The sequence below is a fragment of the Dryas octopetala genome, chromosome 2 (assembly GCF_963921425.1).
Source record: "Dryas octopetala chromosome 2, drDryOcto1.1, whole genome shotgun sequence".
Classification (NCBI taxonomy): domain Eukaryota; kingdom Viridiplantae; phylum Streptophyta; class Magnoliopsida; order Rosales; family Rosaceae; genus Dryas; species Dryas octopetala.
Genome location: NC_141367.1, coordinates 1027100 through 1098603, shown reverse-complemented (window position 1 = coordinate 1098603; position 71504 = coordinate 1027100). Strand labels below are relative to the sequence as shown.

Sequence of the window (71504 nt, the reverse complement as noted above, 5' to 3'; positions counted from 1 at the left end):
ATTCAGAAACAGATTATGTAAGAGATAAGAAAGCACAACAGTTTCTCAGCAGCAGCTCTCTCTTCTCCAAATTCCAATGGCTTTGACTTTCTCACACACGCCTTCACCATCTTCATCTCTCTCACACCTCCAATCTTCTTCACTTCTTCCCTCTTTCAGATTACACCACCCTCTTCTCCTCTCTCCCTCTTGGTCTTCTTCTCCTTCTTTCAATGCAAGACGCACTCGCATTCGTGTTACTGCTTCTGCAACTGCCGCTACTGAGTCTGCAAATGGCGCTGTAGTGACCCCAGAAAAGAACTTGGACTCCACTTCTTATGGAAGACAGTTCTTTCCCTTAGCTGCTGTTGTTGGCCAAGTAAAATCCCGTCTTTTTTTTTTCTCGCTTAAAAAATGGTGCTTTGGCTCGTTGGTTTTTGTATTTTCTTGGTGAAATATGGCATGGATTTTTATTTTTATTTTTTTGGTTTTTCTCAAGTTTGTTTTGCCTTTTAAATTTCTTGAAGGAATTCTCTCTTCCTAGTTTCGGTAATAGAAGAATTGGTAGGCTAATTTTTCATTTATTTGTGCATGCTGTTTGGATTGGTGTGTCATTTGGATATATGATGTTGGGATGGTTTTTTTCTTTTATTTATAAATGTGGTGTTCTGGGGGTACTGGAGTTTACCCACATTGTTGGTTGGATGTTGGTTGGATGCTATACTTGATATATATTTATGAGGAATACTTTTGGAGCTCAATTGCTATTTTGACTTGAGAAGTTGCTTGTGAAAGGAAATGCTAACTATTGAAATTTCTAGTTAATTTGTGACTTGTAAGGATAGCAATCATCATGTACTTTTGGTTAATTAGTGAGATTCCATCCATGCACATTTTGTGAATACTTATTGTTTTATAGGATGCTATAAAAACTGCTCTGTTGCTTGGAGCTATAGACCGTGAAATTGGAGGAATTGCTATCTCCGGAAGGCGAGGAACAGCCAAGACAGTAATGGCACGTGGGTTGCATGCAATTTTGCCCCCCATTGAAGCAGTCATTGGTTCAATGGCAAATGCTGATCCAGCCTGTCCCGAAGAGTAAGGATTCTGAATGCTTACAGGTTATTTTGCGACCAGCGTAGATACAGTGGGGTAGTTATGGATGTAAACTCTTTGTTGGTCAAATAATGGTCCACTCATTTTCTTCTTTTTACTAAAGCAAAATGAATTTTGCCTTCTGCAATTTGTAACCTATTAATCACATGACAAGCCATGGAACTCTTTTTTGGAGTGTTTTACTCAATTGATGTGATTTGAGCCAGAGACACATCAATGGAACACACTTCGTCTTGCATCTAAATTTTGTCACAAAAGGTCAATTTGCTTTACATCTTTTTTCCCCGCTTGCATGTTTATAAGGCCATAATCAATTTGTGGCATCATCAGAGTGTTCACTTTAGGATTAGGTGCTTCTACCCTTAAATTGGTTTTGCTTAAAAAAAAAAATCAGACAAAATTGACAAATGGAAGGTCGCTTCATGACCGAGTGGGAAACTATCAGCACATGTATTAGTTTCTATATGTCAACCTTAGGTTTTTCCATCCATTTTTACTTTTCCATTCTCTGTGGAAACTGCATTATCAGGGCCTGCCATATGAGGTTTAAATATCATATTACTTAGTTACTGATGATAAGATCATCAGGGTTCAATATACACGTGTTTCTAAGATAGAGTTATTTCCTTTCCAATCTTATTTTGGGTGACTTTAATGGAAAAGAAAATTCTCTATCTTGGGCATTAATCTCTTTCAAAGATAATAGATTGGTTGTCATTTGTGAAGGTGGGAAAATGCTTTAACTGATCGTGTGGAGTATGATTCTGCTGGTAATATCAAGACACAGATTGTCAGGTCTCCTTTTGTTCAGGTACGTGTCATGGAAAGATCTTTTCATTTTCATTTTATTTTCACTTATGTAAACAACCTACTTTCATGTTGTAGATCCCACTTGGAGTCACAGAGGACAGACTCATTGGCTCTGTTGATGTTGAGGAGTCCGTTAAAACAGGAACCACTGTTTTCCAGCCAGGCCTTCTTGCTGAAGCTCATAGAGGCGTATTATATGTTGACGAAATTAATCTTTTGGATGAGGGTATTAGTAATTTGCTTCTTAATGTATTAACTGAAGGAGTTAATATCGTGGAGAGAGAAGGAATCAGCTTTAGACACCCATGCAAGCCTCTCTTGATTGCTACTTATAATCCAGAAGAGGGTGCTGTACGTGAACACTTACTAGATCGTATTGCAATTAATTTGAGGTACAGATCTTGTATTTAGCTAATGGAGCAAACTGCCTATTTTTTATTAGCCTTCTCACGCTACTAATGGCGGAATTCTTTTGCAGTGCAGATGTTGCAATGAGTTTTGATGATCGTGTTGCAGCTGTGGGGATTGCAACAAAATTTCAGGAACATAGTACTGAAGTCTTTAAAACGGTTCAAGAAGAAACAGAATACGTAAAAACTCAGGTAGGCTTGAAACAAAATTAGTGGTTTGTTTGCATGCTAGACTTTTATTATCATGATGGAAGGGATAGACTGTTAGATTGCAGGAACATGATGGAAGGGATAGAATGCTAGTCTTCAAAATGATTCAAGAAGAAACAGGAAATGCAAAAATTCATGTAGGCATGACATAAAATTAGTGGTTGGATGAAGAGAAGTGCAGCTGGAGTTTTGTCTGATAGATGCATACATTTGAAGCTTAATGTTGGATTTTATAGGACTTCTATTCAGCCCACTGTGCTTTTGGGTTGGTGATTGGCACCGGTAGGAAAGACAATAGTTAGATTATGAGTTGGTTGAGTTATGAAGGAGGGGCATTTGCTTTTTTCAGAAAAGAAAAAAGAGAAAATAAAAAAGGAAGAGAATCATGAGGAGCTCCATAAGTTATAATTATATGACTCTATCATAGACTTCATAGTGTTAAGAATGTTACCGAGATTTATAAATTAACCATCAACTGGTCCATGAATTTTTATTTAATAGAAAAAATAATGATCTATGCATTTTTATTTATAAAGAAAAGAATGGGCCATTTATTTTTCTTTTAATACATATGATTCCATGAATGAGGATAAAAACTGATTGATTTCTCCATCTAGTAATGGCCCTTGGATCATTATCAATCTTCATATTATATCTTTTAAGAGTGTAAGGAATATACTATCGTATTGTGGAATTCACTATCCTGTACTTAAGATGGTTGTAAGTGACATAAAAAATTAATGTATATTATTATGACAACCATCCCGTACTTTACCATCTTTATGTACTATGGTTGGAATTCACTATCCTGTACATTCATAAAATAGCATATATACGAAAAAAAGAAAGATAGCAGTTTTGATTACCATCTTTTTTCATGACAGGTTTATCTTCCAAGATTTTTCTAGCAGTCAGTACAATAAGTTTTCCTAAAGATAGTAAATGTTTGAGGAAACTAGAGTACCAACTTTACTCTTGAAATATTTTGATAATATTATTGATATAGTGTACCCATTAATGCATGTGTACCCATAAATTGTAGGCAATATATTTTGTTTCATTGAATATCATGGTATACTTGATACTTAGGTCCCATGGACTTTGTGATGTTGCAAGATAAATTTGTTTGATTTGTTTCCCTTTGTTTACATGTTACAGATCATTTTGGCAAGAGAGTATCTAAAGGATGTCATTATAAGCAGAGAACAATTAAAGTACCTGGTTTTGGAAGCCCTTCGAGGTGGTTGTCAGGTTTATACTGTGAAACTCGTTATTAAGATTGGAGAGATTTTGCATGAGTTTCATCATTTTTCTTCTTTTGGTTAAACAATATCAGGGGAAGCCATGAATCATGCTCCCAATGCATGGGGCGATAGACCCATTCTTTTACTTGTTTTGTTACAAACTTAAACTTTAGGGTTGGCCATGCAGATGTAGTGTGGTGGACTCACACCACAACAGCATTCCTAAATCTTAGTCCTGATGCATTGCCTACCATCCTGAAATATAATCTCTTGTCAAGAATGCCTTCCTTTGTCCACAAGCCTATGGTTGAAACCGATCACCAGCTGTCTGCTGATTTCTATTTTACCCATAATGAGAAAAGTACATTTATCTATAAACCCTCTTCTTTTTTTTTCTTTTTTCTTTTACTCCCTTTTTTGATATATAAATCAAGGTCATCAGATTTTGATGTGATAAATATTTCATAAAAAAGCTAAGCCCTGCATCACCTATTGTTTCATAATCTCCCAACTTTTATTTTGGCATGCCGTCTTCTGGAGTAGAATGCAACCCAAAAGCTCATATGGTTTTCTTTCATGTAGACCCTGTTCAACGTTAAATGTCAGTTTGGAAGGAGTAATATGGGAGTTTGCATGAAGTTAAAGTGTGTTTCCCTCAAATGCTTTTTTGAATTTGGCATCAATCATCATGTCCTTACAATGTCCTACCTGTGCCATTATTTGGCATGCCCTGTCCAGGGATGGATGGGGCGAACTTAAATTTTGGTTAATCATTGTTGCAGTGTTAAAATTAGGACAATACTAGGGCAACATGTGAGAGATCTGTAATGATCAAGAGTAAAAGGAAAAAAGTGGTGATTCTTATAGCTTAGAAATAATATAATGAAACTCTGCTTACATGATTTATGTTGTCCCAAACATAATCTAAATAAAACATGTGAGATCTTAACAATCCAGAGTAAAATGTAAAACAATGCTGATTCTTATTACTTAGAAAATATAATCTAGATGAAACTTTGTTTCCATGATTTATGTTGCTCCAAGCGGCCTGGTGGTTGTGGATTTCAGTCACATAAACCTCTCTGAAAACAGGGATATGGCTGTGTACGTTGTGCTATCCCCAGACTCCTTATTGGCGAGAGCCATGTGGACCACCCTTTTATTTTACCTTTTCTAATTCAGTATGCCATCTTATTGATGTTGAGTAAAGGAAATCTCTATTTTTATATCCCAACTTGTCTAACTTTTATCACTTTCTTATTCAGATTACATGTTACATGTTTAGTGTAACTGCACCAGAAATTAACCATAAAATTTTCATTGTGAATATCAGGGACATAGAGCGGAGCTATATGCTGCCCGTGTTGCAAAATGTTTAGCTGCTTTTGAGGGACGAGAAAAAGTTACTGTTGATGACCTGAAAAAAGCTGTTAAGTATACTTCTGAAATATTATGCACATCTTCTTTCCATAGATATGCACATGCACTACTGTTTGTGCATATTACAAAATATTATTATTCAAAGCATACGTGCTACATCATTATTCCAACCAGGGGTAGTACCGTAGTACTATCATTTTCCTTTTAGGAACATGCTAACCATATATACTAGTGTTATAATGTTATTGAGTAGAGAAGCATATAAAAATAATAATAAAGAGCAAACAATCCACAATCTTCTTTGAACCTTTTGTTTTTCCCACGAAAATGCAGGTGCTAAAGTCTCTATGACCTTGTTGAGAACAATAAGAATAGAGAAGAGCTAAATTTGCCTTCAAATGCTACAGAAGCATCTGTACAAATAAGGTTAAAATCCTTGTGTTATGGTATCCTTATATAGTTATATTACAAGGAAACAGAAAATTACTGAAAAAATAGCAAAATCCTAAATTGAACACAAAACAACTTAGAAAATTCCTTGTTTTGTTGTCATTAACAAACTGTGGTTCTGGCTTTCCTTTTGTTAAGCCTTTTTCCCCTCTGGTCAAGCTCTGAGATGCATGGATTATTATCACGATTGAACCGTGCAGGTGTTCTTGAAAACTCTATTAATCCTATGTCGGGTGTCTGAGGAAATCTAGCTTAACGATTCAACTTGAATTTTAAGGGGAACATGGAAATTTGACCTAGAAAACCAGATTATGTAAAGCTGAGGTTTGGTGGAAAACAGAGAGATATAAATGATGTTATTGGATATTTGAATGTCAGGAAAACCCAAATAAATAAAAGGCTTGTTTAAGAAAGGTTGAAATATTAAACTTGGGATTACAATAGCTTCATGGTGGGGGAGTTGACTGAAGGAAAGGCTTTTGGCTTTGTAGTTTTGCCTGTTTGTATGAGAAGATAGGACATTATAAAGAGTATTTATATAATCCTTTTCAACCTGCTCTAAATAAGGTAAAAAACTTCAGTTGAATCCTGATGAAAGATTGGAGTCTTCCATTTTTCTCAAGAACTGTTCAATCAGTTGTAAATAAGTTCATACAATAGTTTTAAGAAATGTAGTAAAAGAAAATCCTAATAAACTCCAAACTTAGTGATTCTCAGTGACTAAATTATCAGAAGAAATTCCTAACCTTCAGTGGCAGCTCAATGAGTAAAAGAGCAATATTACGAAGTTCTGTACAGTATATGAGAGATACTGACCAAACTATGCAATGAGAATTCCTGACAGCAACCAGAAAAAATATGAAACAAAGATAACAGCTCTGTTGTTGGTCCAACTCCAATGCGGCTGCTAAAGTGGTCCTATATCAGTTCTTCAACTGGCTTAATGTTGATCAACTGTATGGCCTAATTGGGGTTATCATTGGTGTTAAGTTATATGATGAAAGAAATAAACAACCAAAAGAGAGAGTAGAATGAGAAAGGTCTGGTTCTCTTGATATATTAAAAACATCTTTTAGTTATCACCTTTAGAACCCCATTTTATATAATACTTATGTATGACCTATAACTCATAACACTTCCATTCAGGCTGGAGCATAAATATCTGTCATGCGCAGCCTTTTACAGAGATCACAAAATGGCAATCCGGTTCAATGTTCTTTGGCCTTTCGTGAAATACCAGATTGCTCGCAACATAATAATAAGCTTGACTATCACAATACATTCTCATAGGAATACTGTTGCACACATCCATTTCTTGTAAAATAGATTTTACCCACAACATCTCAGATGATGTGTGCACCATAGCCCTGTACTCAGCCTTTGCCCTTGATCTCTCAACACACTTTGCTTCTTACTCTTCCAAGTCACCGGATTACCCCACAAAAAAAGTATAATAACTGGAGATTGATCTCCTATCCATGCAACCACCTGCCAAGTCAACATTTGAAAAGCCAGTAACATCTATATTAAGAGAAGGCCTGAACTCCTTCCAAGAGCACTTTACAGATATCTTTGAATATGATACACTACCTCCTGATGGGGTTGACGTGCTGCTCTACGTATATAGACTGACAACTCCTACAACAAATAATATATCAGGTCGAGTGATTGACATATATCAACTTTCCTGCATGTCTTCCGTATCTTCTCGGGTTCTCTAAATATTGAGATATATCAACTTTTGTACACTATCTTCTCTGGCTCTCTTAAGAGTTCCCCTGTTTCATTATCATATTTGACATCAGGATCCATAGGAGTATAAGTATCAACTGGCTTACCTCTCAACATTCCTGTCTCATTTAATAGATTAGTGACATATTCCCTTTATAAATAGACACTATGATACCCCCAAATCCCACATCAACTATGTGTTAGGAATATCTAGGGTACTTAAGCAAGTCCCAGGAAACTAAATGTTAAATTGATCTAGTTTTGGAGGAGGCCTTGGGTTGTATCAAATGGATAACAGGAACCCAACCCATTTCCTATGTGAGGCTTAGGAGCCATAAATATGATGATGGCTTCCTACCGATGAGCAGGGCCTACAAATATAAACTCCAACAGCTGAATAAACTATTGCAAGCCAAGCATATTAATTACCATCTTGTTTGTGCAACTTATCTGTTCATCATATTTCATGAACTAGTGACTGGTTTGCATAATGAAATAACTTCTGAACTTTGCATTTTTGTAGTTCTGTCATTTATCAGTATCTGCCACATTACTTTTTCAATTGGGCACGTATACACAGAATTTTCATTCTGAGATATTACTACTTCAGGTAGAACTGGTCATTCTTCCTCGTTCAAGCATCACTGAGAACCCACCAGAACAGCAAAATCAACAGCCTCCACCTCCACCACCCCCTCCACAAAATCAAGAATCTGGGGAAGAGGAAGAGCAGAATGAGGAGGAAGAACGAGAGGTTTGTTAAATATTGAAAAAAATTTAAACTTCAACCACAAATCATTGCAGTGGGCTTCCTTTCCTTTTAGGTGACCTTTGCTATAAATCAAGTAATAATTGCGGTGTTCCTCAATTGGTATTATTGACTTTCATTTTAAGAGGGAAACACAGGTTTAACTATTATGAACAACTTCCCCATGCAACCAGGATGAAAATGACCAAGACAATGAACAACAGCAGGAACAAGTTCCTGAAGAGTTTATCTTTGATGCAGAAGGGGGTTTGGTGGATGAGAAGCTTCTCTTTTTTGCACAACAAGCACAGAGACGCAAAGGGAAGGCTGGGAGAGCGAAGAATATTATATTTTCAGAAGATAGAGGTCGTTACATTAAGCCAATGCTTCCAAAGGTTAGTCTGCACCCGTCCCCCCTCATCCCCCGACCTTCCACCTTCCCCACTTCCCTTCCCCTTCTGTTTTCATCATGAACAAAAATACGTGCTCTTTGATTTTCATGCCCTGTCATAACCTGATGACATTGCTTTTCTCCCTTTTTCCTTTTCTCCTGATGACTTGATGGGACTCATATGACTAACATTATCTTGCAGTGAAATTTGGTTTTCTTGATTGGAAATTATATATTGATTTTAGTTTTTACTTATCATCTAAACTTACTTTAAATGTGAAAAACAGTGGGCCACTTTTCAGTCCCCTTCTGTGATGAATATGCAGGCCTCTTCTAGAACCTCAGAAATCTTACAATTCATGTTTTCTTTGAATAATTTGCTTTACTGTATTTTATTTTATTTCTGAGAAAGCTTTTTCTTTAACAGGGCCCTGTAAAGAGATTAGCAGTTGATGCAACCCTTAGAGCTGCTGCACCATATCAAAAGTTGCGTAGGGAGAAGAACACTCAAAGCGGTAGAAAAGTTTTTGTGGAAAAAACTGATATGAGAGCAAAGAGAATGGCACGAAAAGCAGGAGCACTGGTATTGACACCATTACTTGCACTCATCATTGCCGTTTATATATATATATATATATATATATGTTGAAAATTTCTCTAGATCGGATTTCCGTACTTTTTTTTGTTTGAATATCAGGTGTCGAGCGATCAGGAGTGGCGCTGAGCGCTCGGCGTTGCTTTTAAAAACTGCCAATCGCTTCTTGTAGTGATTGGTGCCACTTCCTCTGCTATTGTTCATATAAGAGTTATCGCTGGTCAAAACTTTCCTCATGCAATACTTAGAATAGTGGAAAGTTTCTCAGTTTACTGTGTCACTGTGTGGCAAAAATGCTCTCGCTATTTTTCATATAAGAGTTATCACTGGTCAAAACTTTCCTCGTGCAACATGTAGAGTAGTGGGAAGTTTCTCAGTTTACTTCATGGCAGGTTATATTTGTCGTTGATGCAAGTGGAAGCATGGCATTGAATCGAATGCAGAATGCAAAAGGTGCAGCACTCAAGTTACTAGCAGAAAGTTATACAAGCAGGGATCAGGTGATAAAAAATTACATTTAACTTTAAAGGGATGAGACTACTATGAGTTGAGTCCAAAGGAGATTTCTTCTGATTATTTTTCTTGGTGAAAAAGAAAAAAAATGTAGAGGAAAGGTAGAGTTTGTATCAAGTAAAATTTGACATGTGATTATCTTGAATTAAAGGCTTTATTATCTACTTGTTGACCTGGAAAAAAAAAATTCAACCTAAAAGCTGCAACTGCCATGCTCTATAAATTAGATGATATGCTTTAGGAAAATTTGCACATGCACATCAGTAATCAAATATTGCCAAATTAGAAGTCATGTTTTAGAAAATTCCTACTTTTTAAGTCTTTGAATATGTTAAAAGTCTGTAAGGTGAATTTTTTTTTTCAGTATGAAATTATTAAAGTCCCCAAGTGCAGAACATCTATGGGGCTGGCTATCAACTAGGTATCAGTTTGAGTATTATGGGAGGTTTTGTAACAGCAATACTACAATAACATAACACTGAAAAATAGAACTGAGAAGGGAATAATTATGGTAGTATAAAGAGTCCTGTTCAAAAGGTAAGCACTCATATATATTTAGTATTGTATATGCATGTCACAGAAAGTCGTACATTGAATTGTAGAAGTTATTTTACGCAAAAGGAGATGTAATCTTTAATACCTTCAATGTTCAAAATAGGTTTACATGATAATGATTTTCTTTTGCTTCATTCATGTAGTAAATCTGATTTTTCCGCAAATTGCTACAAGATTTTAATATTTGGTAATCTATGTGTGCTTTGAATTAGCAAACCGTGAAAACAAACATAATAAGAAATTTATTGCTATGTGATATATTGGCCGTCTTGGAAATTCTCATTGTAATAATGTTACTGTTAATATCAAATAGGTTTCTATCATTCCTTTCCGTGGAGATGCTGCAGAAGTTCTTCTGCCTCCTTCTAGATCTATTTCAATGGCAAGAAGACGTCTTGAGAGACTTCCATGTGGTGGAGGTTCTCCCCTTGCTCATGGGCTGACCACGGTATGTAGGCTCCCTTTTGAGTACTGTAATCTTCACCCCCCACGCAGAAAAAAAAAGTCTCATGAATGTTGAAACTTCTATAGTTGTAAAAGCCTATGAAGCATCCCTAGAGCTGATAATGTGTCAATAATTCTGCAAAACATGTGTGTTATAAATACTTTAAATGATATTCCACTTATTTGATGGAAACCATGTATGTTCAAACTATAGTTATGACCCTTTGATGTTTATATTTTCTAGCATCCAGTTTCTCCATGTCTAATTTATCCAAGAAATTTTTATGTATGTATTCCTGGTACTGGCTTAATTTTGTGAATAATATAAACATCTTAACTTGTGGTACCAAGAAACTTCGTGTGTACAACAGCTATCCTTTCTAGAAACTGACTATATTCTAAATTCTAAACTTGTTAGGCTGTTAGGGTTGGGTTAAATGCAGAGAAGAGTGGTGATGTTGGACGTGTAATGATTGTTGCAATAACTGACGGTAGAGCCAACATATCACTAAAAAGATCCAATGACCCTGAAGCTGCTGCTACTACTGATGCCCCAAGACCTTCGTCGAAGGAGTTGAAGGTAAATCTTGAGCACTTTTGTGGCACATGGCGTATTAATAATAGCAACTCTGGGCCTCCCAACACATGGCCTAACTGACATGATGGTCTATGTGAAACCTCACTGTTAGATTATAGCGGGCCACCTGATTTAAGATTGCATAAGACTTTGTCCAAACAATATGTTCATAGCTAAAGAAAAAAAGGGTTATATATCAATGCTTATGAATGACCATATCTCATCATTCTATATATTTATCAACTGAGCTTCACATATATTTTCCAGACACTCAAGAAATAAGATGTTAATGTAGTTTTTATGGTAATTCTTACTGGTGCTTCTTAATGAAGGATGAGATTCTTGAGGTTGCTGGTAAAATATACAAAGCAGGGATGTCTCTCCTTGTCATCGACACTGAAAATAAGTTTGTTTCAACTGGTTTTGCTAAGGAGATTGCTAGAGTCGCTCAAGGTTCTTTTACAAAACTTCTGTCGCTCATTCTTCTTCATCTGTAAAGACTGTAACATAATCTCATCATAAGATTCTCTGCAGGAAAATATTATTACTTGCCAAATGCCTCAGATGCTGTTATCTCAGCTGCAACAAAGGACGCTTTATCGGCTCTGAAAAACACATGAAGCATCAGAAATTGTGGTTTCCTGTTGTTTTTTTTTTTTGCTAGTATGACCACAGGAGCAGCTTAGTTTCCTATCAAAATATATTTCTTCATTGTAGTGTTACATATTTACACATGTATTTAATTCGTTCTTTGTTGTAAAATTCATACTGTTCGTGAATCTTGGTGAATATATTGAAGGACTCCTACCTTAGATGATAGTGGCGCCTCTATCATCCGTTGTCAAGACTGCGTCTATTCTTGTGTGAATGTGTTGAAGAATCCAACTACATTGGATAAATAAATGATTTACACATTCTGCATCCCTTTTGCACATTACATCCATTTAGGCCTTTAGGGGATACACACCAATGAGGTGTCCTCCTTTGCACCATGTCCCATGTATTCACTTTCCCATGAGCAATAATCCAAAAGCCAGAACCCGTAACCTTAGGTAGTAGTAAGGGTGGGATCGGTTCAGTAACCGAACCGATTGGCCAAGATCGACAGTCGAACTGCCATCGGTGGAATGGCCAGATTCACCATCGTCACCGACAAGAACAGTTACCGCCTGTTTCGGTGTCGGTTGGTTTCAGTCGGTGACTTTGGCAGAGGCACGGGAGAGGAAGGCTCGACGGTGGCAGCGGAGTTGGTGGCAGGGAAGAACCGACACGAGTAGGGATGGTGATGTTGCAGGTCGGGTAGAGGCTGGAGCTCGTGAGTAGGGACGGCGACCAAAAACTCTGCAACCTGCGAAGAGTAAACAATGTTAAATTATTTTACCTAAAACCTGAATTTTAACACTAACACAACCATGCCTAATTACATTCTTTAATTAGTAACTTTCCTTTTATCATATTTTCATTCACTCTTCAGGAATATTGATGCTTTGATTCTCTGGCCATCCAGGAAATATACTTGCCAATATAATAGCTTAATAAGGTCAATCTAGCACTATCAAACTCACCATTACCATTACCACTACCATCCATGGCAAAACATGTTGATCAATACTATGATAACATTTTAATCATTTTATTACCCATTCTAGTACTCCTCACAATTGTCCACATCCTTGGTCGTAGTTGGTTTCTTGATAATATTCTTCATCGTCTTCCCTGAAGCCACATTTTTTGTTTTCATCATAATGCCTACCGCCATCGGAGCTTGTAACCGTATAATTTTTGGGCTCCCGGAAGAACGATTAATGGCCGAGTTAAGGAGGCCGAATAATCTTCGCCGAACAACAACTCCTCCAATGCCACGGGAACCACAGCAGCAGTAGGAGCAGAAATCTTGCTATGTAACTTTCAGTTATCGAATGGATGAGAAGATATATTGAGTTTTGCATGCAGTGATCAATGTGTTATTTTCTTGGAAGATTTTGAGGAAGAAAACAATTACGCTATGCTTGTTGAGTGTAAACACACGTTTCACCGTGTGTCTCTAGCTACAAACATATGGGATTGTCCAGCTAAGTCCAGTTATTGTCCACTTTGTCGTCCAAGATGTGTACCTTGAAACATATGGGATTGTTTACTTTGATATTTGGGTAAATTACAATTTAATACCTCAATTTTATTTCGGATTTTAAGTTAGTACCTCAAGTTCAAAAAGTTGCAATTTCATGCCTCAAGTTTCATTTTGTTTCAAGTTAATACCTCCATTAGTCTTGCCGTCAAAAAAGACCGTTATCTGATGACGTGTCACACGACTAAAAGGCTTTATTTCAATTTAGTACCTCAGCTTTATCATATTTTTCAAGTTCATACCTCAAGTTCAAAAACTTGCAAATAAATAAATGTTTTCCAGTTTTTATCTCAACTTCACCCCAGTTTTTTACCCATCAAATCTCTATCAAAATTATCAATTTTATACTCATTTTGAAGCTATGAATCTTCTCTTTACAACCATATAAAAATCATGCAAAAAGGAGTTATGAAACCGAAGATAATTGATTACAAATTAGGCTACCCGAAAGTGCCAAAATTTTCAAACAAATTGACAATTTCGAGTAGCCTAATTTGTGACTACTTCTTTCACATTTCATAGCTCCTTTTTGAATTATTTCTATATGGTTATAAAGAGGAGATTCATAGCTTCAAAATGACTATAAAATTGTTGATTTTGGTGAAGATTTGATGGGTCAAAAGTTGAAGTGAAGTTGAAATAAAAACTGAAATTTATTTATTTGCAAGTTTTTTAACTTGAGGTATGAACTTGAAAAACATGGTAAAATTGAGTACTAAATTGAAATGAAGCCTTTTAGTGGTGTGCCACGTCATCAGATAACGGCCTTTTTGACGGCCAGACTAACGGAGGTATTAACTTAAAACAAAATAAAAGTTGAGACATGAAATTGCAACTTTTTAAACTTGAGGTACTAACTTGAAATCTGAGATAAAGTTGAGGTATTAAATTGTAATTTACCCTTGATATTTTATTGTACCACCATGGTCAATCTTGTGAGTGTCTTTTTTTTTTTTTGGTGGGCAAATTCAAAATTTACTAAATCTTGCAACACCAATTTTTTTTTTTTTTTCTAACTTTATAATAGTATAGATAGATTAATAATCCAATTGTTGTTGAAGATCAAAGGTGCAATATACTTTATTTTAGCCGTAATGAGTTACTACTTGTAGGACTTATTTTGTATTGTAGTTCGATGATCATATTAAGATGATTTAATTGTGATCGAATAAATAAACAAACATAGTGATTTGGATAGATACTTAAAATGATGACTCTTTAATCAGATGATTAAACATTTTTCGATTTATCTAATTTTTTGCATAAATAATCCTTAAATTGATTAGAAAATAAATGGTTCTAATTATTGAACTACAATGCAAAGTGAATTTCACCAATAATACTTTATCATAACTAAAATAAGATATGCCTAATTTAAAAGGCACTATATATTTAAATATATATGGTAGGAGATACTTGAAGGTTGAAATATAAATGAAATTGTGGTTGCAATAAAAAGTGTATAATAACTAGGGCAATTTTATAAAATAACAAGTAAGTTAGTCTCCAAAAGAGACTATTTAGTAAAAGGGAAAATTTTAGCAAAAGGCCTCGACTGTACCCCTTTTCTTAGTTGAGGATGTGACATTCAAAGTATTCTAATTAAGGACTCCTAGTTTACTTAAGTACCAATCAAGGACTTTTTGTCAATTCTGTCATAACCGCCATTTAAAATTGGTCACATGACCTGCATGTGACCAATTTGTGGAGGCCAAATCTTAGCAAAAGGCCTCGACTTTTATCCATTGTCTCAGTTGAGGATGCGACATTCAAAGTATTCCAATTAAAGATTTTTAGTTTACTTAAATACCAATTAAGGACTTTCTGTCAATTTAATCATAAACGCTGTTTAAAATTGGTCATGTGATGTCGTGACCCGCACGTGACCAATTTTTGGTGGCAAAAACTTATTTTTAATCACTTTTAAAAAATAGTAATACAAAAATTAAAATAATTGAAAAAAAAAAATAAAATTATTAAAAATAATTGGGAGGGACTAGGGAGGATGTAGAACCCTCCCCACCACCAACCTTCACCCATACCCGCATGTTGAAAATGGAATGGACGACATTGAGGTTGACGAGGTCCGGGTAGAGCTTGAGAGCGTTAGTGAGGATCAAAGAGAGAGAGAGAGAGAGAGAGAGAGAGAGAGAGAGAGAAGTCGCAGAGGGAAGGGGGTCACTGCGCAGGGGGAAGAGGCAAGTAGCAGGCGCATATGGATAAGGTAGTTGTCGGTCGGTGGCCGGAGAGGGGAATGGAGGTGGGTGGGGGTGGGGGTGGGGGTGGGGGTGGGGGTGGGAGGGTTCTGCGTCTCTTACAGTCTTACCCCCTCTTTGAAAAAAAAAAAAAAAATTAATGATATATTTTTTTATAATTTTTTTCAAGAGAAAAGACGTTTTTGCCACTACAAATTGGTCATGTGATCAATTTTAAACGGGGTTTATGACTTGATTGGTACTTAAGGTAAACTAGGAGTTTTTAATTGGAATATTTTGAATGTCATATTCTCAACTGAAAACAATTGGTAAAATTCGAGATCTTTAGCTAAAATTTTCCTTAATATTTATCATAAACTGAAATATTTCAGGCAACAATTAATTGAAAGAATATTATAAATCCGACCAAAGAGAAAAGAATTTTAAAATTTGAGGAGGTCATATACAAGTATAACATGTCAAACGAACCAATAGTCTACTGTTGGCAAAAAAAAAAAAAAAATTCTACTGCACAATTCAGATTAAGAGAATATCTTTTTTGGTAAACCCAAGTACTCGAGTTCGAGTTTTCAGTTCGATCTTTGAAGCCAGGCAATAAAGGAAGTAAAATTTCTTGTGAATTCCCTAGACCCAGTATGGATTGCATGCCTTTGACAAACCCAATGAATTAGTCTAATATGCGAAAACTGGCCTAAAATATTCTCGGTTACGAAAAAAAGAAAAGAAAAAAAAAAGACCACAAATCCAAGTATCCAACCAATTTAAAGCGCTATCTTTTTGGCCAAAAAAAAAAAGCGTTATCTTTAGTGGTAAAAAAAAAAAAAGAGAAAAAAAAAAGCGCTTCCTTTTTTTGTTTTCTCACACTCTCCGTCTCGGTCCGAATCTCTCTCTCTCTCTCTCTCTCCTTTTTGAAATTCCAGTTTCCCCCCTTCTCTTCTCTCACACAGAGACAGAGGTAGTTGGTGTATGATTGCATGACCAGTTCATCATTGCGATTTCCGTTTAGGGCTTCTGAAATATGTCCACCGTAGGATTCCTTTTCATTTGAAATTTGCAAATTACAATCTAATCTGAAAGATATCACTAATTTCTTCGTTACTCTTTTTCTTTTTCTTTTTTCTTAATTTTGTTCGCAGATGGAGGCTCTCTACTCGAAACTCTATGACAAGTACACAAAACTCAAGGTATGATTATCCCGTGCTCTTTCACATTTATTTTATTTTATTTTGGTGCTCCCTTTTTCTTGATTGTATATTAAATTTGAATTTTGCTATTAGGGTTTCTCAGGAAAATATGAGGTTAAGGAATTGGAAAATAAATTTAATTTTTTTTTTTTTCTACTTATTTCTGAATTTGAGTTGTTTTTGAACATATGCATACGAACCTACAAGCCACAAACATTTTAAATTTTAAATTTTGAATTTTTTAATCTAATCCATAGTATCAGCCTTCTTTGCTTAATTGGTGGTGGTTATTATGCTATGTCAGACGAAGAAATTGTCGGAGTTGGATCAGCTTAATAAAGATCAAGAAGTAAAGTTTGTGAATTGTGTCCATGGTAGGTATTTCTTTACCTTAGTATTTGTTTTTATCATTATTATTCGTCTAATTTTTACATGTTTTACATGATTATGTGCCACAACTAAACGCTCAAACTTTAGTGCTTTTCTCTGACCCAACTTTGTGGTTTACTCTCTTTGTTGCAGCTGCAGAGGAGTTAATAGAACATTTGAAAACTGAAAATGTGAGGTTGCATTCACAAGTTAATGACCTGAGAAGTGAAGTGGCTTCTATTAGGCATGCAATTCTAAATCCCACTTTCATTCCAATTACTCAACCTTTATTGTAGCGAAATAACAGGCTCTTAAAACATATGTTGCATTAATTTCAGGTCCACCAAAGATGAACAATGTTCCGAGTACCAGAAGCTTTTAATGGAAGAGAATCTAAAGAGTAAGTCAACACTGTTTTATTTAATTAATGATGCCCGTTAACTATAATAATCCATGTGAAAGCATCTGGGTCCTTAAGTTTGGATGAGCTTTATAGGAATTATCTGTTCATGTACATTATGGAAATTGATCTTGGCGATGCCTATATTTGCATTTGGAAAATTCATGATGACAGATTTTGCATATAGTTGTTAGAAAGAATACTAGGGAAAGATGGTTTTTATTATTAAACATGTGGAATGTTGGTGCTCAAGTTCTTGTTGAAGTTGCCACTTGCAACTTAGTTCAGGATATCCGGGCTACCATTAACCTGGATTTAATAAGATTAAAATGAGCTGAACGAGAGTTTTATTTGACTTTTATTTTTTAGAGTACTGTTGTCTTGAAGTTTGTATCATAAAAAAGTGATGTTGAACGAGAGTTTTATTTGACTTTTATTTTTTAGAGTACTGTTGTCTTGAAGTTTGTATCATAAAAAAGTGATGTTAAACTTAAATACTAAATGATGGAGAAATAGCTGATAAGAGAAAAATATTTAGTTATTACGAACCAAAAAAAAAGTTATTAATCTGAAAGCAATTGGATATTAATGGTAAGAGTGATAATGTTTCTGTGCTACACCGCAACTTCTGCTTGTTAGAAAACCAGAGTTCACCTGTCCCATTTTTATTTTCATGGCCTTTAGTCATTCATTTGATTCTATAGGAATGAAGTATCAGGATGACCTTTAAAAAGTTAATAGAAATGAAGGGAAAAGAGGTCAGATTGACATCAAATAGGGAAGGAACGACATTGAAAAGAGTTTTGAATTGCTAGGGATTCCTAATGCTTCAATTGGTTTGAGTATTATATTGTATCATGTCTCATTTGTTTTTTATCAAGAGGGTATGGTGAAAGAATTGAAAGCTTCAATGGCAAAACCTCAAGACCTTACTGGCCTTTCGAGTTTACTGGGAAATAAGATTGCTAAATTATTGTAAAGTTTTTCACTTCTGCCTTGTTCGTTCAATCATAAAGTATAAATTATTTGTAGGAAATATGGTAATTTTATGTATTCTATGTGTGACAAAAGCATTAATTTTTTGTGTGTTTTTTTTTTCTTTTCTACTTTGTTTTAGTCTAGCTTATTCTTAAACTAATGTTGAATATATTAGTTTATAAATTATAGTCATACGGAAGTCCCATTTCACCATCCCAAAAGTCAAAGAGAAAAGGGAAAGAAAGAAAAGCCACCTAGAAAGAGAAACAAAAGGAATAACTTGTTGCGTGTGACTAGTATTTCTTAAATTTGGATTACCTTGGTAAACATGATTTTGAGGATTCAGGCAAACATTATAAGTTGAGTATATATATATATATATATATTCATATTTTTCCTTTTGTAATAACTAATAAGTATAACATACAAACATACACTCTTTAAATAGGATATACATAAAATATGTTTAAAATTCAAACTGGTAGCTGTTTTCTTTACAGAGACAATGTTAGGAACAGTTGAACTTGTAGGGGGCTGTTTTCAATGGATAGATCACTTAATTTTTTTTTTAAACTGGTTATTTCTTGAGACCAAATCATTTTAATAATCTTTCGGAATACTCTGCTTCCTCTAATAATCTTAATTAGTGTATTAAAATGTTATGGCCACCTGCAGTCCAACTTTTGGCACTATGAATTAGTCTTTCTAAATGTATTCAACACCGATCACCATGTTCTTACCATTGTGGTACATTCTGTAGTTTACTTTGCCTGAGCCTTCACGTCCATCATTCGATGCCTCTTTCTTTTATTGATGGCTTTATGGCAGATAAAGAACTTTCTGAAGAAGTAGAGAGGCTCCAAAAGTTACAACAGCTGGGAATTTTGAGCAGATTAAAGGATAGCAAAACAGACAACAGAGAACTGTGTACGCCTGGTGGTGGTCAAGTATCAGGAGTAGGCAATTGCTCACAGAGGAGGAAGACAAATAAGCGTAGGAGGCATTTTGGGTCTGAGACAGGGGATTTGGTTATGCCTTCTAGCAGTCATGAAGATGATGAAATACTAAGTGAATCTGCAAAAGACTTGCACAAGGAAGCTGTGCCTAGGGAGCCTCTTGTAGGTGTTCAGGAGGTATTTCTGAACATTCCATCTGAGTATGTATTTTTAGCAGAAACTTATTGGCTTCTCTTTCTTCTCTGACTAATGTAAACTTTCAGCCACCATGCTGTAAAACTATTCAAGGATCAGGTATGTGTCTAAAATTGAAGTTTCTTCTATTTTAATTATATATATGGCATTGGGTTATTTTGTGTTATATGTGGTTTCCAGGTGGCGGTATAAATCAGACTGGCCCAGCTAACTGCCTTTTTCAAGTGCTTGTTGAGTACCTGGTGGGCTTAAAGTTCTCCACTGTTGGTCAAACTGAAGAAATTTGCATTTCAGCTGTGCATCAATCAAGTGGTAATCCTTAGAATATGAAAAAAGATCTTCAGTTCTACATTATCTGTTTTACTCTGTGAAGATTCTATTGTTTTGCCGTTTGCCATATATCCTATAATTCCTTTAATAAGCTCAAGGGTTTTTTTTTTTGTTTTGTTTTTAAGGAATGGCATTATATCAAAAGGGTCACGTATAGGATTGAACCATGAATCGATAACTACCTAGGTTTAATTAACACTTCTGGAAGGCAGCATGGACAGTTAGATATTTGAATTGAGTCAGAGCTGCTGATGAGCCAAGCCACATCTTGACTACTTAGGCTTGGCTTGCGATTAATTCAATCAAGCCTGAAAATGATTTAGGATCAGATGTCCTTATGAGATCATTTAAGTGCAGCTGATGTCTTGGAATTGCTAAATATGATAGTCTTATCTATCCTTCTACAGACTTATAATTAAACAATTGTTCCACCCAGAAAAGGAGGAGCTGAGAAGAAAAATTGATGTAACAACTGTTTTGTTTCTAGTGAAACTAAACCCACAAATTATCAAGGGGAAAGATGTTTTTGAGATTAGGATTGCAATTGTAGGTTTAGTTTTTTGTGTCAGTGTTCATTTGTCATTTTGGTTAGATTACAATTGAATATCAGATGTAGGCTTGTAGATAAAGGTCCATGTATTAGTTCTGAATTTTGACATAACCTCCTAGGCTCCTATATAATCCTCTAAGATGACCCCCAACTATTTAAGGTGTTGCACTTAAGGGATCTGTCTTGATATTTGGGGGCCATTATGAAATCTTGTTTCCATATTTTCCTGTTTCTATTAATCTCTTTCAACTTAATATCAAAGTTGATGATGTAATAGGTTACTCCTTCAGTCTTACATGGGTGAACAGAGCTGCTGGGGAGGAAGCAGAACTTCTGTACCGTGCATTATCCTTGGGGACATTTGAGAGGGTAGCACCGGAATGGATGAAGGATGCCATTATGTTCAGCACAACCATGTGCCCTATCTTTTTTGAAAGGGTATCCCGTGTTGTGAAGCTGCACTCCTAATAATGAGTGGCTGGGTTTCTGTTTTTGACAGTGAAATTCTGAGTTGTTTCTGTAAATAACAAATGTGACAGTGAGAATGTGAAAAGATGAAACTGACTGCCTTTGGGCTGTATACCAGGAAACTGACGGCATGTAGGACTTGTAGTAAAGTTAAATATCTCCTTTGTAGAGGAAGTTGATGCCCATTGGTTTAGTTTGTGATTTTCTTGAGAAAACAGATCTTAAAATTTCTGATTTTGGTCCCTTGATCCTCTCCTGTAGCTTGAGTTTTGTTATGGGGATTGGGCGGTTGGATCATGTGGGTCGTCCTGTATTTGGGTTGGGCCATGATCGAACAATCCAATAGTGACTGGGTTGTCAATTATGGGTGAGGATGTGGATCCTGATTGAGATATGCTATATGCACACCCCTATTTTTCTCACTACACACCCATGTTACTCTAAATTTCAAACAATTTTTCTCTACACTTTTTGAAAAGACCCTCACATATATAAATTTAAAAAAAAAAAAAACAAAGAAAAGGAAAAAAAAGTTGAACCTAGATTGGATCCAGCAAGAGCTGGCCTACACCCATGACTGAGTTTGAAGCACTGCTTCTTAATCTTGAATCTTAAATCTTGAATCTTGTTCCGTGCTTTGTATTAGGATATGGGTTCAGATGTGTGAAGTGATGTATTAACAAGATCCAAGATATGGGTGCCTTGTTCAGATATGGGTTCGTTGTAGTGTTCAGATGAGGGAGGGAGATAGAGAGAGAAAGAAAAAAATTGCTACAGTCACAACAAATTTAGTTTTTATATGAAGGGTGTTATGGACATTTCACATACAAAAGGGTCATAAATGTAGAGAAGTTTTGGGGTTAGAGGGTCAAAATAGTTTAGGGAGTATTAAAAAGAGTTATGGAATAAAATTACTCAATTTAAAACAAGTAATCGAGTGTAAAGTTTGTGCTTAATATTGTGATTAATTGACCTTCTCTCTCATCATTTAAGTATGGGGTTTGTCATTTATATTTAATAATTCATTTGTATTTTTTTAACAAGAGTGCTTATATTCCCACCATTTTATCTTATTTTCTCACCTATTTTATTTTTATATTTTTTATTAAATTAAAAAAAAAGGAAAATTTTAGTTAAAGGACTCTAACTATACCATATGTCTCTATTCAGGACATGAATTTCATTTTGTACCAAGTGAGGACTGAAACTTTCATTTTCTGTCAATTTAGGGCCTTGTTTTTTTTTTTGTTTTTTGTTTTTTTGTTTTTTTGTTTTTTTTCAGTTTTTATCTCAACTTTGGCTCGACATTGGACTCATCAACCTCCACCATATTCAGCAAACTTATACTGGGTTTAAAGTTATGCATCTCCTCTTTACAACTATATAAAGATCACTTAAATTGAACATCTACAACTCTAGATAATCGGCCCCAAAGTAAGGTACCCGAAATTATTCAATCAGACCTTTGGGAAAATATCTGAAAATTGGACAATTTTGGGTACCTTAGTTTGGGGCTAATTACCTGGAGTTGTAGATGTCTAATTTAGGTGATCTTTATATGGTTGTAAAGAAGAGATGCATATCATTAAATCCAATATAATTTTTTTGAATTTGGTGGAGGTTTAATGGGTTCAACGGGTTAAAGTTGAGATAAAAATTTAAAAAAATACGGTCCTTAATTGACACAAAATAAAAATTTCAGTTCTCAGATGACACAAAGTAAAATTTATGTCATGAATAGAGATATGAAGTATAGTTGGAGTCTTTTAGCTAAAATTTTTTCTTTAAAAAAATATAAAAACACTCTTCCCACCTCTCAGTATTCCTATAATAACTTTTGATATACAAACTCAAATACCCACCCACCCATCTTTTTTATAATTTCTTTCTTTCTTTCATTCGGAAAAACACAAACAAACGCAGAAAGTAGACAATATTTGAGCATTGCGTTAGGTACTTTTAGAATTTTTTTGGCTTATTCACACAAATGCCTCTTGAAAGTAAGTTTCATTCTCACTTTGCGCCCTTAAGTAAGTCATATTTCATCAAGTTCATCAATGACTTCGTCAAAAAAGCTACGTGTAGCTCATCCACGTAAGCGACAAGTCGGATTTTTTAACAGAGCCATTGACGGACTTGACGGAATATGAGGTTTGTAAAGTTCTGGAGGCAAAGTGAGAAAATTAAAGTTTAAAAGGGCAAAGTGAAAATGAAAGGTACTTTCAAGGGGCATTTGCGCGAATAAGCCATTTTTTTTTTTTTTTTTAATAGTACCTTGTTGGATACAATCATATAAGAAATAATTAGTGTAGGATGCTATGCATCCTACTTAACAAGTAATACACCTATTGTAAATATGTAACAATAATGTGACATTTTTAATAATCAAGTCACATAGGCTTGATCTGGTTGCCAGCTGATAGTTCATTAAAGGTTGTCATTTATCTTTTTGCCCTTCCTTCATTTCTTAGTTGTTCTCGTTATTGAGCTTAATTAATTTAGATTTATAGTTCGGTTTTCTTCGGTGTGCTTTTGATTTTGTTTTAGATTCAAGTTTTGTTTTCAAATTCTTTCCATCATTTTCGCAAATCGAGCTTCATGGACCTCGCTCTTCGGTCTTCTTCGATTTCTCAAATTATCTTCTTCAATCTTTTGATTTTCAGAAGATCGAACTTATAGGTATGTTTGGCTTTGAATTGACAATTGATTTTGTATTTCTGTCTTTTATTTTGATTTCGGTTGATTGTTTGAAAGTGGCTTTTGATGTTTGAAGATCGACTTCCATTTCTTGCTTGATTTGTAGGTGATTTTGATTTGTAGTTTTATAGTGTTTATTTGCATTGTTCTTTTTTCGTTTTTGATTTTGATTGCTTTTTTTTTTTTTTAATTTCGATTTTTTATTTCCAAATTTGTAGATCGATATATACCTCTATTTCGCGATCAGATTTGTAGCTGATTACATTGAAATGAATTTTGCAGATTTATTTTTGCTATAGCTACAGTTTCAGTTTCAATTGATTTTGATTTCCAATTTTTCAGATCAATATTTACCTTTGTTTCACGCTTAGATTTGTAGCTGATTGCATTGAAATTAATCTCTATAATAGATTTTGCAGATTTTTTTTTATTGTAGCTATGGTTTCAGTTTGCAGTTTTAGTTGTAATTTCAGATTTAGAAATTCTCATATTTGATGTATAAGTTTAAATATGAAATCTTAGAATTCTTAAATTTTTTTGTTACTGTAACAATTTCAGAAAGACTTGCTCTTATTCTGTTTTTTTTCGTCGTTTTATTAGTGGACATAACCAATAATTTTTTGGAAGGTGGTTTACATTTAGTGGCGGAGTCAGAATTTTGATCATTGGGGGGGGGGGGGGGTGTCATTCTTAGATAATCATTATCGCTCCAAAATTATATTCATTATGGAATATAAACCAAGCCAGTTCTAATATGAACATCAAATTTTATTTTTTAACCAAAAGATATTATTATGTTTATAAAAAAATTTGTTGCTAGTAAGTTGTTTTTTTTTTTAATTTTTTTTTCAATTACTAGTAAGCAGTTTAATAAATAGAAAATTAGGATTAAATATCAAATATCAATAGTTTTTCAGTAAAGTAGTAAGACACTAATTTTTTTTAGTTTAGATACTAACTTAGAGTAAGACATTTTAGATTAGGTCACAAATCAGTTTGTTATACAGTTGTGACTGTCGAACAGTTACAGTTGTAATTGTTGAACAGTTACAGTTATGATTGTTTAAAATTTATAAAAAAATCAAAATTTTTAAGGGTTTCATAGTTTTGACTTAGGTTTGGGGGATGAAGTTCTATAACCCAAAGACTAAACATTAAAGTTTAAGCCTTGTAAATATTGAAAAAACAACAAATCAATAAAAAAGTTATGACTGTTAGATAGTCACAGTTCCATATAACCATAATTTTTAAGTTGGTACTTAAACTGAAATTTAGTACCTAAAGTGAAATTACATAAATATTTTGGTAGTTAAAATGAAAAAACATTATAATTTGGTACTTAAAGTCAATGGACCTTTTAATAAATAACTCATCACACTAAATCGTTTCACTTTTAAAAAAGACATAAAAAAAGACATCAAAGTTTAATACTTTAAATCTTTATAATACCATCTCAGATTTTACATATGAGCAACATCAAAAAACCATGAATTAATATCCAAAAACTTTATAGGCACAAAATTAGAATGAAAAATTTCACCTAAAATACATCATAAATTTGTAAATATATTAAATTGTAGAAGGTGTTTTTTAGCTGAAGGATAGAGGAAGGGTTCAAAAAGACCTACAAACTATAAGAAGATATATGGGAGAGTGAGAAGGGTCAGCTACCTACAAACTCTAGGAAGAGGGGGAGAGAGATGGATGCTAAAAGGGAGGGGGGTTGCCAGCGCAGGGATGAACGAGATCGATGGTCGGAAAGGGGGAGGGGAGGTGGGAGAGGAGGGATTTATGAGTTCTTCCTTTATTTTCTTTTAGTTTTTTTTTTTTGTAATTTTTTATTACTATTTTGGAGGTGGAGGGTAGTTGGGGCGAAGTGATGATTTTGTCCTTGATAAGGGGTCACATGACTGTTTTTAGATGGAAAATGTAACATCATTGGTAAAAAAGTCCTTACTTGATACAAAATAAAAGTTGTAGTTCTCGGTTGATACAAAATAAAAGTTATATCTTGAATACGATATGTGGTATAATTGGAATCTTTTACCTAAAATTTTTCTTATAAAAATATTCATAACAAAATGTTTTGGACCGTATTACGGAAAACATGACAATCCGGCCTAAAAGAAAGAAACAAAAAAGACTAGCCGTTGAAGATAAAGAGAGGCAGACAGACAGAATGACGCCACCGCCATTCCAACGTTCGAAATTTTTGAATACCTCAAAATTACCCTACCAAATCCCCCTCTACACGACGTCGTTTATATATCAATCACCACGTTTTAAACCAAACTCTCACAACCTTCTTCCACATCTCATCTCTTTCAGTCTCTCTCTCTCTATAAACATCTCAGAAGAGGGAAAGAAGGAGAACCCTTTTTTTTCCTCTCAATCTCACTCTCTCTCCGCTAAGTCTCACTACAATTTTTGATTTGGGCTTTGAATCTCTAACAGTGTGTTTGGGAAACAAGTACCCATTAACAAGAAGAAAGAGAGGAAAACAGATATGGCTGCCGTTAACCAAGATAACACGAGAGTGGCCACAGCCACTGCTCCCTCAAAGAAATCTCAGCCTCCGGCAAAGACCGTTGACTCTCAGTCTGTTCTTAAAAGGTGCAATCTTAATCTTATTTCTCTTTTTGTCGAAACAAAAACCTGAGTTTCGTTACGCTCTATTTCTCAGATCAGCTAGTTCAATACTTTCTCTTGGATTCGATAATTTTTTTTTGCTTCTTTTGATAATTAGAGGCTTTCAAGCATTCTAATCCCTTGTTATTGTTGTTTTTGTGTTTTATTATGTGTGCACAAATCAGGCTTCAATCTGAACTGATGGCATTAATGGTAAGCACTACGACTCATTCTTTTCTCTTTGTTTTCCTGTTTGGATCCTGAGAATTTTGATTGATTAAAAGTTTAAAACCAATTTTCTTAATAATTTTTTTGTTGGGGTTATCAGGCTATTTGGCTATTTTGGGTTTTTCTAATGATTTTGTTTCTTCAATACTGAATTTTAGATGAGTGGGGACTCTGGGATATCTGCCTTCCCTGTAGAAGACAACATATTCTGCTGGAAAGGGACAATCACTGGAAGCAAAGATACAGTTTTTGAAGGAACAGAGTACAGACTATCCCTTACCTTTCCAAATGATTATCCATTCCAACCTCCAAAGGTCAAGTTTGAGACTGGCTGCTTTCACCCCAATGTGGATGTCTATGGCAACATTTGCTTGGATATTCTTCAGGTACTTGTACTACCATAGTATAGTTTAGAATTTCAATTTAATATGTTGGCAATATTTCACTTCTTTTTGCATATGATGGAAATTTGCCTTTGAATAATTTGTAGGATAAATGGTCATCTGCGTATGATGTGAGAACCATACTCTTATCCATCCAGAGTCTGCTTGGAGGTAATCACTTAGCTGTTTTCCTTTACCTCTGTTTCTGAGTAACACCAACTTCAATCATGGAGCTATTAGCCCTTTTTTTGAGATTTTGAACACTTTGCTGAATTTCAGTTTTTTATGTGAATTACAGAACCAAACATAAGCTCACCTTTGAACACCCAAGCCGCAACACTTTGGAGCAATCAAGAAGGTAATATTGGGTTTCCTTTTACTTATTTATTTATTTTACTTATTTCAAATATTTAATTTGTTCTTAATAAGAAGTGTCTAAATAATGTTTCCTCTGTTACTTGCAGAATATAGGAAGATGGTGGAGAAGTTGTACAAGCCTCCAAATGCTTAATTGAGTTGACAAGGAGTTTCTCTGTTTAGGAGTTTGAGTTATACAAGCCTCTCTAATTTGGAATAGAGAAGGATTGGTTTGAGTTTTTCTTCCAGTGTGCTCCATTCTTTCCTTCATTTATCACTATTGTTGTCTTTACAGATGAGAAATTTCATGGACCTTGTTAGGATTTAGACAATTGTCTTGAGAATTCAAAGTTATGGATTCTCTCTCTCTCTCTCTCTCTCTCTCTCTCTCTCTCTCTCTCTCTCTCTCTCTCTCTCTCTCTCTCCCTCTCTCATTGAGTCATTCTATTTATTGTGCAGTCTTCTTTGTGGTGGATTTGATTGAAAAACTGGACAAGGTGATCTAACTGTTTATTTAAAATCAAACAATTAAATTTCAGCAGCATTAATATGTGGTGCTTTATTTTTTCAAACATTATAGAGTCAGCTTAACCTATGTGTGTAAAGATCAGAAACTATCATTGCTTATTAGGAAAAGGACCGATTCTTGGAATATTTTTCTTAGGAAAAGGACCGATTTTTGGTCTTTGTAGTTGAATTTCCTATAATTATTTTTAATCAGGCCCCTATAGTTGAATTTCATTTACAATTAAGGAAAATTAACAAATTTGTCAATTAGAAATAAATATTTTTAATTAAGTGTTTTGTTTTACATTTCCACACATGTTTCACGTGACATTTCCGTCCACCTAATTGAACACCCGGATCATTTATGTGATCTAACTATCACAGATTGCTTGCATCACATATTTAAGGTTATCTTAGCAAAAATATTAAGGTAATGAACCCCAAGCTCGACTGACTAATCTAACAAATTCTTATGGCTTGGGTGATGTGAGCTGCCTCAGGTTGTACTTAGCCAACTGCTTATACTTTCCAACAACATCAATCAAGCAAATAGTCTGTCAATCAAAGCAGAATGAGAAATAAGGTTATATACTTATATCTAAAGACACTATAATACTTCTTTCATGCATGTTGTCAATACTTTAGGGGGGGTTAGATTTAAAGAAGAGTAGAATATACTCTGTAAATGGAAAATCTTGATAAATTGCACACAAAAAAACAATGAGACCGAAAACTGTGAGTGTTCACACTTAATGTTACCATCCCCACTCAATCTAGTCAGAGACTCAGCGGTTTTGGAAGCTCACCTTGTTCTTATCTCCTAGTTCTTGAAGCTCAGCTTCAATTAGCCTATCAATGGACTTCTCTTCCAATTTATCCGGGATCGATCATACATTTTGATGAATCTGTTCCCTGTTCTCTCCCTCCTCTTTCTTATCATCATCATCATCACTGCTAGAAGAATAAGAATATGAGAACTTAATTTTCTTATGTAAAGGTTTAATGGGTGTCTAAGAAAGCTTTGTTCCCGAATCCTTCCCTTCAACTAGCTCTTCACAGAACTGTCAAGCAAACCAAAACAACCCAACAGATCAGTTTCTCAGACTACTCCTTTTAATGATATTTTTTGCAGTGATCTATTTATCCATTTCAACAATGTATATGGATTTAGAAAAAGTGACATATACATGGGCTTGAAATACGTAATGTGAAATTTTATAAGGGCTGTGCTCGAGTGCCCTAATTATTGGTGCCTTAATCGTGCCTAATGACATGAAATTTCCATGTCATTATAGTATTTAGGCTTTTTATCAACTTACCCACCTAAACTTTGTCCCGATTTTCACTTCACCACCCAATAAAATTTTTGACTCGATGTGGCATCTTAATTTTAAAAAAATTTTCAATGTCAGACCTTTGGTAACTTCCATCCATTTTAGGGGCTTTTATGTCTTTCTAGATTTTTTTATGGCTTTTTATCACTTTACCCACTTGAATTTTGACCCATTTTTCACTTCACCACCTAATAAAAAAATGGGTTAATTACAATTTAGTACCTCAACTTTACCTCCTATTTCAAGTTAGTACCTCAAGTTCAAAAAGTTGCAATTTCATGCATCAACTTTCATTTTCTTTCAAATTAGTACCTCCGTTAGATTTTCTGTTAATGACCCGTTATCTTTGATGATGTGGCATGGATATTTTCGTCTTTTCACCATAATTTCATCCATTTGAACTTTGATTAAACACCTAAGTTGCCACGTGTAAAAAAAAAATTTTATTAAAAAAACAGAAAAATCATTTACAAAAAAAAATTCTTTTTATTTTTTTTGGTCAAAAACACAACCCCCATCCCCTCCCCCCAGCCCGACCCACCCCTCCCCCTCCCCCTCCCTGCAACCCATCCCCTCCCCTCTCCTCCCCTCCCCTCCCCTCCCCTCCCCTCCCCTCCCCGCAACCCAACCCCTCCCTCCCCTCCCCTCCCCTCCCCGCAACCCAACCCCTCCCTCCCCTCCCCTCCCCTCCCCTCCCCACAACCCAGCCCCTCCCCCTCTGTGCTTTCAAGCTTCCAAATTGGCAGTACACCCAAACAATTCAAACCCATCAAAATTCATCCAACAAAAATAACAATTTTTGATAAAAGATAAAAAAATTACATTAAATTGAAGAAACCCCTCAAAAAATGAAGAAAAAGACATAAATGGGCAAAAATGATAAGAGAATGGTTTTGGGGTTGATCTTGGTTACCGATGCAGTGTTCTTCGTTTTATTCAAGATCTAGATCATGGGGTTTTTCCATTTTATTTTGGGTTGCTGGGCGAGATGGGTATTTTTTTTATTTTTTATTTTTTTCTCAATTTCTGCTGGAGGTGACGCTGCCGCCGAACAAAGGGAACGACTGGCCGCCGTCGGTGTTTCTCTAGAGTTTCGCAGAGGCAGTGGACCACTACGCCGCCGTCTCTGACTCGAGGTGACGCTGCCGCCGAACAAAGGGAACGACTGGCGATGGTTCGGGAGGAAGATCTCGAACATGGTAGCGGCATCGGGGGAGAGAGACAACATATCATCATCGCGGCCAAGGAGGATGAGGAGAGAGAGAGAGAGAGAGAGAGAGAGAGAGAGAGAGATAGAGAGAGAGAGAGAAAGACGTTACCGGCAGGGTTGGGTTGTGGTGAGGGGATGGGTTGCAGGGAGGGGGAGGGGGAAGGGGGTGGGTCGGGCTGGGGGAGGGGATGAGGGTTGTTTTTTTTTTAATTCAATTTTTTATATTTTAATTAATTTTTAAATATTTTATTCTTTTTTTATTATTATTCTGCCACATGGAAATTATTAAAAATCAAGTCAACACTTAGTGATTGGGTCAGCGTGCGCCACGTCAGCGCCACGTAGGCGGATAACGGACTTCCTAACGGTAGTAGTAACGGAGGTACCAAGTTGAAACAAAATGAAAGTTGATGTATGAAATTGAAACTTTTTAAACTTGAGGTACTAACTTGAAATAGGAGGTAAAGTTGAGGTAATAAATTGTAATTAACCCTAAAAAAATTGACTCAATATGACACCTGAATTTAAAAAGTTTTGCAATGTACAACCTCCGTCTGATCCTGTCAAAATTTCTGTTAAAAAATGGTCACATGTGTCGCATGTGACTTATTTTTAAAGGACATTTTGGTCTTTTTATGTCCAATTGTATTTAAAATATATGTGGACAAATGAGATAATGACATGTGTCATTTTCTAAACTTTTTATTTTTTAGCAACCCCACTTTACTTGGACCAATAAGAAGTTTACACATGTCTTTTTTACTTAAGAATTAATTTTTTTAAATATTCTCATTATTGTATGTATTTAATATACATCCATTATTATTTTTGGAAGACAAAAAAAATAAAACCACACCACCCTCACCCAACGCACCCACCCAGTCACGAAACCTCAATCATTTCCAGAGATCTTGCAACTCACACAAACTTCCTCCTCAACCCCACCTCCACTCCACCACCAAACCCAACAACTTAATCTCCAAAAAAATCTCCTTTCATTCATAAGGCTTTAATTTTAACCCCTTCATTTTCAAACCCCTCTCAGACCCTCTCTCCCATTTCTTCATTACCCCCAAATCTCCACATAAAACTAGTTTGTGTTGGGGTTGATACTGTTTACTTGTGCAGAAAAGAGAAAAGAGGAGGTGCATTTTCAGAAGAGAAAGAAAAAGAGAAAGAGAAAGAGAGGGAGAAGGGAGGGGGCTGGTTAGGATGGAGGGAGGGGGAACGAGGTGGTCGGAGTGAGGGACCGTCAGCAGTGGTGGAGGGAGGGGTGCCGATGGATTGCTGCTGTATTTTTCTGGCAGAAAGGGGAGAAAAGAGAAAGAAAGAGGAGCTGTGGGGCTGCCATGGCAGATCTGGGAAGAAGAAGGAGGTGTTTGGTTTTAGATTTTTTTTTAATAAAATAAAATGATAAAAAAAGTAAAGAAATTGTGTTTGAATGTGCGGTAAAAAAAAAAGTGTGTAATGATTGTTGGATTAAAAAGTTTAGAAAATGACATATGTCATTATCTCATTTGTCCACATATATTTTAAATACAATTGGACATAAAAAGACCAAAAATGTCCTTTAAAAATAGGTCACATGTGACACATGTGACCATTTTTTAACAAAAATTTTGACAGAATTAGACGGAGGTTGTATATAAACTTTTTAAATTCAGGTGTCACATTGAGTCAATTTTTTTATTAGGTGGTGAAGTGAAAAATGGGTCAAAATTCAAGTGGGTAAAGTGATAAAAAGCCATAAAAAAATCTAAAAAGACAGAAAAGCCCCTAAAATGGATGGAAAATTGGACGGATGTTACCAGAGGTCTGACATTGAAAAAAATTTTAAATTAAGGTGCCACATCGAGTCAAAAATTTTATTGGATAGTGAAGTGAAAATCGGGACAAAATTCAGGTGGGTAAGTTGATAAAAAGCTTAGTATTTAATATTGTTAAATACATCTCATATTTTATTATTTAATTTAATTAAATAGTCCATTTAATACCACCCTTTAAGCTTTTTAACCCCCTCTCCCAAAAACTTAGTTTTTTAACTCTTTTTTGTGTGAAATGTCCATAACGGCTTCATATAAAAACCCAAATTTTGTGACTGTAGTCTCTCTCTCTCTCTCTCTCTCTCTCTCTCTCTCTCTCTCTCTCTCCCTCCCTCCCTCCCTCCCTCCCTCCCTAACTAAAATCTGGGTCTATCTAGCATTACTTTTTTATTTTCTGAAGTCGTTCAAGCATTACTTTTTGGATTTTTGTTCTTAGAATCTGTATTCAACATTACCTTTTGGTACCAGATCCATGGATTCAACCATTATTTTTGTTCAACATTACTTTTACCATTATTTTTGCATACCAGATCCTGAGAACAAAAATAATGGCATACTAGATCCATGAATCCGTATGCCATATATCCATGGCCAAATCTATGTTCTATGAATATTCAACATTCTCATTCTATTCTTTAGCCAACCAGCCCCTCTCTGCTAATAAAGGTACCAGATCTGATCAGACCAAAACCCACCAACATTGCTTTGGTGAATTTTTTTGTTTTTCTATTTTCTTTCTTTTGTGGCTCAGGTTGGGTAAAGAATAAGAGGAAGAAGAAAGAAGATGAAGAAATAATTGTGTAATTTGATCTCATTTGATTATGGTCGAAATTATCACAAAGCAATGTGTTCAATGTATCTCAAAACCAAATCTAGATTCAATGGATAAGAAGAAGAAGATGCAAAAATTGCAGATGTGGAATTTTCGGTCAACAATCTTCTTCTCCTCTTATGTCGATCGAAAATTCCACATTGTTCACTGAAAATTCCACATCTACAATTTGTGCATCTTCTTCTCCATTAAATCTAGATCTGTAGCACTTGACGGTGGACATGTTCTCCGCTTGCAGATTCAATGGTGTAATAATTGGAAGATTCTTTGTAGGAGACAAATAATTTGTAATTATTGATATAAATATATATATTAGAGGAAATTAAAAAATTAGTCAACTTATTTTATAATTTGTTCAATTTTGATCCACGATCTTTTTTAAGTTATGTTTTGGTCTACTAATTGTTCTACTTATTTAATAAAGGTCTATATTTGTTTTATTAAATTTAGCCCACATTTTACCCTATCAAATCTCACCCAAATTCAGCAAACATATACCTGTTTTAAAGCTATGCATCTCCTCTTTACAACCATATAAAGATCATTCAAATTGGAGTTCTAAAACTCAAGATAATTAACCTCAAAGTAGGATACTCGAAACAACCAATTTTTTTAAGAAAATGTTTAGATTTTTCAAACTTCACCTAACTTCAATTCTAATACTCCAAATTGGTTCCTATAACTAAAAAATAATGAAATATAATTTATACTTCAATTATAATTGAAGAAAACACAACCCAAAAGATTTAAAATCATAAACTCCAAAACTGAAATTTTCGGACAGGACGTTTATTGAACAAGTGGAACAATTAGTGGACCAAAACAGAACTTAAAAAATATCGTAGACCAAAATTGAACTAGGTATAAAATAAGTAGACCAAATCTGTAATTTCCTCTATATATTAATTGCAATAAACCTCTCATAATTTTTATTAGAAGAAAGAAATTGGAGAGGTGTGGCAAGTGGATTGAAAAGAAGAGAAAGTGGTGCATGAAGAAAGAAAAAGAAAGGAAATAAGAAAGAGAAAGAAAGAATAAAAAGAAAGATAAGAAAGAAAGTGGTGTTGGTGATGTGATTAAAGAACTAAAGAAAAGAGATGTGTAGGATGAAGTGGGCGGTGCGATTATCTGGAAACCCAGATGCAAGCTATGGGTTTCTATCGGGATTAGCTTCATAAATCACAAGTAAAACATTTTTTTTTTCTGTCAATTTTTGCAGTCAAATTCCACTGGAAACCAGGTGTGAATTGCTGTAGTCTTCGATCAAATGAGGGAGGGAGGGAGGGAAAGAGGGAGAGATGTGGACTTTTTGGTCTACTGGTGGAATTCCCGGTCTATAAAGTATATATATAGAGGGGTATTTTAGTCACAAAAAATACAAAAGAGCTAGTAAAGTAAGTTTTTGGGAGAGAGGGTCAAAAAAGCTTAAATTTGATTAAATAGGGCTATTTAATTAAATTACTCTATTTTATTTGCCACACAAGCCTTTGAAAAAGACTCATTTAACATTTCTTAAAATTTTAATAAAATTCAAGTGAAAAAAATTATAAAAAGAGAAAATTTAAGACTAAAATAAAATAAAAAAAGAAATTAACCTAGCATATCTAAAAAGGGTGCCGTTATTCGAACCCAGTTATTTTATTTCTATCCCTACCATGATCTCTACACCCAATTCTAAATTTAAAATTTTAAAAACTTATTGCTACACCCAACAAGTTTTCCAAAATTACCCCAATCAAAACTCAATAAACACACCCAACAATTCCTATTTTTTATACCCAACACCCAACACCCAACACCCAACACCCATCACCACCACCACCAAACACCATAACCACCGCCATCCAACACCAAATTGGGTATCAGCAATGACATCGCAAAGATCCATTCAAGAGAAGTGTTAATTAGTATACGAACTTAAATTTTTAAGGAACGACATGAAATGCCCTAAATAACGACTTAAGATGCCCAAAGATAGGACTTGAGAAACTCTAGGGTATGACTTGGGAAGTGTCACGACATGAATTGAGATGTTACTAGGTACAATATTCAATGCATCTAAATACATTATAAACACTTAAAATGCCTCGAGGTACGAACTTGAATTTTCAAGTAAAGACTTGAGATGTTCTGATAAACAACTTAAGATGCCCAAAGGCAGAACTTGAAAAAATCTAGTGTATGACTTGAAATGACCTAAGCAACGACTTAAGATGCCCTAAAGCACAACTTGAAAAACTCTAGGGTATAATTTAGAAGTTTAAAAACATGACTTTGGATGTCACTAAGTACAATTCAAATGCATAAAGGGTATAAACATTTAAAATTCTCAAGGAACGACTTAGAATGCTCTAAACAACGATTTGTGAGGCCCTAAGACACGACTTAAGAAACTATAGGGTATGACATTAGAAGTGTTAGAACATGACTTGAGATATCACTAGATACAATTTTAAATGCATCAAGGATATAAACATTTAAAATTTTTCGAGCTACGAATTGAAATTCTCAAGGAATGACTTCTCGGATAGGAACGACATGAAATGCTATAATGCATGACTTAAGAAACTCTAGGGTAAAACTTTGGAAGTGTCAAAACATGACTTGAAATGTCACTAGGTATAATTTGAAATGCATTAAGGGTATAAATATTTAAAATGCCTCGAGTTACAAATTAAAATTATCAAGGAACGACTTGAGATGCCCTAAGGAATGACTTGAGATGCTTTAAAGAACAACTTAAAAAACTCTGGAGTATGATTTTCAAAGTATCAAAACATGACTTGCAATGTCACTAGGTATAATTTGAAATGCATCAAGGATATAAACATTTAAAATTTCTCGAGCTACGAATTGAAATTCTCAAGGAACAATTTGGGCTGCTCTATCGCATGACTTGAAAAATTCTAGGGTATGTCTCTAAAAGTGTTAAAACATGACTTGAGATGTCATTAAGAACAATTTGAAATGCATCAAGGGTATAAATATTTAAAATGCGCAACTTGAGCTACGAACTGAAATTATCAAGGAACGGCTTGAGATACCCTAAGGAACGACTTGAGATACTGTAAGGCACAACTTGAGAAACTTTATTGTATGACTTTAGAAGTGTCAAAACATGACCTGAGATGTTATTAGGTACAATTTGAAATGCATTAAGGGTATAAACATTTAAAATGCGCACCTCGAGGTATAAACAGAAATTCTCAAGGAACGACTTGGGATGCACTAAGTCACAACTTTGGATGCCCTAAGGTATAACTTCAGAAACTCTAGGGTATGATTTTGAAAGTGTCAAAACATGACTTGGGATGTCACTGGGTACAATTTTGAAATGCATCAAGGGAATAAAAATTCAAAATGTCTCAAGCTGTGAACATAAATTATCACGAAACGACTTGAGATGCCTTAAAGAACGACTTGAGATGCTTTAAGGCATGACTTGAAAATCTCTAGGTATGATTTTAAAAGTGTCAAAACATGACTTGAGATGTCACTAGATACAATTTGAAATTTTTCAAGCGTATAAAAATTTAAAATGCCTCGAGTTACAAACTGAAATTCTCAAAGAACGAATTGGGATGCCACAAAGAACAACTTGAGATACCATAAGGCGGACTTGAGAAACTCTAGAGTATGAATTTAGAAGTGTTCAAACAAGACTTGAGATGTCACTAGGTACAATTTGAAATGTATCAAGTGTATAAATATTTAAAATGCCATGACCTACGAACTGAAATTCTGAAGGAATGAGTTGAGATGCCCTAAAGAACGACTTGAGATCTCCTACGGCACAACTTGACAAACTATAGGGTATAACTTTAGAAAAGTCAAACCATAGCTTGTGATGTCACTGCATACAATTTGAAATGCATTAATGATATAAACATTTACAATGACTCAATCTACGAATTGAAATTCTCAAGGAACGACTTGGAATACCCTAAGGAATGCTCTAAGTAACAACTTGGGATGCCGTAATACACGACTTCGGATGTTAGTAGGTACAATTTGAAATGCATCAAGAGTATAAATATTTAAAATGACTCGAGTTACGAACTGAAATTCTTAATGAACGACTTGGGATGCCTTAAGGAACCACTTGAGAAGCTCTAAGGCACGACTTGTTAAACTCTAGGGTATGACTTTAGAATTATTAAAATATAACTTAGGATGTCACTCTGTACAATTTGAAATGCATCAAGAATATAAACATTTAAAATGCCTAGATCTACGAACTGAAATTTTTAAGAAATAACTTGAAATGTCCTATGAAACGACTTAAGATGCCCTAAGACACGACTTGAGAAACTCTAAGATATCACTTTAGAAGTGTCAAAACATGAATTGAGATGCCATTAAGTACAATTTGAATGCATAAAGAATATGCTCATCTACGAACTGAAATTCTTAAGGAACGATAAGATTCCCTATGGAATGATTTGAGATGTCCTAAGGCATGACTTGAAAAACTCTAGGGTATGACTTTAATTAGAAGTGTTAAAACATAACTTGGGATGTCAATTGGTACAATTTAAAATGCATCAAGGGTATAAACATTTAAAATGTCTCGAGCAACGAACTGAAATTCTTAAGGAACGACTTAGGATGCCTTAATGAATGACTTGAGATGCTCTAAGCACAAATTTAGAAACTCAAAGGTATGACTTTCGAAGTGTCAAAACATGACTTATGATGTCACTAGGTACAATTTGAAATGTATTATATATTGAAAATGCACACCATAAGCTACGAACTGAAATTGTCAAGAAACAAATTGGGATGACCTAAGGAACGACTTGAAAAACTTTAGGGTATGACTTTAAAAGTGGCAAAACATGTCTTGGGATGTCATTAGATACAATTTGAAATGCATCAAGGGTATACACATTTATAATGACTCGAGTTACGAACTGAAATTCTTAAGGAATGACTTGGGATGCCCTAAGGAACGACTTGAGATGCCCTACGACACAACTTGACAGACTCTAGGATATGACTTTAGAAGTGTCCAAACAAAACTTAAGATGTCACTAGGTATAATTTGAAATGTATCAAGGGTATAAACATTTATAATGCGCGACTCGAGCTTAGAACTGAAATTCTCAAGGAACGACTTAGGATGCTCTAAGAAATGACTTTATATGAACAAAAGCACGACTTGAGAAACTCTTTGGTATGACTTTAAAAGTGTAAAACATGACTTGAGATGTCACTATATATGATTTGAAATGCATAAACAGTATAAACATTTTAAATGCGCGCTTCGATCTACGAACTGAAATTCGTAAGAAATGACTTGAGATGCCGTAAGACACAACTTGAGAAACAATAAGGTATGACTTTAGAAGTATCAAAACATGACTTTGGATGTTACGAGATACAATTTGAAAAGCATTAAGGGTATAAACATTTAACATGACTCGAGTTACGAACAGACATTCTTAAGGAACGACTTGGGATGTCCTAAGGAACCACTTGAGATACTTTAAGTCATGACTTGTGAAACTTAGGGTATGACTTTATAATTGTTAAAATATGACTTTGAATGTCACTCTGTACAATTTGAAATGCATCAAGGGTATAAACATTTAAAATGCCTCGATCTAGGAACTGAAAATCTTAAGAAACGACTTGGGATATCCTAAAGAACGACTTGAGCTGTCCTAAGACATGACTTAAGAAACTCTAGGTTATGACTGTAGAAGTGTCAAAACATGACTTTGGATGTCCCTAGGTACAATGAATGCATAAAGAGTATAAACATTTAAAATGAGCATATGGAGCTACGAACTGAAATTCTTAAGGAACGACTTAGGATGGCCTATGGAATGACTTGAGATGCTCTAAGATACGATTTGAGAAACTCTAGGGTATGACTTTAATTAGAAGTGTTAAAACATAACTTAGGATGTCAATTGGTACAATTTGAAATGCATCAAGGGTATAAACATTTAAAATGCCTTGAGCAACGAACTAAAATTCTTAAGGAATGACTTAAGATGATTTAAGGAACGACTTGAAATACTATAAGGCACGAATTTAGAGAGTCAAGGGTATGACTTTTGAAGTGTCAAAACATGACTTGAGATGTCACTAAGTACAATTTGAAATGCATTAAGGGTATAAACTTTGAAAATGCGCGCCACAAGCTACAGAAGGAAATTGTTAAGGAACGACTTTATAAGCCCTAAGACACGACTTGAGAAACTCATTGGTATGGCTTTAAAAGTGTCAAAACATGACTTGAGATGCCACTATATACAATTTGAAATGCATAAACGGTATAAACATTTCAAATGCGCGTTTCTATCTACGAATTAAAATTCTCAAGGAACGACTTGTGATGCCTTAAGAAATGACTTGAGATGCCGTAAAGCACCACTTGAGAAAATGTAGGCTACGACTTTAGAAGCGTCAAAACATGACTTTGGATGTCACGAGATACAATTTGAAATGTATCAAGGGTATAAACATTTAAAACGACTCGAGTTACGAACTGAAATTCTTAAGGAACGACTTACGATACCCAAAGGAACCACTTGAGATGCTATAAGCCACGACTTATGAAACTCTAGGGTATGACTGTAGAATTGTTAAAATATGACTTGGGATGTCACTCTATATAATTTGAAATGCATCAAGTGTATAAACATTTAAAATGGCTCGATCTACAAACTGAAATTCTTAAGGAACGACTTGAAATGCCATAAGATACGACTTGTGAAACTCTAGGGCATGACTTTAGAAATGTTAAAACATAACTTGGAACGTCAATAGGTACAATTTGAAATGCATCAAGGCTATAAACATTTAAAATGTCTCGAGTAACGAACTGAAATTTTAAGAAACGACTTAGGATGCCTTAAAAACGACTTAAGATGCTCTAAGACAGGAATTTAGAAACTCAAGGGTATAACTTTTGAAGTGTCAAAATATGACTTGGGATATCAATAGGTACAATTTGAAATGCTTTAAGGGTATAAACATTGAAAATGCGCGCCACAATCTACCAACTGAAATTTTCAAGGAATGACTTGGGATGACCTAAATAACGACTTAAGAAACTCTAAGGTATGACTTTAGAAGTGTCACAACATGGCTTGGGATGTCATTAGGTACAATTTGGAATGCATCAAGGGTATAAACATTTATAATGACTCAAGTTATGAACTGAAATTTTTAAGAAACTACTTGGAATGCGCTAAAGAACGACATGAGATGCCCTACGACACAGCTTGAGAGACTCTAGGATATGACTTTAGAAGTTTTCAAACATGACTTGAGATGTCACTTGGTACAATTTGAAATGCATCAAGGGTATAAACATTTATAATGCGCGACTCGAGCTAAGAATTGAAATTCTTAAGGAACGACATGAGATGCCTTAAGAAACGACTTTATATGCCCTAAGACACGACTTGAGAAACTCTTTAGTATAACTTTAGAAGTGTTAAAACATGATTTGAGATGTTACTATATACAATTTGAAATGGATAAACTGTACAAACATTTCAAATGCGCTCTTCGATCTATGAACTAAAATTATTAAGGAACGACTTGGGATGCCCTAAGAAATGATTTGAGATGCCGTAACACACCACTTGAGAAACTGTAGGGTATGATTTTAGAAGTGTTAAAACATGACTTTGGATGTCATGGGATACAATTTGAAATGCATCAAGGCTGTAAACATTTAAAATGACTCGAGTTACAAACTGAAATTCTTAAGGAACGACTTGTGTTGCCCTAAGGAACCATTTGAGATGCTCTAAGGCACGACTTGTAAAACTCTATGATATGACTTTAGAATTGTTAAAATATGACTTTGGATGTCACTCTGTACATTTTGAAATGCATTAAAGGTATAAACATTTAAAATGACTTGATCTACGAACTGAAATTCTCAAAAAACGACTTAGGATGCCTTAAGGAACGACTTGAGATGCTCTAAGGCACGAATTTAGAAACTTAATGGTATCACTTTTGAAGTTTTAAAACATAACTAGGGATGTCAATTGGTATAATTTGAAATGCATCAAGGGTATAAATATTTAAAATGTCTCGAGCAAAAAATGAAAGTTCTCAAGGAAAGACTTAGGATGTCTTAAGGAATGACTTGAGATGCTCTAAGGCACGAATTTAGAAACTCAAGGGTATGACTTTCGAAGTGTCAAAACATGACTAGGTTTGTCACTATATACAATTTGAAATGTATTAAGGGTATAAACATTGAAAATGCGCGATACAAGCTGTGAACTGAAATTGTCAAGAAATGACTTGGGATGACTTAATGAACGACTTGAGAAACTCTAAGGTATAACTTTAGAAGTATCAAAACATGGCTTAAGATGTCATTATGTACAATTTGAAATGCATCAAGGGTTTAAACATTTATAATGACTCCATTTAAAGAACGACTTAGGATGCCTTAAGGAACGACTTAGGATACCTTCAGGAACAAGTTGAGATGCTCTAAGGGATGAATTTAGAAACTCAAGGGTATGACTTTCGTAGTGTCAAAACATGACTTGAGATGTTACTAGGTACAATTTGAAATGCATTAAGGGTATAAACATTGAAAATGCGCGCCACAAGCTTCGAACTGAAATTGTCAAGAAACGACTTTATATGCCATAAGGCACGACTTGCGATACTCTTTGGTATGACTTTAGAAGTGTCAAAACATGACTTGAGATGTCACTATATACAATTTGAAATGCATAAGCGGTATAAACATTTCAAATGCGCACTTCAATCTACGAACATAAATTCTCAAGGAACGACTTGTGATGCCTTAAGAAATGACTTGAGATGTCGTAAGACACCACTTGAGAAACTGTAGGCCATGACTTCAGAAGTGTCAAAACATGACTTTGGATGTCACAAGGTACAATTTGAAATGCATAAAGGGTATAAACATTTAAAATGACTCGAGTTACGAACTGAAATTTTTAAAGAATGATTGGGGATGTCCTAAGGAACCACTTGAGATGCTATATGGCACGACCTGTGAAACTCTAAGGTATGACTTTAGAATTGTTAAAATATGACTTGGGATGTCACTCTGTACAATTTGAAATGCATCAAGGGTATAAACATTTAAAATGGCTCGATTTATGAACTAAAATTCTTAAGGAACGACTTAAAATGTCATATGGAACGACTTGAGATACCTTAAGACACGACTTGTGAAACTCTAGGGTAAGACATTAGAAGTGTCAAAACATGACTTGAGATGTCAATTGGTACAATTTGAAATGCATCAAGGGTATAAAAATTTTAAATGACTCGAATTACGAACTGAAATTCTTAAGGAACGACTTGGGATGCCATAATGAACTACTTGAGATGCTATAAGGCACGACTTGTGAAACTCTAGGGTATGACTTTAGAATTGTTAAAATATGACTTGGGATGTTACTCTATATAATTTGAAATGCATCAAGGGTATAAACATTTAAAATGGCTCGATCTACGAACTGAAATTCTTAAGGAACGAGTTAGGATGTCCTATGGAACGACTTGAGATGCCTTTAGACACGACTTGTGAAACTCTAGGGTATGACTTTAGAAGTTTCAAAACATGACTTGTGATGTTCTTAGGTACAATTTGAATGCATATAGAGTAAAAACATTTAAAATGAGCAAATTGAGCTACGAACTGAAATTCTTAAGAAACGACTTAGGATGCCCTATGGAATGACTTGGGATGCCGTAAGGCACGACTTGAGAAACTCTAGGGTATGACTTTAGAAGTGTTAAAACATAACTTGAAATGTCAATAGGTACAATTTGAAATGCATCAAAGCTATAAACATTTAAAATGTCTCGAGTAACGAACTGAAATTCTTAAGGAACGACTTAAGATGTCCTATGGAATGACTTGGGATACCCTAAGACACGACTTGAGAAACTCTAGGGTATGACTTTAGAAATATTAAAACATAACTTGGGATGTCAATAGATACAATTTAAAATGCATCAAGGTTATAAACATTTAAAATGTTTAGAGCAACGAACTGAAATTTTTAAGGAACGACTTAAGATGCCTTAAAAAAACGACTTAAGATGCTCTAAGGCATGAATTCAGAAACTCAAGGGTATGACTTTCGAAGTGTCACAACATGACTTAAGATATCAATAGGTACAATTTGAAATGTATTAATGGTATAAATATTTATAATGACTCAAGTTACGAATTGAAGTTCTTAAAGAACGACTTGGAATGCCCTAAAGAACGACTTGAGATGCCTTACAACACAACTTGAGAGACTCTAGGATATGACTTTAGAAGTGTCCAAACATGACTTGAGATTTCACTTGGTATAATTTGAAATGCATCAAGAGTATAAATATTTATAATCCGCGACTCGAGCTAAGAACTAAAGAACTAAAATTCTTAAGGAACGACTTTATATGTCGTAAGACACGACTTGAGAAACTTTTTGGTATGATTTTAGAAATGTTAAAATATGATTTGAGATATTACTATGTACAATTTGAAATGGATAAACAGTATAAACATTTCAAATACGGGTCTCGATTTACGAACTAAAATTCTTAAAGAACGACTTGGGATGCCCTAAGAAATGACTTGAGATGCCATTACACACCACTTGAGAAACTGTAGGGTATAGCTTTAGAAGTGTTAAAACATGACTTTGGATGTCACGAGATACAATTTGAAATGCATCAAGGGTATAAACATTTAAAATGACTCTATTTATGAACTGAAATTCTTAAGGAACAACTTGGGATGCCTTAAGGAACCACTTGAGATGCTCTAAGGCACGACTTGTGAAACTCTATGATATGACTTTAGAATTGTTAAAATATGACTTGGGATGTTACTCTGTATATTTTGAAATGCATCAAAGGTATAAACATTTAAAATGACTCGATTTACGAACTTAAATTCTTAAGGAATGAGTTGGAATGTCCTATGGAACGACTTGATATGTCATAGGACACGGCTTGAAAAACTCTACGGTATGACTTTAGAAGTGTCAAAACATAACTTGGGATGACCCTAGGTACAATTTGAATGCATAAAGAGTATAAACATTTAAAATGAGCATATCGAGCTACAAACTGAAATTCGTAAGGAACGACTTTGGATGCCTTATTGAATGACTTGAGATGCCCTAAAGTACGACTTGAGAAACCTTTGGGTATGACTTTAGAAGTGTTAAAATATAACTTGAGATATCAATAGGTATAATTTGAAATGTGTTAAGGGTATAAACATTTAAATGCCTCGTGCAATAAACTAAAGTTCTCAAGAAACGACTGAGTATGGCTTAAGAAACGACTTGAGTTGCTTTAGGGCACGAATTTAGAAACTCAATGGTATGACTTTCGAAGTGTCAAAACATGACTTGAGATTTTATGTTTTGACACTTCGAAAGTCAAAACTTGGGATGCTCTAAGGAACAACTTGAGATCTCTTAAAGAACGAGTTGAAATCCTCTAAGGACGACTTGACAATTTCTTGGGTATGAATTTAGAAGAGTCAAAACATGTTTTGAGATGTCACTAAATACAATTTGAAATGCATCAAGAGTATAAACATTTAAAATGACTCAAGTTACAAACTGAAATTCTAAAGGAACAACTTGAGAAACTCTAGAGTATGACTTTAGAAGTTTGAAAACATGACTTGAGATGTCACTATGTACAATTTGAAATACATTAAGGGTATAAACATTTAAAATACGCACCTCAAGCTACGAACAGAAATTGTCAAAAAACGACTTGGAATGCCCTAAGGAACGACTTTAGATTCTCTAATAAACGACTTGAGAAACTCTAGAGTATGACTTTAGAAGTGTTAAAACATGACTTGAGATGTTATTAGGTAAGTTTTAAAATGCATCATGGGTATAAATATTTAAAATGTTTCGAACTACGAACTGAAATTATGAAGGAACGACTTTGGATATCCTGAGGAATGACTTGAGATCCCTTAAGGCACGACTTGACAAACTCTAGGGTATGACTTTAGAAAAGTCAAAACATAACTTGAGATATTACTAGATACAATTTGAAATGCATTAAGGATATAAACATTTAAAATAACTCGATTTACAAACTGAAATTCTCAAGGAACGACTTAAGATACCCTAAGAAACGACTTAAGAAACTTTAGGGTTTGATTTTAGAAGTGAAAAAACATGACTTGGGATATTATTAGATACAATTTGAAATGCATCAAGGGTATAAACATTTAAAATGACTCGAGTTACGAACTGAAATTCTCAAGGAACAACTTAGCATACCTTAAGGAAGAACTTGAAATACCCTAAGGCACGACTTGTGAAACTGTAGAATATGAATTTGGAAGTGTCCAAACATAACTTGGGATGTCACTAGGTACAATTTGAAATGCATCAAGGGTATAAACCTTTAAAATTTCTCGAGCTATGAACTCAAATTCTTGAGCTATACCCTAAGGTATGACTTGAGAAACTGTATAGTATGACTTTAGAAGTGTCAAAACATGACTTGCGTTGTCACTAGGTGCCATTTGAAATGCATCAAGGGTATACAAATTTAAAATGACTCGAGCAACGAATTGAAATTCTCGAGGAACGACTTGGGATACACTAAGGAACGACTTGGGATGCACTAAGGAACGACCTTAGATGCCCTAAGACAAGACTTGAGATACTCAAGCAAGTACACAATTTTCATTAAGCAAACATATTCAAAACAAACATCAACTTCATCGTCTTAGTGCCTTGCATAGACTATCAAGGAGTCAAATTCTCATTCTCCAAGGCCCAAGTTCGATTTCTGAAGGTAATCGACTAATCTTTAGGCTAAGATTTTTGAGTCCAACAGTTGGCGTTGTTTGTGGGAATCTCTAAACTAAAAGCTAAAAGCTAGTATGCAATTTTCATTAAGCAAACATATTCATAACAAATTAACATCGATTTCATCGTCGAAGTGCCTCTCATGAACTTGCAAGGAGGCGAATTCTCATTTTCCAAGGCCCAAGTTCGATTTCTGAAGGTAACAGACTAATCTATAGGCTAAGACTTTTGGGTCCAACAGTTTGTGTCGTTTGTAAATCTCTAAACTAAAAGCTAAAAGCTTGTGACGATGATGAGAATTAGGCTTGGTGAACCAAGGTCCACTACCCAGAACTCAGACTAGCAGGGATTGGGGGATGTGCCTCCCTATATGAAGAAATAGTTAGAAGCGAATGGCAAAAGACGCACTCAAGAAGGAGGTGGAAAAGAGGAAAGAGAGAGTGGATGAGTCTGAGAGGGGCTACTCATCCAATAAGGCTGTAGGAGAGGTGGAGCGAAGAGGAAACCTCAAACACAAGGATGGCGATCGAGCCTTTTAGAGCATCATAAGAAGCTCAAGGAGAGCGAGCTGATCGACGTGATCCACAAGATGGAGAAATGGCTCAAAACAAAGACTCCATCCAAGCTCGCACTAGAGGCCGCATGAGGGATTTTTTTGATCCCCTTTCATTGAAGAGGTGCTTAAGGCAAAGAAGTCGTAAAGTTCACACAACCGAAATTCAAGCTGTTTGAAGGAACTTCTCTTATTCGATCGAGCACTTTTAACACTTCCAATAGCATATGGTCTTGGAGGTGGATGATAAGGCCTTGACGTGCAAGTTGTTCCCCTTGAGTCTAACAAGCTTATCTCAGACATGGTTATGGCAGCTCTAAGCAGACCCTCTATAACCTATAACATAACTAAAAAAAAAAACGAAAAAGGGAAATTTGTAAATTTAGTATTATTAATTTATAATTTAATTGATAGCCATAACTAATCGAATGGCTATAACTAATCATTCCATTAATTTTTAATTAATTAAAGTTATTTAGATTTTAGATTAGTAAATTAATTTATAATTAGAATATAATTTTAAATTAAATTATTTATTAACGAAATATGAAATTATTTTGAATTATATAATATCAAGCCCGGGTTGATTAGGAACCACCGAACTATTCAAAGTGTTTATCTTTCAATACATCTACAACCAAAAGAGGAAGAAAGACATGACGGTCCTCTTCAAGACCAAACAGAATGCCATAGAAAAACTGAAGGATTATCTAGCCGATTCATCATCGAGATGTTAGCCCCCTTTCTAGGCTTTATTTGTTTTCTTGGGTAACACTATATCTAGCCTTTAATTGATTTATGTCTTTCCTCGTCTGATGCCCTTGTTGTGTTTGCTGAGACCTCTATTTGTTTGAATTAGGTTGTGTAATCTTTTGTTTGGGCCTTTGTGTTCGTGTTCAGTTAGGCTTCCAATTACATCTCTTATTTTGTGTTTAGAATAGGTGTGTATTGTGGTGCTGTTTTGAGTGAGATTATGCAGACCACCCTAACATATTTTGCCCAATTTTTTTCCTATTTTATCCTTTATTGCAAAAACAGGATAAAATCACCTAGATCCATTCGGTGGTTGTCTACCAAAACATTCACCAATGTTCGGCAGATAAGTGTCGAATAAACACAAACATTTCGGCAGATAACTATCGAATGCCTTTTTCATTTTCATTTGGTGGTAATCCACTGAAAAATCCACCAATGTTCAGCAAAACTGTCGAATAACTACAAATATTTCAGTAGATAACTATCACATGACCCAACAAACAAAATTGAAATTTTTTGTTTTAAGGATAAAATTGAAATTTTGAAATAGGGTGGTCAACTCAGCAATTTAGAGTAATCGAAATAGCACCACTCAGTTGTTTTTTCTGATCTGGTGTATTGTACGTGAAAACCTTTTTTTTTTTTTTTGTTCTGGTGTATTGTGGAGGGCCTATTTGTCTACTTTTAAAATCCCATAAATTATTTTTGTCCCAAGTTTCCCCCCATCTAATAGAAAAAAATACCAAAACCCAGACATCTCCCACCCAACCCATCCTCCCCTCTATTTCTTTCACTCTCCTTTCGCATCCCTCATACTAACAGACGATGTCAAAGCCAAGGGCACTTTACTCAATCTTGGTTTGTGAATGGATTACCTTGACCCTAGATATAAGACATGTGCAAGGCAAATGACCAGAGTAAGTCAGTATTATAAGATAAAAGTATATTATATACCAAATTTGGACAAAATAAAAGTTTGAATATGAAATTGAAACAAATAATAGCTTGAGTACCCAACTGAGATAATGGCCAAAATTCAGGCAAAAATTGAAAAAAGAAAACCTTCTTTTACTATTTTTTAATGACTGAACTAAATTACAACTTGAATATGAAGGAAAATCACTTGTAGATAACATAGAAATTCAAAAAATTTCCTAACAAAACCCCAAAAGAATCAAGGCCATACTTATAGAATGATGTTCTTGATGTTGAGGCTTGAATCTAACAAATTAAAGAGAGGGGAATTTTGAAGAACCAATTGGGTTGAACCCAATTTATGGAACCCAATAATCTAACACATATATGGGACTGCATTTTCCTTGGCTTTGTGATCTCTTCCACCTAAACCCATATCTTTATCTTCTCGAATCTCAAGCTTTGACCACGATGTTGAAGTGTTCCTCAGCAAGGCATAGGCGAGGCATAGCCTAGTCAGCCTATTTGAGCACCTCTGCTTTCTCATCTCTGGCATAGCCCTGCCGATCAGCGAGATGGGACTTGGACCTTCTTCGGCAAAAGGAGCAGTAGCTCATGAAGAGGGATACAAGTATACAAGATTTGAGAGAATGCAGGGAAGGGAATGGAATTCTCTTGGGTGATGATGTTATGAACCATGAGAGAGATGAAGGATTTGCTTGCTTTGGGATAGGCGTGAGGCTGATTTGGTTTGAGACCGAGGCTCCTCCGATCAAGAATGATGATGGTAAGGGGTTGATGCTTTGAATCCATTAAGATTGATATAGAGTTTATATGATCAAATTGTGAAGGATTTCTTGGATTTAATGAAAGATAGCATATTCTGGTGTCATTTTAGGATTTAGGACTTAGGGTTTTTATTAAATAGAGGCATGAAATGACATCCTTTTGGCTATAAGTACGATATTAGATTATTAACACAATTTTTGGAGAAACTATCACCATGAATAGTGAAAAAAAGGAAATTTTCAAAGTCCAGTACAAGGCTACAAATTCTTTCCTTATACACAAATATCCAAACTCCCATGAGAAACAACTGAAGAAATGGGAACAGTAAAAAACAAGTAACCAATCTGATTATAAATCAAATTGGAGAGAACTGCTTTAAAATGTTAGGATGTGAGGATAGTCACCTGAGCAGATGTTTATGGCTTATGTAGAAAAAGGAAAATATGGACAGAGCTCATAGAGCTCTACATTCTCATTATCTGATGTAGAAGAAAATAGATATTACAGATCAAGCATTCTACAGATAACAGATGCACATATTATAGATCAAGCAGTAGGACTGGTATCCTATTTTCACCAGTATCCAATTCACTTACCCATCAGCCTTTTAAATAAAATTATAAACTACATTAGAGCCAAATTTTGTCTTACCAACCCTAACACTCTTAGATTTTAGATTTTCACAATTCATGCTCCATTTAAAAGTAACCCACATATAACATTTATGTTCAACATTTATTTTCACCATTTTCACCATTTATGTTAATGTTTAATTTGATAGACATTGTATTGTCACCAGTAGCTTACGTTGGAAATGATGGCCACAATAGAAACAAAAAAAATCTAGATCAATTGATCCAAATGTCCAGCATCTACTTAGAAAGAGAAGAGGTTCACATTCAAACAATATGTAGATGGAGGTTATAATAACATACCAGATAACAATACTGTAGGTGTTCAAGCCCACCAAAATTGTCATAATTTTCAGGATCCACTTTGAAATAGTGATACCATGAAGATAAGGAGGGAAAATTTTAATCACAATGTTAAAAGATATCTAGGTGCTCAGCTATGGGGAAAAAATAACACCATAAGGCACCTCAACAAATATTTTAAAACAGTAGGTAGTTTTATCAAGATTCAATTGGTGTGAGCCAGTCTCCCTGCATTTGTCTACAAAAACGTATACATCTTGGGGAATCATTTGATAACCAATTGTACTCGAAAGATCAGCTATAATCAGAAATAAGACAATTTCATCTCTACATGAATTACTAGTCAAATATAAGACACCATTCATGATCAAGTAACTAAATAGAAAATATTAGTGATAAGAAACAAACAACTAATTAAAAAAAAAAAAAAAAAAGTGATTGTTATTGGTTTAACCAAGCAAAATTATTGTGATAACTGAAACACTTTGATTTTCATGTCTCTCAAATTGCCACTAATCATGGTTTCATATCCGCAACTAAAACCATTACCAAAATCTCATTCAATGATGCTAATGATGCTAGCAATTATATGTGAAAAAGATACAAAATCATATGCTATTTCCAGCTGATAGAGACAAAACAAGAAACACCTAACCGGCTACCCATCTCGCTTTCCATCCGAGTGCTGCTTGGATTTCTCCGAAGCTGCCCCATTTTGCTCCGAGCTTTCAGAAGCCTTTTCTTTCTCCAATTCCAGAACAACCACCTCCTCGGCCGGATTTCGCTCCGAGCTTCCAGAACCCTTTTCCTTCTCCATTTCCAAAACAACCTCCTCCTCAGCCGCCTTCTCAGCCTTCAGAATGGGCTCGTAATAATCGGAATGAACCTCCATACACTTCTTCAAAGCCGAAGTGACCTGAAAGCATTTTTCGACAATGTCCTCGTTCTTCTTCTCCGACTCTTCAACGCACTGCTCCCAAGCCTCGAAAGTCTCTTTGCACCCACCCCCTTTCATGAACAAGCAAAACCCACACTCTCCCTCCTCCTCCTCCTCCTCCTCTTCCTCTTCCCCTTCTGCTTTGGGCACGTTCTCTGATTGGCCTCCATCTTCCTGGGGCTTCTCTTCTTCTACGGTTTTGGCATCCAAATTGGGGCTCGAGGCCTCCTTTGGAGCTTGGTCTTCTAGGGTTTTAGAAGCTGAATCGGACATGTAGGAGTTCGAAGAGTTTGGCGGTGAGCTAGGCTTATGAGAATCGGTGGGAATCGTTGAGTTTGTATGAGGACGAGTTGAGTTATGGTTTGTTCTGGAGGTGGAGGAGAAAGCACCTCCATGGCTGCTGAAAACCTAGAGCTGGAAAATTTGCCGGGCCGGCTAAGGCCCAGGGCCAGTTTAGCTTAGAATCATTTTGGCCCAAGGGGTCGACCGGGGGTCCGGGACTGGGTTTTATTTAAACTTTAAGGGCCGTTTGATTGAGGATTTATATTTGGATTTCAAATCCTATTATCTTTGCTTTAACAATTTAGTAAATTACGATAAGCCACCCAAAATATATTTTTTCTTAAGTGTAACCCACCATAATTTTTTTTTTGAAAGGTTAACTCTTTGATTAGTGTCTACTTAAGTAACTTTTCTTTTATTGTTAGATGAGTCAGCTTAATTTAAAACTAAAATTTTTTTGTTTCCCTAAGATACCCTTGACCATATTTATATAATATTAGGAGTAGTTTGCTATTTATCTCCATTAATAATAATATTTTTTCAGATTTTTTTTTTTATTTTGAAAATTTATTTTTCTAATGTTATTATCATAATTAATATCAAATTTATAAAATAAAAATAATATAAGGTTAACTAAGATACCTATTTTGTGCACTTAGGCCTTCCACTATGCACCGAAATTTGTAACCCAAAAATCCATTTTGGGTCCCAAATGGGTTACTGTAATACCTTGAATTTTCGGCTTATGTTAATTTTATTACTTAAGTCTTTAACTTTATTCTTAAGGTTTGTTTAAAGGAATTAAAATTTTTCTTAACTTTGTTCTAACTAACTTGGACCATTTGGTCGTGGTTTTGAAGTTTAGTTGTGTGAAAGTAAATACTTGAAAAAAGAAATTCAAGAATTTGGTGATTATTTAATTTATTTTTGTTTTTCGGAATTAAATTATGAGAGAAGAATTTTTCATAATTTTTCTGGAAGTGATTTGATTATTTTTAGTACTCATCAATACGAGTCTATAGAATGTTTCGGAGAATTATTTGGAGTTCCGATCTATTTTTAGTAAATTTTCGAAGTTTGGAGAAATTATAAAATAGAAAAAAATGACGTGGACTGACACACAGCCACGTGGCAGGCAGAGAGTGACTGGGCAAAGGCTGACTGGGCGCTGGTTTAAGTGGGAGCACATGGGTAGTGTAAGCTTGGTTGTATTGGATCAATCTCTATGTTTTAATCTTGACCATTGGAATTCATTAAACCATGTTTTAATCTTAACCCTTCATTTTGGAGCAACCCACTTAGTCAATATGGACCCCCTTTGACCCGCACGTTGACCCGGTTTTACCCACCCATTGACCCACTAAATCCACCCATTTTGTCTCACAAAATACCCATTTTTGACCCACGAATACCCCTTTTTAACCCAATTCGAAATTCCCTCTTGTTTGTGCATTTTTAATGCAATTTGTCCCAAATTGGAAACTCACAACTTCTTCACACTCCCTTATACCTACAAATAAAGACCTTTGTACCTCATTTTCATTTGCACCACCAAATATAGTTTGAGAGCTTCTCACACTAACTTTGATTTTTCTTTCTCTCTCTAGAAAGATTATTAATATTCTGAAGCAAGCTCATATTTTTGAGAAGCTCCCCCTTAGTAAAATATTTTGAGGTCTTCCCTTGGAGAAGAAGACCCAAGTTTGGAGGACTCCCTTAGGAGTGGAGTCTAGCTTTGAAGGTCTATAACCGGATAAGTCTTTTATTATTTTCTTTCTTATTTATTTTTCTTAGACTTTAATATTAGGTTGCATGCTTAAATTAATTAATTAGGATTTATTTATTAACTAAGCATGCTTAGGTTTATTTTAGATATTTAATTGCTTAATTTATTTGGTTAATTAAGTATGATTAGTTGTAATATTAATTTGGAGATTTAATTAAAAGTTATTAACTTGTTAGGTTTAACAAGTCCTATAGTATAGATTAAATTGAATTTAAGATATTTATTCAAGCTTGATTAATTAGTGGAATATTTTGAAAAAATAATAATTAATTAAATACTTGGATAATACTTAAGTTTGATTTATTCTAACCGAAATTAATTTGTAGAATTGTTTTAAACCAAGGTAATTAGTCAAGTGATTTGATTTTAAAATTAACTTGAAACTTAGAAATCCTAAAGAGTAGAGTTTAGTCCGCTTAGGACTAGGAGACGTGTAACCTAAAAGGATAGATCATAATGAGATTGTGTTTAACTTAACTTTTAACTAAGTTGTCGTATTGTCGGACACTAGAAACACCAGTTACAGAAGGATTTCTTTGTGACGTAACAAGAAGGAGATGAATTCGAAACGGATGGGAATGCAAGGGCAAGAAGAGCATTGGATTCTAGGTAGAGGGATTTATCCTAGATTCCTGACTATGGACTTTGTGTGTGTTTGCGTTTTTAAATTATTATAACATGCTATATTTGTATAATTGGTCTGAGAGTTCGAGTAGCATAGTACATGACCTTGGGTTCAAATCCCTAAACCTTCTAGAAGAATTGATCAGTATATTATGGGGAGCTTAGCCAAGCCAATACGTGGCTACGTGAGCTTGTGCGAAGCGTAAACCTATGATTGATCGATCAAGTGGCAGTAAATACGGTTTCTCAATTTCGAGTTCTTATTTCTGTTTACCAGGGCACTCTTACTATGGATGCTATTCTCTTTGATTATAGCTGGCCATAGTCGTACCTAATATGTATCGACCATCTGTATTATTTTTATTTATAGATTTTTATGCATGTTTTGCTATATTGTTATACAGCCGAGTCATAAATGTTTTGAAAAGGATTTAAAGGGAAAGGTTTGGAGAACTTATTTTGATGATTTCAAGATCCGTAAGAAAGTGATTTCCACTATGATTTACACTGAAAAGGTTTTGGGGTTATCAAACTAGCCAGGGTCTCCTGAGGGGAAGCTATGATCGTATGAGATGCTTACCCCCTACATTTGTCTTGTTGTTCCTTATTTATTGAATGTTTTATAGGTACGAGGCATGGTAAAGAGACAAAATTGGACGAGGGTCGTGCAAAGCAACATCTTGAGACTTGTCAACTTCCTAGATTTAAATTGTGATTTCATTTAATTGTTTTTATTGTGTCGAGTTTGTTTTATTGATTTTTCCTCAAATTGTTTGGAGATTGTTTTAAGCAATTTACTTTGACTTTACGTTTGCGAAGTTTTGAAACTTTTATTTTGTGCTTGCTATGTATTTCGAATTTATTTAATTTTTTAAGGTTGTAATGTAATACCGTAACCTTGTGGATTGGTTTTATAAAAAAGTTTTATTTTTACGTCATATGTTTTTCGCTATTTATTATCTCTGATCCAACCCGTACTACCTAATCAAATGGCTTAACCCCGCCTTGGGTATCTTAGGGGATAAATACTTGATTTAGTGATATCAATACCTTAGGGCATTCAAGGTAGGTGCCATTGTTGCATACCCGGGATTTTGGGTGTGATTGTCACAACTCCCCACTACGGGCCAAATTTAATTTGTAACCTAGAAGTGGGTAACAGTGTAACCCATTTCGTGGTGAGACCCAAATTGGAGAGGGCCCACCACAGTATAATCACGCGAAGGCTGCAAATGAGAAAGAATGGTGCATTCTAGACTGACGAGCACGCCAAAGGTGGGCCATGGTGTGTCGGCTGCTTCATTGATCCACGCGCGTGGGGATGACTGCACTGCACATCACCAACGGCTAAGATTAAAGTATCGTTGGTGATGTGCGGCTACCATTAAATGGTCGTTGTGATTTTTTATTTTTTTTTGGCAGTTGATGACATGGACCGCCCAAATTAAAGGACCGTTGATAATCAACTGTCCAGATCACACCTATGCTGATTTTTTTTAAACAAATTATTTAATAATAAAAATAAAAACACCCAAAAAATTCTCAAACAATTTCAGAAATTTTTTTAAAAATTCCCCAAACTCTCCAACAGCTATATTTTCAAATGAGTCTATATATATCATACAACACTCATAGTTTTTCATTACAAACATCAACCTTTGTTTACCAAATTTGCACAAAAAAATATTTTATTTATTATGGCTCCAAGAGGAAATGCTTGGGGGGTAGCTGAAGATGAAGTCCGAGTGATGGAATACCTAGAGAGGTCTCCCGACGGTTGTCTTGATACCCAAGCAAGAGTCGTCGTGCTTTGGAGACAAATTTATCAAGTTTTCAAGCATAACATGGGGGGTGAAACTATTCGTAAGGTTGGTGGCGTTAAAGCACGATTCAAAGATATTGCGCGTGATTGCAACAAATTTTATGGTTGCCTATTGGAGACTGAGCGAATGCGCGCAAGCAGTGCAAATGATGCCAATATGGTAAATTTGTTTTGTTATCCAGCATATTTATATAATGGTATTATTATTTTTTGTTTTGTTTATTTATCAAGCATAGTTATATATTTGTATGATTATTTTTTGTTTTGTTTATTTATGAAGCATATTTATATATTGGTATTATTATTTTTGTTTTGTTCATTTTTTAAACATATTTATATATTTGTATGATTATTTTTTGTTTTGTTTATTATCAAGCATATTTATATAATGATATTATTATTTTTTGTTTTGTTTATTCATCAAGCATATTTATATATATTTATTATTATTTTATTATTGTAGTTTATGCAAGCATTTGAATGCTTTTGAAACAAAATTGGATTCAAGTTTCCATGGGTGCACATTTGGGAACAAATAAAGAAAAGTGCCAAGTACGCTACTAGCTTTTTTCCGTGTTTATTTTGTAAACCTACTGATTTTTTTCATGTTTATTTTGTGCACCTATTGGTTTTTTTATGTTTATTTTGTGTATCTACTAATTTTTTGGTGTGAATTTTATGCACCTACTGTTTTTTTTCGTATTATTTTGTGTACCTACAATGATTTTATGTATGTGCATAATGTTTTGTGTGTGTTGATTTGAATTATAAATGAATAGATTTATTGCATTCAATCACGAATACCAATTAATTAAATCTCTAAAATTTATGAATTTAATTCAATTTAATGACAATGGCAGGCTTTGTAATTATATAATGATTTTAGGTATGTTTTAATCCTAAGTGGCTACTATTTTTGAAATTGGGCTTAATTTATGAATTAAAAAGTTCATGGGAAGGAGGCTTTAAAAAAAGAGTTTGGGGGATTAATATCTAATTAACCCAAGTTTTAAGTCAAATCACTATGTTGGTCATCAAAAGGAAATCCTCTATGCAATCCTTTGAATTTATAAAATTCAAAATAGCAAAAAAAAAAAAAAAAAAAAAATTTGAGCCCCCCTAGCTAAGACTATAGAATTGTTAATTAGGGATTTTCTCTAATGTGAGATGGAAGATACAAAATTATTGTGGGATATGAGACTTGTATATAATGTGGTGGTTATCTCACATCCACATTAATCTTGTATCTCTTGTCCTGCGTTAGAAAATTATGTTTAGTACTTATCTACTCAACAATATTAATTTCTCCTACTATATAATACCAAATGATTTTGAATGTATATTTTTTACCACAAAAAAACAAATTAATCTTGAGAATTAGGATGTGTACCACTTGACCAATTTTGTTATTAATTTTCGTATAATGTGACATCACCCAACAAACTCTCTCCAAACTTTACAATGTTATTGTGAGAATGTGGAGTGTTGTCTCACATTAGAAAAATATAACCTTGCAAAGTGGCTTATAAGGGTCTTGGGCTACTACTTCTATTGCTAATTAGTTTTGGGATGAATGCTTAGATTTATTTATGATATCAGAGCAGGTTTACTTACGTGTGTTAGGCTGAGTGGCCACACATGCTTCACATCACCCACTATGAGTTGTTCACATGTTTAGTTTGAGTGATACGTGCGGAGGCGTGTGAGAATCTGAAGTATTGTCCCACATTAAAAAAATATAACCTTCCATAGTGGGTTATAAGGGTCTTGGGATATTCCTCCTATTGTCAATTGGTTTTGAGATGGATGCCTATATTTCTTTATTCCAGTCCAATTTCTAGTACTGACCAGAACAACAATCAAATGTTTGGAGTTTTAATATTGTTTTTGCTTTGGATTTGTGTGTATTCGTTTCTTGTATTAGTGTATCAATATTCCACATGCTATATATATACATATATATATAATATTAAAAACCCTATAAAATATTATTTTGACATAATAAGCATTTGAATGCAAACATTTAAAAGTTGATTGAAATTTTTTAAAGAGGTGAACTATTTTGTGTATGGTCTCTCTCATTTGGATTTTTTTTTTTTTTTTTAAACTTTTGTGTTAGTTTTTGTTTGAGCTTTTTTGGACTCAAATTACAAGTCTATTAGTTAGTAGAAATTAACTAATTCTATTTTTCATAAAGTTATATAAAGAATTAAGTTTAATATAGATAAAAACAAGGCAAATAAGTTTTAGGGTTTTTTTTTTTAAGTCAAGTTGAAAAATAAGGCTGATAACCCAGCCCACGCGCTATAGTGCGCTCCTGGCCCGGTCCACTTTAATGAAACACGTGAGACACGAAACCGACCAAGATATCGGTAAACAGTACCGAGCGCTCAGTAATTTCCATTGTGCAAGAGTGGCTATTTGAAAATGCATAAAAATGATACTTTATATATATACCTTATGTATTTTCTTATATAAATATGTCAAAAACTAATGAAACAAGCATAAAACACAAAATTCAAGTTTATGGAGTCACATTCACCCGCGTTATAATGTAACAATCTGCCCAATTAAAAAAAAAAAAAAAAAGCACGCCGAGGGCTCAGCATAACAAACACAAAATTGGCCTGTTATAATGTGAGTTTATTTATCAAAAAGTGAACCTATTTGTCATTATAACATTTTTTGTGAGTTTATTTATCATTAAGGGTTGTAACATAGACTTTAAAATAAATAGACTGCGTAAATTGGGTGGCATTTGGATTGACTTTTTTAAGCTCTTAGAATAAACACAATTAAAACTCATTTAACGTGTTATATTCTTGTACGAGCTTATAGTTTCAGTGGTAGTAAAATATGAGGGGTAGAGTAAGGGACAACACATTCAAGGATTGAATTTAACATGATTGTAATTAAAACCAATAGTTCATTGAAGTAAATCAAACTCTTAGGTGCAGGGGCGTATCCAGGATTTTAAAATAGGGTGGGCTGAACGTCTAAGCTACTTTCTCATTATTGTTAGTGAATATTTTGTGCAAAATTTCGATAGCATCTTATCTGTTTTTATGACACTTCCGAAATTTACACAACCTGTTAAATCACTTTTATAATTATTATCAAACAAAACTCGACGGCACGAGTAAATTTCATTAATAAAAAAAATATATACACCTAGTCAGGGAGAACGTAATGAGCCTTACCCCTCAAAATGCATATTCATACCAAGAAGAAACAATAAAAAAATATGTAATGCAAATACAATAGAACACTAATTAAGTTCAGCTCTGCGTTTCTTCACAGCATAAAAGTCATTAATTACAGAATCATAACTAATAGTATCAACAATATCTTTTTCAATGTGAATAACTATACAATCTGCAAGAAAATCATCACATATCTTGTTCCGAAGTCGATTCTTAATAATTTTCATACATGAAAATGTTCGCTCTGTTGTTGCCTTAGAAACTGAAAGAGTCAACACTAGACGAATCAATCTCTCAATCAACCAGTATGATTTTCTTTCTCTAACAAATTCTTGGCATAATTCCGAAATAAGACACATTCTGAAATTGTAAAAGTTCACATGCCTCATACTGATAATGTTCCAACGGTCTTTCAAGCTACACAGTTCATGTGTATTAACGTTTTGAGGGTAAAATTTCTCAGCCAAAGTGCATACTTTGTTAATGTCAAATGATTTGAATCCATCACGGGGATCCAATGCCGAGCTAAGGGTAAGGAGTTCTATTGTTCCCTCATTGAATCTACTATCTAACTCTATCAACTGAAAATTTATTATAGTGTTAAATATATCAAAATGATAATAATGCTTAACTGTAATAAAATCTTGTTGTTGACAAGAACGACATGTACCCTCCATATAGCGAGCACTCAAATAAAGGATATCAATGTTATTATTTTCACAAAATGATACCACAATTCCCATGAAATTATCCCAACTATTGTTCTTTAATTTTTGAAGAAGAAATTTAGTACTTGCAACTAAATTCATAGCATTTATAATGTCTTAAGATTGATTTTGCAATGCTTGGCAAAGTATATCAGTGATTCCCCTAACTTTATTCAACAAATGCAAGTGAAACACAAATTGAAAACATCGCACACCAGACAAAGCACCCTTAGCTTCCCCACGTATTTTGTAGTTGAGCCCATTTTGCTTCATGTTTTCAAGAATTTCACTAGTTGCACTAAACATAACAATTAACCTTCTAATAGAACCAAAATGAGAGTTCTAACGGGTAGCTCCAGGTCGTGACAAAGTATAGATTTGATTAGCTATTGTACCAGATTCAAGTTCTTCTAAGATTTGTTTTGCCACTTTTTATTTTCTCGTAGACCTTAACTCAGAAACACACTTGGATGAAGACCCAACTGAGTTCACAATAGTATTAAGCATATTGAAAAACAAATAGACATCAGGCACACCTTTAGCTGCCGCATTCAAAGATAGTTGTAACTGATGAGCAAAACAATGTACATAATATGCATATGGACAATCTTTAAGAAATAAAGCTTTTAATCAATTCCATTCACCACGCATATTGCTAGCACCATCGTATCTTTGACCACGCAAATTTTTCACTTGAAGGTTGTGTTGAGCAAACACTTTGTCTATCTATTTTTTAAGAGTTAAAGCACAAGTTTCCTCTACATTAACAACATGAAAGAGTTCTTTAAGAAACCGATCAACATCAACAAATCTTAAAATAATAGCCATTTGTTTTTTATTAGATTCGTCAAGTGATTCATTGACAAGAATACAAAACTTAGCATTCTCAACTTCTTCACGAATCTTACTCCTGACTTTGTTAGCAAGAATATTCAAAATCCCCCTTTGAATCATAGGAGAAATATACTTGGCATTTCCAGGAACTCGCTTCAAGACTACTTTATCAATATCTTCATTCAAACTTGCACCATATTTTATCAAGTCAATAAAATTTCCACGATTTGATGAGTCAATGGATTCATCATGGCCTCTAAAAGCAAGTGCTTGTTTTTCTATCGCCCTAATTGCCTCTATTGTAGTCTTTAGACGCAACCAATTATGTTCAATAATTTGTGGTGATTGTGGACTCATCACTTTGTCTATATGTTCACATACATTTCTTAAGCTATACCAATTTTGCATATACGACCATGTGGTGAATCTAGAAGCCCCACATGTTGTTGAAGGAAACAAAGTGTCTCACCGACTCTCTTCCAATCATGAAACCCAATAGAAATGAATAGAGGATGACATTTGGTTCACTTTCAAAGAGGAAACATGCAAAACAATATACCTTATCTTTGTCAACATAATACTCAAGCTAAGGAAATTTTTAGAACCAATTATATTGAAACCGACGATTTTGCTCTCCAACAGTGGTGCTTGGATACTCTCCTAATTTGGGTTGATAAGGCTCATTAAGTAAATATGCTCTACGGATATCATAACGTTCATTAACAGAATATGCCAATATTGCTCTACGTTTTCCTGGATCACGTTCAAGAATATTGTTATTAACTTTTTTGTCTATTTGATTTTGAGGCTAACCTCTTTGATTTTTAGAAGGATGATGCTCATCACAAATTGGAACATCACTACTAGATGGAGAAGGATGCTCACTTGATGATGTTAATGCTTGATGATTTTTCTTGAAAAATGAAGGAAGAGTTTTTCTTGGCTTGAAATGTTGACTTGACATTATAAACTGTAACCAATATATTATGGAACCAAAACAACAAAATCAACAACAATGTAATAATAAACTACCAAAAATCACAACTACAAGACAAGATAAATAATGGAATCAACCAATCAGGCAAGATAAGCTTGAAACCCCAAATTTATTCAAATCCCAATTTTTTTCAAATCCAAAATGAAACCCAAAAGCTTGAGATTCTATATAAAATAAATAGTGAGTTAGTTAAGTTAGTTACCTTTTTAGACTTGGGGTGACTGTAGTGTCGAGTGCCGATCGGAGAACAACTTCTGCTGGAAAAAAATGAAGAGCAGAAAATCAAAGTTAATCAAATAAAAAAAGAATTGTGAAAAAAATAGAAGAAGAAGAGGGATTGAATATATATGAGTGAAAACTTACATTGAAATTGAAAACTTCAGTTGGTGTGGTCACTGTGGTGGGCGGCGGAAAGCTTTGGCTGAAGCCTGAAGGACTAGGAGTGAAGGATATTGATGGGTTACGAGTATAGGTTATTGAAGGAGTGAAGGATATTGATCGAATGCGTGGAATGGCTAAATGGGTAGAGGATATTGATCTGTAGATATTTTTTTTTGTGTCATGGGTTGAGTATTGGGCATTTGGGCTATTAGGCTATTGGGCATTTGGGCTAAGACTAGTAGACTAGTAGTAGTAGTATTATTATTATTATTATTATTATTATTATTTTGCAAAAATTTGGGGTGGGCTACAGCCCACCTTAGCCCCCACGATACGCCCATGCTTACATGTGTTGTCCTCCGCTTACATGTGTTGTCATCCACTTGTCCGTCTTATTAGACAGACTGGAGGTAGAGAATACTTACCTCACACGTACTTGTGACAAAAGTTTGGCCTTCCCCCACCCTGAAATAAAAATAAAAATAAAAAATTTATATTTGCTTGACAAGTTGGGTTTCATAAGGTTTTTTATGTCCTCTTATTTTGTCAACCTGCACTCTTTCTATGTTTATTTAATTCGGAGTGTCGGGACTAACCAGGCGTATTGATAAACATAAATAAATATCCTACACATATTTTATAATTATATTTTAAAGTAAATTACTCTAAAGTCTATTTTACAGACCTTAATGATAAACAAACTCACCTAAAATGTTGCAATGATAAATAGGTATACTTTGTATAAATAAATCCTATGTTATAACTCTTCCGTGTTTTTAGTGCCGAGCGCTCGATGGTTTTTTTTTTTTTTTTAACTGGAAATTAATAACAATCATTTTTATGTTATAATACAGGTGGATGTGACTTCATAAGATTGAATTGTGCGTTTTACGTTGGTTTCATTAGTTTTTGACATGTTTATGCAAGAAAAGACATAAGGGATATCAACAAGTATCATTTTTATGCAACTTCATATAGTTACTGTTGCACAGTGGCAATTGCTGAGCACTCGGTGGGTTCCGTGTTGCGCACATTTCATTAAAGTGGATCAAGCTGTGATTTTCTGTAGTAAGTGGGCTGAGTTATCAGTCTTATTTGTGAACTGGACTTAAAAAAAAATTCTATATTTTAATTTTTAAGTTTTTACAAATCTTTTAAATTTAATACAAAACTTAATTTTTTTCCAATACAACAAGGGCCCAAGCCCAAAAAGAAAATCTACAAAACGATCAGCATGGGCCTGGTAAAACCAGCCCGATCCTTATCAAGAATTCTAAGAAGCTCATGGAAGCCCAAATCTCTATCACATCCCATAGTTCGCAAGATATGTATATTAACTAAGGGGGGGTTGTTCAGACCACCCTAACCTACTAAGTTGACCACCCCATTCAATTTTTGCCCCTTTTTGCCCATTTTGCCCCTGCATAAAAAAAAAAAAACCCACCCCTCCAATTTTGGCCGGCCACCACTCCCCGCCACCGACGCAACCCCACTCCCTCCCTACTGCCGGCGCGACCCCAGCCCCTCCCCACTGCCGGCGCGACCCACGCCATCTCCCCTCTCTCTCTTCCCTATCTCTCCCCTCTCTCTGCCTCCCTCCCTCACCGGACCACCATGGGTGGCCAGCGCAACCCCACCCCTCCCAGCCGCCGGCGCGACCCCAACCCTCCCATCGCCGGTCGACCCTACCCCTCCCCATGGCCGGCGTGACCCCCCCACCCCCGATCTTCCTTCTCTCTTTCTCTTCCCTCTCTCTGCCATCTTCTCTCTCTCCCCTCTGTCTGCCTCTCTCCCTCACCGGACCACCATGGGTGGCCGGCGTGACCCTCGATCTGGAGGTCTATGGGGTCGTGCCGGCCACCCATGGTGGTCCGGGGAGGGAGGGAGGCAGACAGAGGGGAGAGAGAAGATGGCAGAGAGAGGGAAGAGAGAGAGAAGGGAGATCGGGCCAGGGGAGGGCTGAGTGGGTTGCGCCGGCGATGGGGAGGGGCGGGGTCGACCGGCGAAGGGGAGGGGTGGGGTCGCGCCGGCGGTGGGGAGGGGGTGGGGTTGCGCCGGCAGCGGGGAGTGGTGGCCGGCCAAAATTGGAGGAGTGGTTTTTTTTTATGTAGGGGCAAAATGGGCAAAAATGAGCAAAAATTAAATGAGGTGGTCAACTTAGTAGTTTAGGGTGGTCTACGTAAGAAGATTAGGGCCGTAAAAGTTGAAAACTTGCTGGGGAAGTTCCACATTGATCAATTCCAACCGTTGGATTCTCTGAAGGAGCCAGTCATTGGCCCTTTCTTTTTGTTTGTTGTGTTTCGGTCAGAGCCCAGTCATTGGCTTGAGCAGCTGAATTTTCAAAGTCTCTCTCTTTAGTACTCTTCTTCTTCTTCTTAACACTACACACAGTGAGATATCTCATCAGCTTGCTGCCTGGGAGTGCATTTCCCACATAATATCTTGTACAACCCCTCGGGATGCGTGCAGATCAACGCTAGTCTCTTGTGTGTTTAGAACAGCTGCGGATTCTGATATTGTGTGGGAGAGGTTTCTGCCAAGAGATTATAAGGAGATCATTTCCAAATCCTTGTCCTCATCAGCTTCTTTGAATTCATTAATGTCCAAGAAGGATCTCTACTTTCATCTTTGCAATAACCCCATAATCATTGGCAATGGTCACATGGTAAGTAACCCAAATCCCATTCCAATATTTACCTTTCTTGACTGACAAAAGGGTTCTTTGATTTCTCTGTTGCCTCTGTTCAAGAATCCTCTTGGGTGATGACGACCCATATGTGTGAAAATTAATTGTACAACCATCAAGCAGAAAGATCCTAATATTAATTGGTTTAATTAATTGGATAGAGGTTTTGATTCTGATGACCAACATGGTGATTTGACTTTAAAAAATTTCAAGTATTTTAAAAATTGATTTTTTAATTAAACTCACCTTTTTTAATTAAACTCATTGTTTGAGAAACTTAAACATGAATCCTTTTGCTGCTGTTTTTTTTTCCCGGCCGAACTTGAGGCTCAACAGTATTTTGCTTGTTTACATGCTTAATTACCTGCTTATAGGGATTAGTAGGACCGTGTGGCATGGATAGCTAAATTTGAAAATCTTAGATGATTTAGAACAGCTGGATGTATCCTTGAATTGAAGAAAAGACTGATCCATGATATCTGATGGCTGCTTCTAGTACTAAATACTATTTGTATTGCTCCCATTGTGAACCATGGATGACATATATGCTTATTTGAAACAGAGTTTTGCACTTGAGAAGCGGAGCGGCAAAAAATGTTATATGATAGGGGCAAGAGGGCTTTCAATAGTATGGGGAGATACACCCAGATATTGGAAATGGACAACTCTACCAGAGTCTAGGTAATCCCTCACCATTATCTTATTGATCTATTATTTTTTTCAATGGTGGTAGCTCATACTTTGTAGGATAATTGATTGTTTATTGGATAGATTTGGTCCCAGGTTTTTGAATAAGAGGAGGGATATTATTAGCAAGTGAAATTTAATACAATGTAATATTAACATAACTGTGGTTGGCGTGATTTCATCACTGCAAATTATGCCCCAAAAAAACCCCTTACAAAAAAAATAATGTATGTGTCATAGTCAGATAACATCGTTGCGATGGTTTCTAAGGACCTCAATGGTCCCATCAGTAATTGCCAATGATGTGCTTCCAAAAGTATAGGGGGAAGAAAGTGTTAGGATGTTGCACTTATAGTGAGTCTGAGGGGGTTGAGATGGTTTCTTTAATAGAATTATGACTCCCTTGTCTAAAGAAAGTGAAGTGGTTAATTTCTATGGCTATCTAATCCCTGACTTGGGGGAATGAGGTGCCTAAACCCACCTGCATTCCATTATTTGAAGGAACTAATATGTGCTTATAATTAAATATTCAATATATTTTGTTTGAAGGGACCTAATACTTCCTTGTGGGAGGGAGTGATTGATGTCTACTCTAGACTATATGAAGCTTTTGGGGGCCTGTATATTTTACTACCCACAATATGTTATAATCATCAAATTGAAAGTTTGATGCATATTTGAATCACAGGTTCTCTGAAGTGGCAAAGCTCAGAGAAGTATGGTGGCTTGACATCAAGGGATGCATAGACACTAGAATTTTGTCCCCACGAACAACCTATGCAGCTTACCTTGTCTATCAGCTCCCAGAATCCAAACGGGGGTTTGAAGGAAGGTCTATTACATTGTGTATCATTTATGAGCAAGGTGCAGTTGCAGCTGAGCATAGTGTGATCCTAGACCCTACTCCTCCACAGGCTCGAAACAGAGGAGATGGGTGGATGGAAATTGAGATGGGTGAATTCTTCATTGGAGAAGGAGATAATGCTACTGTAGAGTGTAGTCTCAGGGAATGTAGTAATTACCACTGTAAGAGCGGCCTCATTGTGGAAGGTATTGAGTTCAGGCCCAAAGATATATAGTAGATAGAACGAAATGCCTCTATATATCCACTGTTTAAACAATGCTATTGCACTTTTGCATGTTTTCTCATCTTCTAGTTGGGGTTTCCATCTTTTTGTTGTGTGTTTCATTGTGCAAAACAAAAGAAGGTTCCATGTTAATTTTAATGTGTTTCATATATGCTACTGCCCTACTACTATTCAAGCTAAGACCATTGTCCAATGCGAACAATTAATGGAAATACTCTCCCAGGAAAACTGTTGCATTGTCTTCTCTACTTTGCTGACATATCTGATGCTTGTACCTGCGCATTTATTTGTGGATAATGATAATCTTATTTTCTTATGAAATTACAATGATACATCTACACTCACATAGGAAACAACTTCTCAATGAGGAGTTAGCCCAGGAGCTCTATGTAATAAGACAGGGAAAAATGTTTAATTATTGGGTAATGATAATTGCTTTTAAGATAAAGAGCATGTTACCTTTTTCATTATTGGATTGGTTCTTTCTCCGTGGATGGCTTTTCATTTGGTTAGTTTTTAGAGAGAGAAAGCGCTCCCCACTTGCTATGTTGCTATGGATGGATATCTCCCTTGTGGTGGGTGGGTGAGTGGGGTTTCTCTTGACTACTGCTTTGGGTAGGTAACTTGTAATTTAGTTAATTTGGCTTTGATTTTGGACGTGTAATGGCTCTAGAGTTGTTGCACAATTTTATGCAGAATATGGTTTATATTGGACGACAAAACTCATTATGATTATCTTAATATTTTTCATGGCTTCTTGCGGCTGTATATATCAAATTTTTTATAACTAGAATTAGTTTAGAAGACGCATGTTACTCTATGAATAAAGTGGTGACATCACCACTTTTAGGGTGGGTTAGGGGAGCAAATTTGCACTCGCGGTGATGGGTGTGCGGAATGAAGGAGAGGCAGCTGCGCCATGTGTCAACCGATGGTTGGATGAAAAGAATATTAATGAAGGAAAAGAGAGGAGGCGGAAGGAAAAAAGAAATGGCTGCGCCACGTGTCGACGCGAGAATGCCTGCTTCAAAGATTAATCAAAAGGAATGTTGGCTGCTGGCTTGGTTGCTTGGTTGCTTCAGTGGACGCGCGTCAGCATGCTGGAGGTAGAGAGAGAGATTAATCAAAATGGAAGAGAGGCTGAAGGAGAGAGAGGAAGCGGGCTGGGCTTGGCGCAGTGGCTGTCCAACTTCTGGAGCCGGGCCGGGCCATCTGCAAGTGGGCTTCATCTCTTCTTTCTTCTGGGCCATGCCGGCTCATTTCTTCTTCCTTCCTTTGGGCTTCTTTAAACTTAAGGCCTACACAAATTAAAACAAAATAATTACTAAATAAAGTCATACAATTCATAAAATGAAATCTAATCTAAAAAAAATTAAAAACCTACCAAACTCTAAGAATTTAAGATTAAAACTAATAAAACTTAAAAAATAAAATAATTACATAAAATAAGAATAAACTGTTGAAAATGCTAGAAAGAAAGGACCAAGGTATTAAATTTCGTTTTTTTAGGGTTTAGAAATTGAAACACATATTTAACAATTTTTTGTGAAGATTTCGCTGAAATTTTTGAAATTTGGGCGAAATTTACCGAAATTTATCGAAATTATCGACATTTTCTGTTTTATATTTTCTTCAACTTCAAAAATTCACCAAAAATAGCTTGAGACGCCAAATAATTTACCGAAAAATTTTACGGACTCATATTGATGAGTACTAATTTCCTATGACCTCAAAATAGTCAAATTGCTTTCAAAAAAATTATGAAAAATCCTACTCTCATAATATAATTCTGAAAAAATAATAATCGCCAAATTCTTGAATTTTCATATTTTAAAATTCATTTCCACACAACTAAGCTCTAAAACCACAACTAAAGGTCTAAGTTAGTTAAAATAAACTTAAGGAAATTTCTAATTCCTTTAAACAAACCTTAAAACAAGTTTGAAAAATTTAAGTAACAAAATTACCATAAGCCAAAATTTGGATTGTTACACTTAGTTAAGACAAAGCTTGGCTGGTTGAGAGGCACGAGAAAAAAGGAAGAAAAGATTAAAAAAAAAAAAAAAGACTGAAGAGAGAGGCACGGGGAAAAAAAAGTAAGGAGAGAAAAAAAAAATTTAAAAAAAGAGAAAAAAAGAGGGGGGGGGGGGTTTGGGGCCTTTGGGCAATTGGAAAGAAAAAAAAAAGTTTGGGATTTTGTTTAGTTATTTTAAATCTTAAACTCTAATACATGTCTATATAAAAAATAATTAAAAATATCCTAAATGGCCTAAAACCTAATATTCTAAAAAATATAGAATATATAGGGTTTAATATATAGATTATAGAGTATAAAGAGTATTAGGGTATATAAAGTATATAGAGTATTAGGGTTTAGATTTTAGTGTATAATTAAATTATACAGTATAAAGAATATACTAATTTTATATTCATTATACTAATTTTATTTAACAATATTTGCTCCAGCGCGCATTGTATTCACCTTATATCACATGAAACCTACTATATAATTTGGTTTATTTAATGTTTTTTATCAATTTAGTAGATAATATGTTAAATAAACATATGTTAAAGTTTCATTAAAAATTTTCGTATTTTGATAATAATTCCATCGTTTCCGTCTAATTTTTTTTCGAAATTTTCTCGAAATTCGAAATTTAATTCTTTGGAAAGAACTAGAATGTATAATTTAGAAGTTAAATAAATATTATCAAATGAGCTCAACACGTGTTGCGCACATTTCATTAAAGTGGATCAGATTGTGATTTTCTGTAGGAAGTGGACTGCGTTATCAACCTTATTTGTAAACTGAACATAAAAAAAAAAAAAAAAAAAAAAAAAAAAAAAAAAAAAAAAACCCTATATTATAATTTTTAAGTTTTTACAAATCTTTTAAATTTAATACTAAACTTAATGTTTTTTCAATACAACAGGAGCCGAAGCCCAAAAAGAAAATCTACAAAACGATCAGCATATCCTTATCAAGAATTCTAAGAAGCTCATGGAAGCCCAAATCTCTATCACATCCCATAGTTCGCAAGATATGTATATTAACTAATTGATTTAGATTAGTATTTAACACCAACACAAATGACCACATCTACGTAAGAAGATTAGGGCCGTAAAAGTAGGAAACTTGCTGGGGAAGTTTCCTTTGATCAATTCCAACCGTTGGATTCTCTGAAGGAGCCAGTCATTGGCCCTTTCTTTTTTGTTATGTTTCGGTCAGAGCCCAGTCATTGGCTTGAGCAGCTGAGTTTTCAAAGTCTCTCTCTTTAGTACTCTCTTCTTCTTCTTCTTCTTCTTAACACTACACACAGTGAGATATCTCAGATATCTACAGATGAACATCATCAGCTTGCTGCCTGGGGAGTGCATTTCCCACATAATTTCTTGTACAACCCCTCGAGATGCGTGCAGATCAACGCTAGTCTCTTGTGTGTTTAGAACAGCTGCGGATTCTGATATTGTGTGGGAGAGGTTTCTGCCAAGAGATTATAAGGAGATCATTTCCAAATCCTTGTCCTCATCAGCTTCTTTGAATTCATTAATGTCCAAGAAGGATCTCTACTTTCATCTTTGCAATAACCCCATAATCATTGGCAATGGTCACATGGTAAGTAGCCCAAATCCCATTCCAATATTTACCTTTCTTGACTGACAAAAGGGTTCTTTGATTTCTTTGTTGCCTCTGTTCAAGAATCCTCTTGGGTGATGACGACCCATATGTGTGAAAATCAATTGTACAACCATCAAGCAGAAAGATCCTAAGATTAATTGGTTTAATTAATTGGATGGAGGTTTTGATTCTGATGACCAACATGGTGATTTGACTTTAAAAAAATTTCTAAGTATTTTAAAAATTGATTTTTTAATTAAACTCACCTTTTTTAATTAAACTCATTGTTTGAGAAACTTAAACATGAATCCTTTTACTGCTGTTTTTTTTCCCGGCCGAACTTGAGGCTCAACAGTATTTTGCTTGTTTACATGCTTAATTACCTGCTTATGGGGATTAGTAGGACCGTGTGGCATGTATAGCTAAATTTGAAAATCTTAGATGATTTAGAACAGCTGGATATATCCTTGAATTGAAGAAAAGACTGATCCATGATATCTGATGGCTGCTTCTAGTACTAAATACTATTTGTATTGCTCCCATTGTGAACCATGGATGACATATATGCTTATTTGAAACAGAGTTTTGCACTCGAGAAGCGGAGCAGCAAAAAATGTTATATGATAGGGGCAAGAGGGCTTTCAATAATATGGGGAGATACACCCAGATATTGGAAATGGATAACTCTACCAGAGTCTAGGTAATCTCTCACCATTATCTTATTGATCTATTATTTTTTTCAATGGTGGTAGCTCATACTTTGTAGGATAATTGATTGTTTATTGGATAGATTTGGTCCCAGGTTTTTGAATAAGAGGAGGGATATTATTAGCAAGTGAAATTTAATACAATGTAATATTAACATAACTGTGGTTGGCGTGATTTCATCACTGCATATTATGCCCCAAAAAAACCCCTTACAAAAAAAATAATGCATGTGTCATAGTCAGATAACATCGTTGTGATGTTTTCTAAGGACCTCAATGGTCCCATCAGTAATTTCCAATGATGTGCTTCCAAAAGTATAGGGGGAATGAAAGTGTTAGGATGTTGCACTTATAGTGAGTCTGAGGGGGTTGAGATGGTGTCTTTAATTAGAATTATGACTCCCTTGTCCAAAGAAAGTGAAGTGGTTAATTTCTATGGCTATCTAATCCCTGACTTGGGGGAATGAGGTGCCTAAACCCACCAGCATTCCATTATTTGAAGGAACTAATATGTGCTTATAATTAAATATTCAATATCTTTTGTTTGAAGGGACCTAATACTTCCTTGTGGGTGGGAGTGATTGATGTCTACTCCAGACTATATGAAGCTTTTGGGGGCCTGTATATGTTACTACCCACAATATGTTATAATCATCAAATTGAAAGTTTGATGCATATTTGAATCACAGGTTCTCTGAAGTGGCACAGCTCAGAGCAGTATGGTGGCTTGACATCAAGGGATACATAGACACTAGAATTTTGTCCCCACTAACAACCTATGCAGCTTACCTTGTCTATCAGCTCCCAGAATCCGAACGGGGGTTTGAAGGAAGGTCTATTAGATTGTGTATCATTTATGAGCAAGGTGCTGTTGCAGCTGAGCATAGTGTGATCCTAGACCCTACGCCTCCACAGGCTCGAAACAGAGGAGATGGGTGGATGGAAATTGAGATGGGTGAATTCTTCATTGGAGAAGGAGATAATGCTACTGTAGAGTGTAGTCTCAGGGAATGTAGTAATTACCACTGTAAGAGCGGCCTCATTGTGGAAGGTATTGAGTTCAGGCCCAAAGATATATAGTAGATAGAACGAAATGCCTCTATATATCCACTGTTGAAACAATGCTATTGTACTTTTGCATGTTTTCTCATCTTCTAGTTGGGGTTTCCATCTTTTTGTTGTGTGTTTCATTGTGCAAAACAAAAGAAGGTTCCATGTTAATTTTAATGTGTTTCATATATGCTACTGCCCTACTACTATTCAAGCTAAGACCATTGTCCAATGCGAACAATTAATGGAAATACTCTTCCAGGAAAACTGTTGCATTGTCTTCTCTACTTTGCTGACATATCTGATACTTGTACCTGCACATTTATTTGTGGATAATGATAATCTTATTTTCTTATGAAATTACAATGATACATCTACACTCACATAGGAAACAACTTCTCA

General features: G+C 35.0%; 6 protein-coding genes and 1 pseudogene across 6 annotated transcripts; 5 read left to right on the top strand and 2 right to left on the bottom strand.

The window, feature by feature from the left end:
- The first annotated feature begins 1 nt into the window (after position 1).
- On the top strand, positions 2-11998 carry ALB1 (ALBINA 1). The gene is made up of 15 exons (XM_086231563.1): positions 2-358; positions 899-1077; positions 1822-1906; positions 1981-2297; positions 2384-2507; positions 3684-3776; positions 5103-5198; positions 7941-8084; positions 8273-8473; positions 8897-9052; positions 9457-9564; positions 10446-10580; positions 10995-11156; positions 11486-11606; positions 11688-11998. The coding sequence occupies exons 1-15, from the start codon at positions 77-79 to the stop codon at positions 11771-11773; spliced, it is 2289 nt and encodes a 762-aa protein (XP_086087689.1). The 5' UTR covers positions 2-76; the 3' UTR covers positions 11774-11998.
- Positions 11999-16383: 4385 nt separating this feature from the next.
- On the top strand, positions 16384-21278 carry LOC147292358 (uncharacterized). The gene is made up of 9 exons (XM_086234022.1): positions 16384-16524; positions 16634-16681; positions 16986-17055; positions 17204-17294; positions 17389-17450; positions 19257-19561; positions 19648-19678; positions 19760-19891; positions 20737-21278. The coding sequence occupies exons 1-9, from the start codon at positions 16516-16518 to the stop codon at positions 20925-20927; spliced, it is 939 nt and encodes a 312-aa protein (XP_086090148.1). The 5' UTR covers positions 16384-16515; the 3' UTR covers positions 20928-21278.
- A 4674-nt stretch (positions 21279-25952) lies between these two features.
- Positions 25953-27539, top strand: LOC147292357 (ubiquitin-conjugating enzyme E2 20-like). Its single transcript, XM_086233023.1, has 6 exons — positions 25953-26237; positions 26438-26465; positions 26639-26866; positions 26971-27034; positions 27162-27221; positions 27328-27539. The coding sequence occupies exons 1-6, from the start codon at positions 26131-26133 to the stop codon at positions 27372-27374; spliced, it is 534 nt and encodes a 177-aa protein (XP_086089149.1). The 5' UTR covers positions 25953-26130; the 3' UTR covers positions 27375-27539.
- A 22606-nt stretch (positions 27540-50145) lies between these two features.
- LOC147292356 (uncharacterized) lies at positions 50146-51080 on the bottom strand. Its single transcript, XM_086233828.1, has one exon. It carries the CDS (start codon positions 50900-50902, stop codon positions 50351-50353), a length of 552 nt encoding a protein of 183 aa, XP_086089954.1. The 5' UTR covers positions 50903-51080; the 3' UTR covers positions 50146-50350.
- A 7326-nt stretch (positions 51081-58406) lies between these two features.
- On the bottom strand, positions 58407-59704 carry LOC147292355 (uncharacterized; annotated as a pseudogene).
- A 3956-nt stretch (positions 59705-63660) lies between these two features.
- Positions 63661-65858, top strand: LOC147292354 (F-box protein PP2-B10-like). Its single transcript, XM_086232778.1, has 3 exons — positions 63661-63930; positions 64514-64632; positions 65327-65858. Exons 1-3 carry the CDS (start codon positions 63865-63867, stop codon positions 65715-65717), a joined length of 576 nt encoding a protein of 191 aa, XP_086088904.1. The 5' UTR covers positions 63661-63864; the 3' UTR covers positions 65718-65858.
- A 3105-nt stretch (positions 65859-68963) lies between these two features.
- Positions 68964-71227, top strand: LOC147292353 (putative F-box protein PP2-B12). The gene is made up of 3 exons (XM_086233016.1): positions 68964-69342; positions 69927-70045; positions 70742-71227. Exons 1-3 carry the CDS (start codon positions 69070-69072, stop codon positions 71130-71132), a joined length of 783 nt encoding a protein of 260 aa, XP_086089142.1. The 5' UTR covers positions 68964-69069; the 3' UTR covers positions 71133-71227.
- The last annotated feature ends 277 nt before the right edge of the window (positions 71228-71504 follow it).

What these genes read in the sequence shown, in the direction of transcription:
- ALB1 (XM_086231563.1), top strand. Translation starts at nt 77, where the DNA reads ATGGCTTTGACTTTCTCACACACGCCTTCACCATCTTCATCTCTCTCA. An exon ending in CGTATTGCAATTAATTTGAG is followed by an intron (nt 2,298 to 2,383) that starts GTACAGATCTTG and finishes ATTCTTTTGCAG; the next exon opens with TGCAGATGTTGCAATGAGTT. An exon ending in CTTCGTCGAAGGAGTTGAAG is followed by an intron (nt 11,157 to 11,485) that starts GTAAATCTTGAG and finishes TTCTTAATGAAG; the next exon opens with GATGAGATTCTTGAGGTTGC.
- LOC147292358 (XM_086234022.1), top strand. An exon ending in ACAAGTACACAAAACTCAAG is followed by an intron (nt 16,682 to 16,985) that starts GTATGATTATCC and finishes ATGCTATGTCAG; the next exon opens with ACGAAGAAATTGTCGGAGTT. An exon ending in AGTGAAGTGGCTTCTATTAG is followed by an intron (nt 17,295 to 17,388) that starts GCATGCAATTCT and finishes CATTAATTTCAG; the next exon opens with GTCCACCAAAGATGAACAAT.
- LOC147292357 (XM_086233023.1), top strand. Translation starts at nt 26,131, where the DNA reads ATGGCTGCCGTTAACCAAGATAACACGAGAGTGGCCACAGCCACTGCT. An exon ending in CATCCAGAGTCTGCTTGGAG is followed by an intron (nt 27,035 to 27,161) that starts GTAATCACTTAG and finishes TGTGAATTACAG; the next exon opens with AACCAAACATAAGCTCACCT. An exon ending in ACTTTGGAGCAATCAAGAAG is followed by an intron (nt 27,222 to 27,327) that starts GTAATATTGGGT and finishes TGTTACTTGCAG; the next exon opens with AATATAGGAAGATGGTGGAG.
- LOC147292356 (XM_086233828.1), bottom strand. Translation starts at nt 50,902, where the DNA reads ATGTCCGATTCAGCTTCTAAAACCCTAGAAGACCAAGCTCCAAAGGAG.
- LOC147292354 (XM_086232778.1), top strand. Translation starts at nt 63,865, where the DNA reads ATGTCCAAGAAGGATCTCTACTTTCATCTTTGCAATAACCCCATAATC. An exon ending in TCATTGGCAATGGTCACATG is followed by an intron (nt 63,931 to 64,513) that starts GTAAGTAACCCA and finishes TATTTGAAACAG; the next exon opens with AGTTTTGCACTTGAGAAGCG. An exon ending in ACAACTCTACCAGAGTCTAG is followed by an intron (nt 64,633 to 65,326) that starts GTAATCCCTCAC and finishes TTTGAATCACAG; the next exon opens with GTTCTCTGAAGTGGCAAAGC.
- LOC147292353 (XM_086233016.1), top strand. Translation starts at nt 69,070, where the DNA reads ATGAACATCATCAGCTTGCTGCCTGGGGAGTGCATTTCCCACATAATT. An exon ending in TCATTGGCAATGGTCACATG is followed by an intron (nt 69,343 to 69,926) that starts GTAAGTAGCCCA and finishes TATTTGAAACAG; the next exon opens with AGTTTTGCACTCGAGAAGCG. An exon ending in ATAACTCTACCAGAGTCTAG is followed by an intron (nt 70,046 to 70,741) that starts GTAATCTCTCAC and finishes TTTGAATCACAG; the next exon opens with GTTCTCTGAAGTGGCACAGC.